General features: G+C 44.8%; 1 long non-coding RNA gene across 1 annotated transcript; it reads right to left on the reverse strand.

The window, feature by feature from the left end:
• Window positions 1-20,325: 20,325 nt before the first annotated feature.
• Window positions 20,326-23,944, reverse strand: LOC121000265. The gene is made up of 3 exons (XR_005778860.1): window positions 23,783-23,944; window positions 21,241-21,278; window positions 20,326-20,375 (listed from the first exon to the last, which is right to left on the reverse strand). It is a non-coding gene; the product is annotated as an uncharacterized LOC121000265 (long non-coding RNA).
• Window positions 23,945-72,089: the final 48,145 nt, after the last annotated feature.

The following is a 72,089-nucleotide window of genomic DNA, read 5'->3' on the forward strand; positions in this document are numbered from 1 at the left end:
TTGTTCATTCAACATCCCTCTCCGCAGTGTTAGTTCTACACATTATATTATTGAATGTAGTTTAATAGCTCTTTGGAAGAGGACGTATATTTTCCCTTGGAAATTTGGCACAATAGTCCAGGGGACAGGTCCAGTTCCCAGTTCTAAGCAGTGAACCAGAGACAGAAGTAACAGACTCTCCACCCAATTATCGGAGAGCACAATCCCTGATTTCTCCAACAATTAAGGGACCTAATCCTCAGTCAAAAGCACATTGCAATCTATTGTTTCCCAGATCTCTTAATCAGCTCCCCGGCTTCTTCTTCTGTTTTCAATACAAATATTCAATTAAAAATGCCAAAAAGAGAGCCAGTAATTGGTTCTCAAAGGCGTTCAGCCCTCCCCAGAAATCTCCCCTCCCGAAAAATAAATTTTAATTAAAGGTCTTCTTGGAATCCGCCTAGATACACAGGCATCTGACTCCCTAGAGGTTGGATATCTGGCAGGAGTACATATTGGGAACAAATGAATCTGCTTGCAATAAGCACAAGGAATTCAACCTACAATATACAATGTTTAATGTTAACTCTTTTCATTTATTTCTGCTTTGGTGGGAAATGATTTAATTGGGACGAACACAAAACACCAAACACATTCACAAGAGACGATCAAACCAAGAATGTGACCTGGACCAGACAATGATAGATGAGCCAAGTCCCTCGATGGCCGGACTGTCAAAATACGGATATCTTCTATTTAAAGTCATCGAAAAATAACTTCCATGGCCTCAGCTAGTACTGTTCAACAGACCAGAGTGGAGGAAAACACAGCTGACACAGCAAGAATATCACTATTTGACAGTCAAATAAGTATCCACAGGTAACATTCCCTCAACAAGTATCCATAGACATAATTTACTCAATAAATATCTATAGGTATAATCTCCATATAAGCCTTTTTATTTATTAATTCCCCTAGAAGTATTTGTAGGTATCATTCTCCTGAAACATATTTGTAGATATACCATATGGAGAAAAGTATTGGGACACACATCTTAATAATTTAATTCAGTTGTTTTATTCAGCTCCATTGCCACAGTTGTATAAAATCCAGCCACTAGCCATGCAGTCTGCCTGTACCAACATTTGTGAATGAATGACTCGTTCTAAAGAACTCACTTTCAGCGCATTTCAGTGCAGTACTGTAATAAGATGCCACTGATGCAACAAGTCAGTTCATGAAATTTCTTCCCTCCTAGATACTATCAGCTGTGAGTGGTACTATTGTAAAGTATGTGTAGAGATAAAAATAGGAAGAGTGGGGCGCCACATGTGTGGTATTAGTTGTTTAAATGTGAGTTTAAAAGGCAAGAATATGCTTACCAGATCCTGTTGTGATGAGTCACAACAGCTGTAGATAGCACTGCTGGTTATTTAAAATCCCGACCAGTAGGCTGTTGTCCGGGGCTGCGGCCGTGGTCCTCTGCAATGCTTGGAGCGATCGACGGGTAGAATAGCTGGTTGCAAATAATTGGTTCAGGATCCTTTAAGACGCTGCCTGGACTTGGACGAGTAAAACATCAGGGATAATGCCAGTAATAAAGATTGATCTTTTATTGCAGTTTAGTCAACACGTTTCAAGGGCTGTATTGCCCTCTTTGTCAGGACTGTATACCGTTATACAGTCTTGACGAAGAGGGCAATACAGCCCTGGAAATGCGTTGACTAAACTGCAATAAAATATCAATCTTTATTACTGGCATCATCCCTGATGTTTTACTATTGTAAAGTAGAAGCATTTAGGAACCACAGCAACACAGCCACGAGACAACATAAATTACAGAGCAGGGTCGCCAAGTGTTGAGGCTCATAGTGCATTAAAGTTTTTCGCTATATACTAGTGGGACGCCTTCCCTGGACACGTGCACCATGTGCAAACCACAGTGCTGACCCATCTTCTTCGATACAGTGCATAAAAGATGTCCATAACTGCAGAGCTACAAACCTCATTTGGTATTAACGTTGCCACAAAAACTGTGCTATACCGGGAGCTTTGTGTCATGGGTTTGCATGGCCGTATAGCTGCACGGAAGTCTTACATCACCAAGCTCATTGCCAAGCATCGGATGGAGTGTTGTAAAGCACACCGCCACTGGACTCTGGAGCAGTGGAAACATGTTCTGTGGAGTGACAAATTACACTTCTTTATCTGGCAGTCTGATAGATGAGTCTGGTTTTGGTGAATGCCAGAAGAACATTCTCTGCCTGACTGCTTTGTGCAAACTGTATAGATTGGGGAGGAGGAATAATGTTATACGGTTGTTTTTCAGGGATTGGCGTAGGTCCCTTAGTTCCAGTGAAGGGAAGTTTTAATACTTCAGCATACCAAGACATTTTGGACAATTGTGTGCTTCCAATTTGTGGGAACAGTTTGGGGAAGGCCCTTTTCTGTTCCAGCATGACTGTGTCCCAGAGCACAAAGTAAGGTCCATAAAGGTACAGTTTGGTGAGTTTGGTGTTGAAGAACTTCACTGGCCCACACAGAGCCATGACCACAACCTCATTGAACACCTTTGTGATGAACTAGACTGGAGATTGTGAGTCAGGCCTTCTCATCCAACATCAGTGTCTGACCTCACAAATGTTCTTCTGGATGAATTAACAACAATTCCCACAGACACACTCCAAGATCTTGTAGAAAACTTTCCCAGAACAGTGCAAGCTGTTTAAGCTTCAAAGGGGGGGACCAACTCTATTAAAATGCTATGGATTCAGAATGAGATGTCATAAAACTTCCTGTAGGTATAATGTATAGGTGTTCCAAAACCTATGTCCATATAGTGTATTATTTCCCTGATAGGCATTAATATGTATAATTTTCAGATAGGTATCATTCCCTTAATCTATAGGCATCGATATATATGGTATCATTGCCCCCATACATTTCTATAGGTTAAATTTTACCAGTAAGTATGAATATACAACATTCCTTCTGCAGTATTGCAGTGGCCGGTTTTGATGTGGCCACCAACACTATGCTGGGTTCCCTGGACAAAGATGAGGTGTTACCAAGTGTTGCAAATCTCCGGAGGGGATGGAAAGATATGGTGCATGGGAAATAAGTCCAGAGAGTCAGGGTTTGCAGTAAACCAGTGTGCTTCTACTGTAAACTGGAGGAACTCAGGAGAGTTGAAGCTGGAGATGCACAGCATAACAGAAACAATGTTGCAGTTCACAGCTGCCATAGACTTGTATTGGGCCTTAATACAAGTCAATGGGAATGACTAAACAATTTTTAGATGTAAAGAACCATATGACTGAGCTAAAACAGATGGTCAAAAGTTAATTTTGGCAGCTTTTTTCCCTTCAAAACTAAGCTCTGAATAGTCCCTTATAGTAACTGTGGCAAATTATCAGCTTCTCAGTGCACAGGCTGGAATGTCCAAAAGTCTCTTAGTATTAGCTGGTTATGCATTAACTTTCCCACAGTGCAGTGTAAATACAGTACAACAATGGTGCAATTGAACAAGATGTATTACAATAAACAAATAAAATGCAGTTCAAAAATATCAAACAGTATAAATGTACACAAGAGCATATATCATAGTACAAGTTAACCCTTCAAAGTGAACTAAAGTAGTGAGTTGATGGATTTACACAGTAGAAATAGGGGCAGATGTCTACTAACATCCAGACTTCAAAGTACCCATGCTCCAGGGCACTACACCATTTATAGGTATAATAACCTCAATAATAGGTATAATAACCTTTCTGATAGTAAGGGACGTACAGATCTTCCAGTACCAAGGCATTTTTCACAAAAAAAAACATAATGAAAAAGATCTAAGATGCTGGATCATAGACCAGATTCAAATGCCCCGCAAGGGTGGTGACCGTATAGCTTTACTTAAAAAGAGGGAATCATTTTGGATTCAGACCCTAAACAGTCTACATCTTAATGGACTAAATATAGACTATAGGTATGGAGGGGTTATGTGAAGAGGCACGTTTGCCCTATATTGCTGTAGATGATATGCAAAGTATTCCTTCCTGCTGGGGACAGGTTCATTGATAAAAAATACATTATAAAAAATGAAAAAGCATTAACAAAAAATAACAAAAATGAGTAAAACAAGGGTATAAGGTTCTTTTGGTGTCATATTTATCACTAATATTTCTGTATCATTTTAGGAACATTTGAACTTTGGGGGAAGATATTATGGAAAACTGATGAGCCTGGATGGTGGATGAGGAGCCCACAATGAATTTCTTCATTTCACTGTGAAAATGTTATGTTTATTCTCTGGGGGTTTGTGCGGTTGTCCCGATTTTATATAATGGAGGATGTTTTTCTAAAGTTAATGATATAGTGTATACTGCTGACTTCTGACTTTTTGTTAATTACCGTTCTGTTACATGTAATTGAGGAGAACCCTCTAAGTCACGTAATGTAGCAGGAATGTGATCCACGGTGCGGATGTCACTGATGTGCTTGCAGCATTGGGGTAACAATTGGAGGAGGGTTTCCCATCTTGGAAAAGAGGGGACCTCTCTTACACTGCTGGTAGTGGGATTTACCCATAGTGACTTTATGTAGAACGGCGCAGGTTGACAGCAGTTACTATAGAGATCTTATATATGTATTGGCTATGTTCCCTTTTTTAACATGGCGGTCGCTAACCCAATGATGACAATGCGCATGCGCCGATTTCCTCTATCATCGATGGATGGCCGTGGTGAGTGACTGCAACGTGCGCCGAATACGTCACTAATGTGTGACACCACTGGTCATGTGCGTCACCGCTCGGACGCCTGCCGATGACTTGTATGCGATCGGGACATGCGCTGTAACATCCCAGAGACGCGCTGAGCAGCGCGATAGTATGTGTGGGCACCATCACTCCCCCAGGTATTAAATCATTAGTTTATTCCCTTTACACATGTGTATAATTAAAGTTTTAGCACTAATCATGTATGTATATGGAACAGCTGCGAATAATCATGTATTTGATGCAATAATATATGATATTTTGCCACATTATGCACTTGACTCACCTGTAGCACTAGTCACTTTATTGATTATCATGATCAGGGGTGAATAAAAACAACATACTGTTTTACTGAAGAAACCGTTTGGAGTGCAGTCCGATTTTTTTGCTGTATATAAATATATATATATATAGTATATTAAATCCGGCAGCACTTACTTTAGTAGTTTAACCGGTGCACGCGTCTCCCCCTTGACATCAGGTGTGTATATCCAAGTAAAATCAACGCAGCACTCCTCTTGTAAAAAAACGCAGTGTCTTTATTCACACATGTGACACAAAATAGGCAACGTTTCAATCCCCTTCCCGGATCCTTAGAGGCACTTGAGTTGAGAAGGATCCCGGAAGGGGATTGAAACGTTGCCTATTTTGTGTCACATGTGTGAATAAAGACACTGCATTTTTTTACAAGAGGAGTGCTGCGTTGATTTTACTTGTATGTATATATATATATATATATATATATATATATATATATATACAGTCAGGTCTATAAATATTGGGACAGCGACACAATTCTAACATTTTTGGCTCTATACACCACCACAATGGATCCAAATCAGGTGAACAGTGTAGGAATTACAACAGTTTGCATATGTGCCTCCCACTTGTTAAGGGACCAAAAGTAATGGGACAATTTGCTTCTCAGCTGTTCCATGGCCAGGTGTGTGTTATTCCCTCATTATCCCAATTACAATGAGCAGATAAAAGGTCCAGAGTTCATTTCAAGTGTGCTATTTGCATTTGGAATCTGTTGCTGTCAACTCTCAAGATGAGATCCAAAGAGCTCTCACTATCAGTGAAACAAGTCATCATTAGGCTGAAAAAAGACAACAAACCCATCAGAGAGATAGCAAAAACATTAGGCGCGGCCAAAACAACTGTTTGGAACATTCTTAAAAAGAAGGAACGCACCGGTGAGCTCAGCAACACCAAAAGACCAGGAAGACCACGGAAAACAACTGTGGTGGATGACCGAAGAATTCTTTCCCTGGTGAAGAAAACACCCTTCACAACAGTTTGCCAGATCAGGAACACTCTCCAGGAGGTAGGTGTATGTGTGTCAAAGTCAACAATTAAGAGAAGACTTCACCAGAGTGAATACAGAGGGTTCACCACAAGATGTAAACCATTGGTGAGCCCCAAAAACAGGAAGGCCAGATTAGAGTTTGCCAAACGACATCTAAAAAAGCCTTCACAGTTCTGGAACAAAATCCTAATGACAGATGAGACCAAGATCAACTTGTACCAGAGTGATGGGAAGAGAAGAGTATGGAGAAGGAAAGGAACTGCTCATGATTCTAAGCATACCACCTCATCATTGAAGCATGGTGGTGGTAGTGTCATGGCGTGGGCATGTATGGCTGCCAATGGAACTGGTTCTCTTGTATTTATTGATGATGTGACTGCTGACAAAAGCAGCAGGATGAATTCTGAAGTGTTTCGGGCAATATTATCTGCTCATGCTTCAGAACTCATTGGACGGCGCTTCACAGTGCAGATGGACAATGACCCAAAGCATACTGCAAAAGCAACCAAAGAGTTTTTTAAGGGAAAGAAGTGGAATGTTATGCAATGGCCAAGTCAATCACCTGACCTGAATCCGATTGAGCATGCATTTCACTTGTTGAAGACAAGACTGAAGGGAAAATGCCCCAAGAACAAGCAGGAACTAAAGACAGTTGCAGTAGAGGCCTGGCAGAGCATCACCAGGGATGAAACCCAGCGTCTGGTGATCTCTATGCGTTCCAGACTTCAGGCTGTGCAGTAAGCCGGATTGGACTAATGCACACTATTAATGATCTTGTAGAAGGCTTGCATAGTAAAATATCAATTTTCGCAGATGACACTAAACTGTGTAAAGTAATTAACACTGAAGAGGGCAGTATACTACTACAGAGGGATCTGGATAGATTGGAGGCTTGGGCAGATAAGTGGCAGATGAGGTTTAACACTGACAAATGTAAAGTTATGCACATGGGAAGGAATAATGCAAGTCACCCGTACATACTAAATGGTAAAACACTCGGTAACACTGACATGGAATAGGATCTAGGAATTTTAATAAACAGCAAACTAAGCTGCAAAGGCCAATAAGATAATGGGTTGCATCAAAAGGGGCATAGAAGCCCGTGATGAGAACATATTCCTACTACTTTACAAATCATTAGTCAGACCACACATGGAGTACTGTGTACAGTTCTGGGCTCCAGTGAACAAGGCAGACATAGCAGAGCTGGAGAGGGTCCAGAGGAGGGCAACTAAAGTAATAACTGGAATGGGGCAACTACAGTACCCTGAAAGATTATCAAAATTAGGGTTATTCACGTTAGAAAAAAGACGACTGAGGGGAGATCTAATTACTATGTATAAATATATCAGGGGTCAGTATAGAGATCTATCCCATCATCTATTTATCCCCAGGACTGTGACTGTGACGAGGGGACATCCTCTGCGTTTGGAGGAAAGAAGGTTTGTACACAAACATAGAAAAGGATTCTTTACGGTAAGAGCAGTGAGACTATGCCTGAGGAGGTGGTGATGGTGAGTACAATAAAGGAATTCAAGAGGGGCCTGGATGTATTTCTGGAGTGTAATAATATTACAGGATATAGCTACTAGAAAGGGGTTGTTGATCCAGGGAGATATTCTGATTGCCTGATTGGAGTCGGGAAGGAATTTTTTATTCCCCTAAAGTGAGGAAAATTGGCTTCTACCTCACAGGTTTTTTTTTGCCTTCCTCTGGATCAACTTGCAGGATGACAGGCCGAACTGGATGGACAAATGTCTTTTTTCGGCCTTATGTACTATGTTACTATGTTACTATGTTACACTGGCGCAATAATATGCACTGACTGGGTCAGGTGTAAATGATGGTTAAGAGTTTTGTTTGTGACGCCAATTGCAGTGTGCACAGGTTACAGTCTCAGGGCCCTTTAAGGTGTTGCAACTCACGTACCAGGTGAGGAATGCCAGAGTGGGGTAATGTCTCTGTGTAGCAGTAGGTATAGTGTCAACGGTGTCTCCTACCTTGGTATGGCTGGACTCCTGGATCCTGGCTCACTTGCAATAAATTGAGTGTTGCTAGTAGGAGTATTTGAGGATTTTAGTAGTAGTAAATGAGATCCAGACTTGTAATATAATCCAACTTGTCTTTACTGATTGCAGCTTGAATCCATATGAGATACAACATTAGTCTTTTAGGTCCCAGCAGGCTTTTGGCAATGTATGGCAGGGATCAATATCTCTTTTGCTCCTATACTATGTGCCTGGAGAATATGGCAGGAATCTGTCTTCTGCTCTGTCTATCTTCTGCTGTGTTGGGGACTGACTAGCTGAGGAGGAATTTGGCTTCTCCTGGTCTCTGGATAGTTACTCACAGTTCTGCTCACAGGGAATGGCTCGTCCTGGAGATCTGGAGGTGCTGCTTGCTTGTCAACCAGCTGAGGCTGAAGGCTCAGACTGGGGATGAAGATCTGTGACCTCAGCCGAGGCACGATCCTGGGTTGGGATCCCTATTTCTGGGAGCTCCTACCAGCACAGCTTTCCCCTAGCAGGGATAGCTGGCACACTAACTCAGACTTCCTTCCCTCCCCATGAGGCAGGATGTGGGAACATTCCACACCTCCTCAAAGAGGGGGGAGCTAAACTGGAATGTACTATTCCAGTTTAGATATGCTAAACTGTTACTAAGGTCCTGCTAAACATTGCTGCCACCTGCTGGTGTACATGGAAATTACAGCAAATATATGTAACAGGCTTAGAATATGCACATTTGTGAGGAATGTGATGTTAAATTACACAGGATGACAATGCAAATACACTTAACAGGATGTAGCGGGGAGAAAGAGTTTAGTAACATAACTCTGGGATGTTATATTCCCCTTTACTTTGAGTTAAGCCGCCCTCGGCTTATGCTTAGGAGGGTAGAGAAAGAACCAGCTCTGGGGTACCCAATAAATACAAAGTGCTGCGTGACTTACATATAAAGACATACAAAGACAAACGTGAAACGGCTTTCCCCAGGTTCCTGCCCGCTAGAGTAAGGTGTCCAACACACAGTTTCCTTCTCTTGGTATAACCAGGTAACCTAAATACTGCACAAAGCAAAACCTTACTGACTGACTTTGTATGTTCTGGATCCTTTAAACATCAAAGAAAGCATGGGGGGTCTTTACTCTGTAGTCCTGCCATTGTGTAATGGAATGCTGGCAAATGAAAGGGTGGCTTTATCCTGTATTCCCTTCCCTGCACCAAAGCCTGAGAAATTTGGCTTAAAGCACGATCACTATGGTGACTATGGGGTAGCTAAATTGTGTCTCTAAGGTTTGAGGCGCCTTACCTTAGGCAAAAAGGCTCAGAAGGGGAGGTATTACCGTCTCCATGCACTTCTGGCAATGTCACAGGAGAAGGGTAGTATAATCCCATGGATCTCCTGGAAATAAGACACCTCAGGATGGGCACAATCCTGAACATTAAACAAGCGGGAAGGAGCGGTCTATGACTTCTAACGATTCCCGAAGCAGCGGGGTTACCCGTGTAGTTACTGGACCTGCCAGGACTTACCACTTGGTCCTACCCTGGGTACCTATGGGTATATATCACCGGGTGTAGGCTATTAGTATTCAGTGTCCATATGAAGGCAGTCCGTATAAAGGAAGGAGAGAACAAGAGCTGTAAATTGAGGTATACAGAAGTTAGTTGCTACATTTTTGGTTAAGTGCAATTGTCACAAATAGTGCATAAATTCACATTGCGGCACCTGGAAGAGAATACACACAATGGGCATGTTATCTTAAACGTTGCATGACAGGTAAACTGGTAATTAAATTAGTGCAAAAACATTATGCAAATATCAATGCAATAATACGCTCAAATATCACTTGAGTCCTTTTTCTTGAAAAGCTTGACTGTGGACAGGAACAAGAAGTCCATAAGTCACTTGTAATCCAAACAAGGTAGTGGTTCATTTGCACAATGGGTAGTTTTCCTTACAGGAAAGTCTGAAAAACATCCTCCTGGATCCCATGTTTGAGGAGGCAAAAGTTCTTCTTTAAAGGGTTTCTATCACTTCGTTTCACCTATTTAGCTTTCAGACACTAGCGATCCGCTAGTGTCTGCTTTATCTAACCATCCTAATATAAGAGCTTATTGTCCTGCCGTTTAGCTAAAAAAATAACTTATATAGATATGCAAATGAGCCTCTAGGTGCTATGGGGGCGTCATTAGCACCTAGAGGCTCCGTCTACCTTAACAAACTGCCGCCGCCCAGCGCGTCCCTCCAGCCCGCCCATCTCCTCCGGAATGCGATGCTCCTCGTATTCGGCGCATGCGCAGTGAATGTCTGATCGCTTCCCTGCTCAGACATCTCCACTGCGCCTGTTCCTCGGAGCACTATGACGTCATCGGCGCAGGCGCAGTGGAGATGTCTGAGCAGGGAAGCGATCAGACATTCACTGCGCATGCGCAGAACAGAGACGCGCACGGAGAGGATCGCTTCAGCTGGAGATAGGTGGGCTGGAGGGACGAGCTGGGCGGCGGCAGTTTGTTAAGGTAGACGGAGCCTCTAGGTGCTAATGACGCCCCCATAGCACCTAGAGGCTCATTTGCATATCTATATAAGTTATTTTTTTAGCTAAACGGCAGGACAATAAGCTCTTATATTAGGATGGTTAGATAAAGCAGACACTAGCGGATCGCTAGTGTCTGAAAGCTAAATAGGTGAAACGAAGTGATAGAAACCCTTTAAGCTGTCTGGTGCTCTCTGCAGCTGTAATGGTGCACCACTGCCCTCTTGTGGTGTCTTTTGGAATTGGCTGAGCAGTAAGCCTGGTGAATGCAGCTGTGACATGCTGCAAGCCGGGATCCCTAGCCGCTGCAGAGGCGGTTAAAACCTCCGGCTGAAGGGGCTCTGGTAGGCAAACTGAGGGTGCCTGGGACAGCTTCCAGGGCAGAATGTAGGGTTGTACTCTGGGAATGAAAGTCAGGACAGAGTTATTTATTTATCCCACCTGTAGAGTTGGAGCCGCAGGGATTTCAGGGCTCACTATGGGGACCTCAGGATTTAAAAGTCCCGCTCTGGCGGCATTAGCTCTGGGTGGCGGAGTGGAAGTTCCGGCCGCCTCCGCCGCACCAGTATGCAGGGGTTATTCCGGACCGGGCCTGGGCCTCAGGGAGCGCGTCTGCTCCTACCTGTTGTAGCGGCCGGGCGGCCGGTTCCGGTGCCTCCTGGTGGTCATTGCGGGGTCCAATCGCCGTCTGCGGTGCAGGTATGTTCGGGGCCTGGCCAGTTTGGCTGGCGGTGGTATCCGCATTAGCAGGCTTGACGCTGGCGGCCATCTTGGGGGACGTCTTGTCTGTGTGTTCAGCCATCGCGGAGGGATCCACAGCCTCCGGGGTCCGGACTGGAGATAGGACATCTTCATCCGCGGGAGCGGATTCAGGAACGGTGGCCATCTTTGTTTGAGCAGCGGTGGCCGTCTCACCACCAGTTGAGCAACTCACAGCCTCCGGGGACACTGCAAAAGCGCTGGGGCCAGCTCTCTTCACAAGCTGGGAGACCCGGATTTCTGGTGGGTGAGCCTCGTACACTGTTTCTTCTGGTATCGCCATCTGGTCCCACTTTGGCTTTGGGGGCTGCGCCATCTTCCTTGGCTCCTCTGTCACAATCAGTGCAGGAAATGCAGGAAGTGAGGATGGAGCCTAGAGGGAGGATTCTTTACTCCCTTGGCTCACAATACAAAGTTCGTGGTGGGCAGTCTTTAGTTTTCCCGCTTCTAGGGGGGCGTATTCGACATCTTCGCGCTCTTGAGAGGGCAATACTGATTCGGCAACTTCGCGCTCCTGAAAGCCATGAAGACACTGCGCCATGAGGGAAAAATGGCCGATTAACCCTTGCAGTGCTGACGTGCACAATGCAGCATTTTCGGGTCCAGCAATGAAAGTAATAAAGTCCATTTTCAGGGTTTTTTACAATTCTCAGAACTTGAAGTACTGCGATCCGGTTAAACACACAATTGGATCCGGTTCTGTTGTCAGGGATAGGCACACAATTCAATCCGATCCTGTTCCAGTGACGCTATTTTTATGCAGTAAGCCGGATTGGACTAATGCACACTGGCGCAATAATATGCACTGACTGGGTCAGGTGTAAATGATGGTTAAGAGTTTTGTTCCTGACGCCAATTGCAGTGTGCGCAGGTTACAGTCTCAGTGCCCTTTAAGGTGTTGCAACTCACGTACCAGGTGAGGAATGCCAGAGTGGGGTAATGTCTCTGTGTAGCAGTAGGTATAGTGTCAACGGTGTCTCCTACCTTGGTACGGCTGGACTCCTGGATCCTGGCTCACTTGCAATAAATTGAGTGTTGCTAGTAGGAGTAATAGAGGATTTTAGTAGTAGTAAATGAGATCCAGACTTGTAATATAATCCAACTTGTCTTTACTGATTGCAGCTTGAATCCATATGAGATACAACATTAGTCTTTTAGGTCCCAGCAGGCTTTTGGCAATGTATGGCAGGGATCAATATCTCTTCTGCTCCTATACTATGTGCCTGGAGAATATGGCAGGAATCTGTCTTCTGCTCTTTCTATCTTCTGCTGTGTTGGGGACTGACTAGCTGAGGAGGAATTTGGCTTCTCCTGGTCTCTGGATAGTTACTTACAGTTCTGCTCACAGGGAATGGCTCGTCCTGGAGATCTGGAGGTGCTTCTTGCTTGTCAACCAGCTGAGGCTGAATGCTCAGACTGGGGATGAAGATCTGTGACCTCAGCTGAGGCACGAGCCTGGGTTGGGATCTCTATTTCTGGGAGCGCCTACCAGCACAGCTTTCCCCTAGCAGGGGTAGCTGGCACACTAACTCTAACTTCCTTCCCTCCCCATGAGGCAGGATGTGGGAACATTCCACACCTCCTCAAAGAGGGGGGAGCTAAACTGGAATGTACTATTCCAGTTTAGATATGCTAAACTGTTACTAAGGTCCTGCTAAACATTGCTGCCACCTGCTGGTGTACATGGAAATTACAGCAAATATATGTAACAGGCTTAGAATATGCACATTTGTGAGGAATGTGATGTTAAATTACACAGGATGACAATGCAAATACACTTAAAAGGATGTAGCGGGGAGAAAGAGTTTAGTAACATAACTCTGGGATGTTACAGCTGTATTTGATTGCAAAGGATTTGCAACCAAGTATTAAAAAGTGAAAGTTTGATTTATGATTATTATTTTGTCCCATTACTTTTGGTCCCTTAACAAGTGGGAGGCACATAGGAAAACTGTTGTAATTCCTACTCCGTTCACCTGATTTGGATGTAAATACCCTCAAATTAAAGCTGACAGTCTGCAGTTAAAGCACATCTTGTTTGTTTCATTTCAAATCCATTGCAGTGGTGTATTGAGCCAAAAATGTTAGAATTGTGTTGATGTCCCAATACTTATGGACCTGACTGTATAAAGAATTCAGGTCATGAAACCCAAAAATGCCTTGAATTGCTGCCAACCACATGATGTGTCTATTATAAGCACTAGTGTTGAGAGAATCAAAGTATCCGAAGTGGACTTCAATCCAAATTTCAGGAAACATTTGATTTGCTGAATGTCCTTGTGCTTTGTGGTAACAAATCAATTTTTCGTAAAATAGTGGCTGGGGCGAGCATGAAGATGTCACCACATGATGACGCTGGCCGCTCGCAGTGACGTCATATGTGATGTCGCCACCACGAGTGGCCAGCGTGATCACGTGGTAATGGCATGACGTCACCGCACGCCCCGCACGTTATTTTTTTTTAATCCCCCTATTAACCTCTGAGCACCTGAATGTGAGTCTCAGATGCCGCAATCAGTGTTGAATGCGGCATCTGAGAGGTTAAATGATGCAAACGCTGTTCCCCATCATTGCGCCCGCTCCATACAATAGAAGGCGATTTGTGATGAAGTAATTCGTAACTAATCAAATTTCTTGATGAAGTTCGGCGAAGCAGCCGAATCGAATTTTTCAAAACTTCGCTCTTCTCTAATAAGCACCCATTATTTCATATGTCTCTTTTCAGATACATTTTTAAAGCCATAAGTATATTGCTGTGAAGGCAATTGACCATAATAATCAGGGAGATTTATCAAAACTGGTGTAAAGGAAAACTGACATAGTTACCCATACCAACCAATCAGATTCCACCTTTCATGTTCCAAAGAACCTCTGAAAAATGTAAGGTGGAATCTGATTAGTTGCTATGGGCAACTAAGCGTGTTTTCCTTTACACCAGTTTTGATAAATTTTTCCTAATATTTTTGAATATAAGTCCAGTGCCAGCTATTACTGGGATCTGCTGTGAATAATGTAATGAGGGTCAACTTCAAACCCATAATGAAAACTTTTAGTGACAAGCTGGTCACCCATTCACCGTTATCTCTTCTTCTACCCTAATAGCTCCAGACAGCTCATGCTCATTACTCTTGAAAAAATAATTCGAATATTGAATCTGACTGAGTATTTGTGAAGGCCGGGCGTAAATCAAAGGGACTGACCTCATTTGAGGGGGTTATATGAAGATGAAAATATGTCCTAATTGACCTCATTATGACAGTGCAACATGTAACGTCTCCTGCATAACAAGTTCTTGTCATTGATTGGGAAGACGTGAAAAGATCTTAAAAGATTTAGGCCCCTTTCACACGAGCGAGTTTTCCGCGCGGGTGCAATGCGTGACATGAACGCATAGCACCCGCACTGAATCCTGACCCATTCCTTTCAATGGGTCTGTGTACATGAGCGTTTTTTTCATGCATCAGTACTGCGCTGCGTGAAAAACGCAGCATGTTCTATATTCTGCGTTTTCCACGCAGCCCTGGCCCCATGGAAGTGAATGGGGCTTTAGTGATGCAATGCGGATGCAATGCGTTTTTCACTGATGGTATGCTTAGAGATGTTGTTTGTAAACCTTCCATTTTTTATCACGCGCGTGAAAACCGCATCAAAACGCATGGCACCCGCGCAGAAAAAACTGAACAACTGAATGCAATCGCAGACAAAACTGACTGAACTTGCTTGCACCCTGAACGCATCCGGAGCCAATCCGTCACACTCGTGTGAACTCAGCCTTAGTGTATCATAAAAAGCAGTCTGCCAAATCTCTAGTCACTGGGAATGGTGGCAGACCATTAACATGTAGAACCAGTTACTGCCATATTGTTAAGGGGCTTTAATGCCCTTCTCAATGCCAATAAAGGCTCAGAAGTCCTACCACTCCAGCCCCTGGAAATAGTCATGTGGTCACATCTATCAAGGCATATCCAGTATGCTTATACTCACTTCCAGAAGCCATGGCTTATAATAGCACCTTGTTCAAGGCCAGTGTACACACAAGTTCCTAAATAGTCAGGTTTGCTTTTACTCATGAACATAAAGAACCCTTTCAATGGGCCAAGAATCCAAGAGATGATTGCTAACGAGTGTTCCTACATAGGAACACTCATTAGAGATTATCTGGCCGTGACACTGTGCCGCCGATTACCCGATGAATGAGCAAAACGATCGTTCATCGAGTAATTCAATTATCGTTTACGGGCAGCAGATGGGGCTGTATAAATACAATCTGCTGTCAGCAACAAGTCAGTATGAGGACAAGTGATGGTATTAGCGATCACTCCTCACCATACTGTGGAGGAGATCTCTGCATGTAAAAGCAGCAGTCTTCTCCGCTGACGAGCAGGCAATTGCCTGGAAGGAACGCTTCCCTCTTGACAATGTGCTGCTCTGTGGTCCCATGTAAAGGGCCCTTTTGAGAAACAAAAAATGCTATCCCAATAATAACAATCCTATACAACCACCTAATAACAGTGCCATACAGTCATGAAATAATAGAGCCAAGTTCTCGTTGAAAATTATTCATCAGCAAATCTGAAGGACATATCTATGGAGAATTACAATAAGAAAGGTTGATTTTTCACTCCGGCAGCATGGCGCAAACGCCAAACGCACAGCGAAAACCGCAATCAGCTTCTCGCTCTTAATATGTCCAATGCCATTGTGAAAACGGCACATACTGTATTCTGCAGATTCTGTTCTCACGTCTCTCCCCTTGCACTAGCCTCAGCAGATGACCCACAGTCCTGTCATATATATGCTTTACACCAGTGGGATAATTAAGACACCACCCTGCTAATTGTTTATTGTCAATGAAATGATGCAGAAATCCGTGATCTCATTTATTTGTACATAATTTTGCAAAAACCGTAGAAAATCTACGAAAAGTGAACGTTCTGTTGGAAGAAAAAAAAAAGAAGGAAAATTAAATAAATTAGCAAAGTGCTGTCAGAAACTTTTGGCCGGGTCTTTGCACCTCCTACAGTGCTGAACCTTGGGAGTATTTACAATTCATTGAAGACCGGCCACACACAGTGATTACATCTCAGGATTCCTTAACCTGCTGTTTGCTGGAACAGAATTCAGGACCTTGCTCCAACTTCCCAGCTCTGCTCTTCCAATACTAACGAGTTAAGAAAACCTTGGCCTGCAAATCCGGGAAGAAGCCACGTGATTCCATTTGGATACAGATGCCTGTAGATGTATATTTAACAAACCTGTGCTTGGCCTGCTCATGTCCATAGAGTTCTGCTAAAACTGTGCTTCAGACAAGGGGCAGAGCTGCCAGCCATTATTAGCATCACTGACTCAAATTGTAGAGTTCAGCCATTGCAAAAATTCTGCTTTCATGGATTAAATGTATATAATTAGCTATGTAAATTTACGGTACTCATTGAGGTTTCCATCATGTCTTATTCTTCACACACATCAAATATGCTTTTGGAATTCTGCTGGCTGCCTTTGCAAATGACAGATTAGCTGTCAGTCATGAGATCTAACAGCTGAGCTCCCACAATACACTGCTAACATGCAGCAGAAAACTAGAAGCGTCCCATACTTAAAGGGGTTGTCCGGGTTCGGAGCTGAACCCGGACATACCCTAATTTTCACCCAGGCAGCCCCCATGGGGCTAGCATCGGAGCATCTCATGCTCCGATGCGCTCCCTTGCCCTGCGCTAGATCGCACAGGGCAAGGGCTCTTTTGTTTATCATAACACACTGCCGGGAAGAAACTTCCGCCCGGCAGTGTGTTCGGTGATGTCACCAGCTCTGATGGGCGGGCTTTAGCGCTGCCCTAGCTGTTTTACTGCCCTAGCCATTTTTACTAGCTAGGGCAGCGCTACATCCCGCCCATCAGTGCCTGTGAAGTCACCGGGTTTCCTGGCAGCCCCATGTAGAGGTCGGTACGTCACCGGATCTCCAAAAAATGCCTTTGCCCTGCGCAATTCAGGGGGGCTGCTGGGGGGAAAATGGAGGTATGTCCTGGTTCAGCTCTGAACCCGGACAACCACTTTAACGGTGGTCACAGTAGTCTGTCAGCGGGCTCTTCCTTACCAAGCACCTCCATTCTGCATGATTCCGGATTGGGAGTGATAATGTAGGGCCCTGGAGCCATGGATGTTTGTGGACAATTGCCCCTATGGCAATTATGCAAAGCCATAAACTCCTTACTTTAGTTTATTTGGAAGGGTTAACTTGCACAGTTTTTTTTGCCATTGTTTACACTTATAGGAGGTCATTTATTAGGACTGGTGTTTTAGATGCTGGTCATAAAGCCCTGCACTGGCAGTGGATCCACCGTAGTTATGTAGAAGTGCCTGTCTCTGTATAACTTCGGTGGATCCACCAGCACTTCTAAATGTAAGCCAGCTTATTATTGCACTATATCTGCACTGCAAGGGAAAAGGTTCATGCATAGCCACTGAGAGACTTTCTAGCTATACATTGAGATGTTAGAAATCTTACACAGTTACCATAAAGTATTATGCAAAGCATTAGAGGAAAATAACCGACACACAGTGCTGACCTTTTGAAAGTCTGGTTTAGCCCTGTTGTTTACATCCCTTGTTTATGTCTCAAAACACTGCTGTCATTCCCATAGACTTGTATTGAAACTCTACACAAGTCCATAACATCTTCTCCACTCCACCCATTCCACTAGAAGGTTCTAGTTCCGTTAGAAACTATAAGGAGAGCAGTTAGATCCCCTAGTTGTCTGCAGATAGGGACCAGTGTTTAGAAGAAGAGAAACTGCCAGACTCCATGAGTGACCAGAAGAAGACACTGAGATGGGGTACTTTGCCACAGATCCTGGGTCACCAGCCCTTTGGCAAGCATACCAGCCTTGTGAGAGAGAGAGAGAGAGAGAGAGAGAGAGAGAGAGAGTGTCAGCTAGTTCAGGCCTTTCCTCAGCACAGAACCTTCTTTTACTTGGGAGGAGATTGGAGAAGCCAGCTCATTGCCTTGCCTGTATTGTTTTGCACGTGGTTCCTCCAGTAAAGAAGTACACTGGTTTACTGTAAACCCTGACTTTCTGGACTTATTTCCCACTGGGGGTCACCACTCTTCACCATCCCCTCTGGAGAGCAGCAACACATGTGTCCGGGGAACTCAGTGTAATTTTGGGACCATCACAAATCTGGCCACTGCAATAGCTTTCTGTCAAACAGGTGTTTAGCTGATCTTATGTATACAGCCAGCCTTAGATATGACTAGAGGATAAAAGATCAAAATTGCAACAAGATAAATAAGTAATGAGGCATACATATTACATTAAGTTTATTTTGCGTGTTACTCTGGTCTTGATACCCTCTGCATCGGGCAGCATGCACTTAAGGTGCACACCTCATCATAAGCTAAGTGCACCCTCCTGCAGTTTGTGCTCCTATAATGAAATCTATGCCAGTTCACAGTTGGCATAGATTTCAGTCATCATTTATGCTATAAAACTGGAAAAATTATGATAAGTGGTAGGCAATTGAGAGTGCCGGATTTGTGTGAGGTGGAGGCGGGGCGTTCACTATTTAAACCTGGCCCTCCTGCCCCCACTTGTCGGTTTGAACACTTTCAAATCGGCTTGTGGGTTGGTGCCAGAGAGGTGCGGGCGTGCGTCACTGGAGGATCGGGTGATCGGTTGCGTCGGGCTCGTCGCTACGGGACTAGGTAGGCAGGGTGGTCGCACACCCGTCTTACGATGTATTAACATGTGGGGCTGCCGAGCGTGCTGCCGGTCCCCAGCCGCGCTGGCGACTACTGTATAAACATGTGGCGCTCCCGATCGCTTCCGGCACCCCCAGTGACATGTCCCGTTTTTTCCATGTGTATACTCATGCTGACTTACACACTCCCGCTCTAGGCACCCCCATACAGGCACCCCGTCCCGCTCCAGGGCCGGCGCCAAGCACCCCCGCTCCCACACACATTGTCCCCCAGGCGGGCACCCCTCACCTGTGGCGCAGCAGCGTCCGATCACGCCGGCCGTCAGCTCCACAGCACAGCTCACTGACTTGCTGCGCTCCAGCAGCTCCTGGCTTGTCAGTGGGCGACACCTACAGGCCCACACTGGTATTGCAGTCCAAGCACAGGCATCACTTGCTCAGGCAGTGGCTAGGTACTAGGGCAGGGGAAAAAGGGAAAAAAAAAAAAAAAAGTGTGTGTTTAATATATTTGGAAGATGTGTTGAAGTGCAAATACATGGTGGGCTTCAAGGAGGGGGGGGGGGGGCTGGCCACTGCACTTGCGCACGCAGCCGGGCCGCCCGTAAGGCCGTACAATGAGGCAGGAGGTTGGTTAAAGCGCAGTCGCCATAGTCCGGTTGTTAGCTAGGGAGCGCCGGCATGAGTGAAGGGTCACCCAGCCAGCATGCGCTCACCCACATGTCTGTCCTTGTTTATCCAGGTCCACAGGTGGTTGGCTATACTTACGACACTGTGGGGTTTGTGGCTGTCATGGCCGCCAGGTGAGTCAGGGGTGGGGCATGCATGGGCGGAACCCCTCTTTTCTCCTACGTAGGCTTGGGGGTCGGGGGATGGTGGACTACTATGTATCTATTACAGGGGGGCGCCTACAGTCGTGGTCTTTGGGGGGGGAAAGAAAAAAAAATGTAAAATTTAAAAAAAAAAAAAAAAAAATTCTAATAATTTTGTACAGAGAGGAATGTTGCTTTGCCAGGTCTTCAAAAATATAGATCACAGCAATGGTTTCTTTTAAGGATATTTATTTTTCAAATGGTATGCGGCTTTTATTGTGCAAACGTTTTCGGCCGTATCTGGCCTTCGTCAGGCACTATAAAGGTTACAATAAGGCAGTTTCAGTAACATTTAGTTTCCAGTCAATTTACATCATTGATTATAGGAACATCTTCATAATATACATATATATGTCAAAAAAGAAAAAGATAAGGAGTAAAAACAAATATAAAAATTTCGCCGTCCTTTGATTATTCAGACGTAGGTTGTATAAATCACAATGGTGTAGAATATCTGTTATAGGTTAAGGTAATTATATCACCATCAGTATAATTGACATACACCTGGTCAAATTATCACGGCATAATCAATAAAGTTCAATATTATTGTACACATTTCCTAATAATGTATTCATCTTCATACACTCAGGTACATCATCATTTGTTTGTAATTTTATTACTACATACTGCATTTCTCAATCATATCGTGCTGTAGAAACCTTGGACCATTGTATGGTGAGGATGATTTTGATAATGGTATTGCTTTGCATGATGCATAGACCGGAATGTATGAACCATGATCCAGATAGTAAAACTCTTACATATAATGCATGAACCATGAGATATAGAGAGAGACTTATAGGCATCAAGCAGAGTTATATTCTAGCTAGTAGCTACTTACCTGTGCCGCTGGAGGTAAACAGGGGAGGATGCTGTTGTATGGAGCCTATGGCCGCCGAAATGTGTATGAACGCATGTTCCTGTGGTCATTCTAAGCTCTATTTATGAGGGCCAGGCAGAATCTAGGCCAATTCGCGCTTCTTTGTGTGGTGGAACGCATCGCTGGTGTCCCGGTGCGTTCCACCAGCCGGAAGTGATGTCAAATAGGGGAGGAGCGCACCGCTGGTATAGCGGTGCGTTCCACTGACCGGAAGTGACGTGGGTGAAGCGCATCGTTGTTATCACGGTGCGCTTCAAAGGCCGGAAGAAGGTATAGCAATTTGCGTTCCACTAGTGAATCAGATGACCAGCGAATTGGTTGTAGATGTATGCCTGTAAGATCTATAGAAATAATATAGATGAAGTGGCTAAAGGGCTCTATGAATACATTGTAATAATAATAGTATAATGACTCTATAAATATAAATGAAAAAGGATACCCCCTGCGGCACTGGGTGTAGTGTAGAATTCATGGAACCTGAGGAATAAAGAAAAGAATAAATTAGGGAAAAATAGAATGTTATATAATCTCATCAATTATTGTGGTCCTTATGATAATGTGACATCCTTATCTACTGGTAGAGAAGACTCCCCAGTATAATATTGTCAGTAACTTGAAGTATGTTCCTGATCCAATGTCCTGGAAGGGAGACATCCACCAAAGGAGGGGGGAAGAAAGGATCCATGGAATAATTGTCCAGATATAGAGATTTATTAAGTAAAGGCTTGTATCTCATATTCCCTATTGAGTCCTTTTGGCGTCATGGTCTGTAGGGTATGGATCCAAAATGCCTCCCTATGTTTCAGCGTCTTGGATCGATCACCGCCTCTTCTTGATATTGGGATATGTTCGATTATTTGGAATTTTAATTGGGAGATACTGTGCTGTGCCTCATTGAAGTGATGTGGAAGTGGTAACAGTAGGTTTTGGCGGCGTATTGTCGATTTGTGTTGACAAATCCTATCCCTTATAGTTTTGTGTTGTTTCCCCTACGTACATACGACCACATGGACATCTTATGGTGTATACGACGAAATCGGTCTCGCATGTGAAGTAGCCCTGGATTTTAAAAGGTTTACCTGTATGGGGATGGGATATAGATGATCCTCTTTGTACATTGGTACACTGTGCACAATGTAGGCACGGGAAAGTGCCTGTTTTACGTGTATGTAGAAGTATTTGTCTTTGTGGAGGTTTTGATGGTCCTATATCTGCCCTAACAAGAAGATCTCTAAGATTCTTGGGCCTTTGGTTACAGGGAAGTATCGGGTTCTTAAATTCCTCTACTTCGGGGTACGCTTTATGTAGGAGGGGCCAATGGGATTTGATTATATTCACTACCTTCCTGGTGCTGGGGTGAAATTTGTGAACAAAGGGAATACGTTTACCTAGAGGGGCACGTTTGTCTTTGGGATCTGGTATTTTAAGTAGTTTTTGTGGGTAACCTCTTTCCCGGAACCTATTCTTCATTTCTGATTCTCGTTCGCTTCTTATGGTAGGGTCTGTCACTATGGATTGTACCCGTCTAAGTTGGGAGCCTGGAAGTGCTTTCATGGTGGTGGAGGGATGGAAGCTAGAGAAATGTAATAGGTTGTTGCGGTCAGTTGATTTACGGAAGAGATCGGTAGTTAGCTGTCCCAACGGATCTACCTGTACCATCGTGTCCAGAAAACTGATTGATTTTTTGTCATAATGTATGGTGAAGTCTAATTCCGGGTAGATATTGTTAAGATATTCATGAAATTGAGTGAGTGTTTCTTGGGGGCCCTGCCAGATGCAAAATATGTCGTCTATGTATCGTTTCCATAGACGACTATGCTGTAGAAAGAGAGAGTTGTTGTAGATGTGTGTTTCCTCGATGTCTGACATATAGCAGTTGGCATAGGGCGGGGCCACGTTGGACCCCATTGCTGTCCCTTGTGTTTGCATGTAGAATGTATCTTGGAATAGGAAGAAATTGTTCTGTAGGATGATTTTGAGTAGGTCGATGCAAAGGGAGATGATCTCAATGTCTAGTTTATGCCAGAGTAATAGCTTGTGTACTGCTGCAATACCTTTTTGGTGTTTGATGGATGTATAGAGACTCGTGACGTCCCATGTGACTAGGAAGATTTCTGTGGAGAGTGGTTTGAAGTTCTGAATGATTTTGAGGAAGGACCCAGTATCTAAAAGAAAGGATCTGGTTTGTTTAATTAGTGGAGTTAGGACTTTTTCTACAAATATGGCAAGTGGTGACAGTAGTCTGTAGAGGCTACTATGGGGCGTCCCGGAGGGTTGGTCAGATTTTTATGAATTTTGGGCAAAATATAAAATACTGGCGTGATTGGATGTGACTTCATAAGGAAGTCAGCGGTTTTGGTGTCTATGATGTTATGAGTTTGGTAATGTAGGAGGGTTTCCTGTATAGTTTTGGTGATGGATGGGGAGGGGTTGTTTTTAAGTTCCTTGTAGACTGTTGTGTCCTGTAGTTGTCTTTGAATCTCGGCTATATATTTGGACTTGTCCATCACCACTAGTGCTCCTCCTTTGTCTGCTGGTTTCAGTATAAGATGTTTGCATTCTTTTAAAGTTTGTAGTGCCTGTATTTCAGTGTTAGTAAGGTTGTTTTTGTATTTATATTTGCCTCTACGTGTCTCTTGTCTAAATCGCTCAATGTCTCGCTGAATTAGTTCTATGAATGTTTCTATGGCCGGGTGTGTTTTGGGTGGAGAGAAAGTGCTTTTGTTACGTAGGCCTAGTTCGGTGATTGATATTTTGGATGGCGTTGCTTGTGTGGTTCTAAGGGTCTCTTTGGAAAAATGTGCTCTCAGGCGGATGTTTCTGAAGAATCGTTGTAAGTCTAAGTCCAGCTGAAAGGTGTCCAAGTGGTATGAAGGACAGAAGGATAGCCCTTTCTGTAATAGTTTCATTTCAGCTGGGCTTAATGATTCCGAGGAAATGTTAATCACAAGTGAGTGTGTGGTTGTGCTGAGTATATCTACCTGGGAGCGAGTTGTCATAGTAGATGTCTGATGGCCAGCAGTCTCCCCACCTCGATGTCCTTGATTGATGCCTCGTGTTCTGCGTTGGTTGCGGTTTTGATATTGACGGTGCTCTCCACTGGACGTGGATCGTTGGGAATCGATTGAAGAGGATCTCCTTGTCGGTTGGTTTCTCTCTGTCCAGTAAAACAGGCACTTTCCCGTGCCTACATTGTGCACAGTGTACCAATGTACAAAGAGGATCATCTATATCCCATCCCCATACAGGTAAACCTTTTAAAATCCAGGGCTACTTCACATGCGAGACCGATTTCGTCGTATACACCATAAGATGTCCATGTGGTGGTATGTACATAGGGGAAACAACACAAACTATAAGGGATAGGATTTGTCAACACAAATCGACAATACGCCGCCAAAACCTACTGTTACCACTTCCACATCACTTCAATGAGGCACAGCACAGTATCTCCCAATTAAAATTCCAAATAATCGAACATATCCCAATATCAAGAAGAGGCGGTGATCGATCCAAGACGCTGAAACATAGGGAGGCGTTTTGGATCCATACCCTACAGACCATGACGCCAAAAGGACTCAATAGGGAATATGAGATACAAGCCTTTACTTAATAAATCTCTATATCTGGACAATTATTCCATGGATCCTTTCTTCCCCCCTCCTTTGGTGGATGTCTCCCTTCCAGGACATTGGATCAGGAACATACTTCAAGTTACTGACAATATTATACTGGGGAGTCTTCTCTACCAGTAGATAAGGATGTCACATTATCATAAGGACCACAATAATTGATGAGATTATATAACATTCTATTTTTCCCTAATTTATTCTTTTCTTTATTCCTCAGGTTCCATGAATTCTACACTACACCCAGTGCCGCAGGGGGTATCCTTTTTCATTTATATTTATAGAGTCATTATACTATTATTATTACAATGTATTCATAGAGCCCTTTAGCCACTTCATCTATATTATTTCTATAGATCTTACAGGCATACATCTACAACCAATTCGCTGGTCATCTGATTCACTAGTGGAACGCAAATTGCTATACCTTCTTCCGGCCTTTGAAGCGCACCGTGATAACAACGATGCGCTTCACCCACGTCACTTCCGGTCAGTGGAACGCACCGCTATACCAGCGGTGCGCTCCTCCCCTATTTGACATCACTTCCGGCTGGTGGAACGCACCGGGACACCAGCGATGCGTTCCACCACACAAAGAAGCGCGAATTGGCCTAGATTCTGCCTGGCCCTCATAAATAGAGCTTAGAATGACCACAGGAACATGCGTTCATACACATTTCGGCGGCCATAGGCTCCATACAACAGCATCCTCCCCTGTTTACCTCCAGCGGCACAGGTAAGTAGCTACTAGCTAGAATATAACTCTGCTTGATGCCTATAAGTCTCTCTCTATATCTCATGGTTCATGCATTATATGTAAGAGTTTTACTATCTGGATCATGGTTCATACATTCCGGTCTATGCATCATGCAAAGCAATACCATTATCAAAATCATCCTCACCATACAATGGTCCAAGGTTTCTACAGCACGATATGATTGAGAAATGCAGTATGTAGTAATAAAATTACAAACAAATGATGATGTACCTGAGTGTATGAAGATGAATACATTATTAGGAAATGTGTACAATAATATTGAACTTTATTGATTATGCCGTGATAATTTGACCAGGTGTATGTCAATTATACTGATGGTGATATAATTACCTTAACCTATAACAGATATTCTACACCATTGTGATTTATACAACCTACGTCTGAATAATCAAAGGACGGCGAAATTTTTATATTTGTTTTTACTCCTTATCTTTTTCTTTTTTGACATATATATGTATATTATGAAGATGTTCCTATAATCAATGATGTAAATTGACTGGAAACTAAATGTTACTGAAACTGCCTTATTGTAACCTTTATAGTGCCTGACGAAGGCCAGATACGGCCGAAAACGTTTGCACAATAAAAGCCGCATACCATTTGAAAAATAAATATCCTTAAAAGAAACCATTGCTGTGATCTATATTTTTGATGACTACAGCTTTGCCAGGTCTGTCACGACTACAGACTCCTTATAAAGCCCTGCCACGACTGCAGGCATCAGTCTGTCACGTCTACAGACCCGCTCTAAAGCCCTGCCACGACTGCAGGCAACAGTCTGTCACGACTACAGACCCGTTATAAAGCCCTGCCACGACTGCAGGCTTCAGTCTGTCACGACTACAGACACGTTATAAAGTCCTGCCACGACTGCAGGCATCAGTCTGTCACGACTACAGACCCGTTATAAAGCCCTGCCACGACTGCAGGCATCAGTCTGTCACGACTACAGACACGTTATAAAGTCCTGCCACGACTGCAGGCATCAGTCTGTCACGACTACAGACCCGCTCTAAAGCCCTGCCACGACTGCAGGCAAAAATCCGTCACGACTACAGACTCATTATCAAGGCCGGCCACTACGGCACGCAGTAACCTCACGACGGCATACCCGTCAGCTATACTACCACGGCAGTAGGAGGGATTCCGGTACCGCTACTACGATGCAGGGACCCCTCCGGGCTGCAGGTGCGAGGCGGTCACAACCACGGACTCGGCCACACTCCCGTTGACCACAGGCACGGGGGGGGATAGCTGCGGGAGGTGGCGCCACGGCCACATACGCAGCCCAGACACTGCCTGGGTATGCAACTTCACGGTCACAGGCTAGGCCAGCCAGGCCTCAGTCTTCCAGCGGGTCCCAGTCACGCCACGGAAGAAAAAAAAAAAAAAATAAATAAATAAAAAATATACAGTCGGGCAGTTAACAGCGAAGTCGCGTATCCCAGCTACGGTCACAAATACTACGATACTCGGAACTGCTCATTGACTACGGACTTCAGAATCCCTGCCCGACCAGGCGGCAGACCTGGCAGCGCTTCTGGTCACGACCGTGGGCGCCGTCGGCCCTTGGCCACTGACACTAGGTTCCCCCCCCCCGGGGGCAGAGCCGGTCTGGACCGACCAGTAGGTAGCGATTAGCATTGATGTGGTTACTTGAGTTTGAATTTCTTTTAGTAGGGAGATGTCTCAGGAGTTTCTTCCGGAGGGTTCCTTATCTTCTCGGGACAGCGGGGAGCAGCAGTCCGTGAGATCGGCGGAGTTGCCAATAAGGTTGTGGACCGTCCCTAGGCTGACGGCAGAATTATCAAGAAGGGGGATACCGTTCCCGGCCCCTGCGAGGAAGGCGGAACTTCACCACCTTCTGACTTCACAACCCGCGGCTCCTAGCCGAGATGAGGGGTCCCTCAGTGCCATTCTGACTTCACTAACGGAGCTGCATGCTGCGGTCAACACCATGGGTACAGCGGTGTCAGATATGCAGGCTAGGCTGGAGACTGTCGAGGGCCAGCCTGCAGCGTTCAACACAGTGTTGCAGACAGGGTCTGTCGCCAGCTCATCAGCATCCGCAGCGCCGGGTGGGTCCAGCCTTTCCGCAACCATAGCTCCTTCCCATTTTGTTCCTCCCAATATCCGGCAGGATATTCTGGAAGGGAAAGACGTTAATTTAGCGTCCCTGCTCGTGCCGGCACACGAAGCACCGGACAATAAGACCATTTCCTGCGGAGAGGTCTCTGTTGTGCTCAAGTCTAGGGACGCAAGGCTCAACAGGAAACTCAATGTTGCCGAATTTGTGTTGGCATTCAGCCTTTGCCGAGACGTGGTGTGCTCTGCTAGCCCCCTTAGGAGGGAGGAGCTTGACCTATATTTATTCAAGGTCGTCGATCTAGGGTATAAATATGGAGGCACCGCCTTCTATGAGTACCACCGCTCCTTCTCGGCAAAGGCTGCGGCCACACTCGCTCAGTGCAAACATGTCGTAGACTGGTCTCGGATGGATACCGAGTTATTTTGCCGCCACTCAAAGCCCCGGCTTGCGCTGGTTGCGGTTCCTACGCCCACACGGCCGGATGGTGCTCGGAGAGCGGAAGCACAGCCGCGCCTTCCGTGTCAGGCGTTCTCCCCATCCAGCCGGCGGGCAGGGCTTCCGCGTCCAATGACAAGTTGGGGCGCCCGGTGAAATACCTCGGTAAGTCACCTTTATGCAATAATTTCAATTATGCCATATGCCACTACAATCAATGCAGGTTGTTGCACTTATGTACCCAGTGTTTCAGGGCTCACCCCCGCGTCGCTTGCACGCAAAAAGGGGGGAATCACGCATGACTAAGCGTGGTTAATGTGGATCTCCTCGCCTGTTTCTTAGCCGGTCATCCAGATTCAGCTTGGGTACTATACGTGCTCAACGGTCTGCGGTACGGCTTCCACACAGGCTTGCTGGCTCTTCCGCAAGCCCCGCACGAGTGCGGGAACTTGGCGTCGGCTATCCGAGATCCCGAGACGGTCACCCAATTAATCCAAATCGAGCTGGATAAGGCTTATGTGATTGGCCCAGTGCGGCAGCCTCCGTTTGATTGCTGGAGGGTTAACCCGGTCGGGGTGGTGAAATTTTCCAATAAAAAAAGATTGGTGTACGATTTGTCGGCCCCACATTCCTTATCAGTCCCCAGTCTGAATTCTCTGATCCCCTCGGAAGAATTCTCCATGAGGTACGCCTCTATTGATGAGGCGATTGAGGTCATACTCAAGTTCGGGAGAGGGGCCTGGTTATCCAAGGCGGATATCACAGACGCCTTTAAACTGCTCCCCATCCAACCGGAACTCTGGCAGTGGCATGGGATAAAGTGGCAAGGGTTGTACTACTTTGCCAGCAAACTGACCTTCGGGTCCAAGTCAAGTCCATGGCTCTTTGATAAGTTGGCTAGCGCGTTGCATTGGGTCTTATCAGACGTCTTCAGGGTCAGCCATGTCACTCATTACCTGGACGACTTCCTTCTGGTCGAGCCCTCGACACGGCAGCCTCAGGACCTACAGCGCTTGCAGACAGTATTTTCAGACCTAAATGTGCCAATAGCTTCTCACAAAGTAGAAGGCCCCGACACCACCATCACCTTTTTAGGGATACGTTTAGACACAGTACGCATGCAGGCGAGTCTCCCACCTGATAAATTAGATAGGATTAGGCAGGCCGTGCATAGGTGGGCTCAAGTGAGAGTAGCTTCGAGAGCGGACCTGCAATCCCTGTTAGGCATGCTCAATTTTGCCATGCGCATCATTCCCCAAGGCAGGTCCTTCATCTCTAGGCTTTTGGCGCTGCTCCCACAGGCCCGTGCACAGAACGAGATGGTACGGTTAGGTCCAGAGGCCATGGCCGACCTGATGATGTGGGACAGGTTTTTGACACACTGGAATGGCGTGTCACTATTCATTCCGGTAGTCTCGAACCAGTCTCCAGTGGTCCACACTGATGCCTCATCGTCAGTCGGCTTTGCCGCGCTGCACGGCAACCACTGGTTCGCTGGTCCTTGGCCGCCGGAGGTCGCATCTATTCCAGGTTTCTCTTCATGTTCCGCCTTGTTTGAGGTATATCCCTTAGTGGGGGCAGCAGTGCATGGGGCGAGCAGTGGACGAACTGCACGGTACTATTTCTCACGGACAATACGGCAGTTGTGGACATCGTCATGAAGGGCAGGTCTAGTTCCAAACTGGTCATGTCATTCGTGAGGAGGTTCGTCTGGTTGTCTCTGACGCATAATTTTCGTTTCGTATGCAGGCATATCAGTGGAGAACGCAATGTCGCTGCAGATGCCTTATCTCGCCTTAATTTTCCACTTTTCTTTCAGGTTTGTCCAGGGGCAGATCTCTCGCCGACACCAATTCCACACCAGGCCCAGCTGCGCTTGGATTAGTCTCGCATCTCACCGTAGCTAAGACACTGATGGCTAAGTCCTTGTCCCACAATACCCTGAGGGTATATAAGACAGCGTGGCGCCTGTTCCAGAAATACGAAAATACCTACCCGGCCGCAGGCCTGGGGCCTATCACTCACCTACTGGGTTTTGTTGGGTTTTGCCACTCTCAATTACACTTATCCTATAGTACGGTCAAATTATATCTGGCAGGTATTCAGCACCACCGGTACAGCCTATATCCGGAACTACCATCACTTTTCTCTGCCCACCCTATCAAAGCGGCTTTGAAGGGTTTGCGCAAGACGTCTGTCGCAAAACGACAGGTGCGTCAGCCCTTTACTGGCCGCTTGTTCAGGTTGGTGATAGACAAACTACAGGGCGAACCATTTGGCCCACAAGTTAGCGCGCTGATAGTAACAGCATTGCATCTGGCCTTCTATGGGTTCCTCAGGCCAGGTGAGCTCATGGGCGCCAACGCGCTGGCCGGGTGCTTGCAGAAGGCTCAGCTCGTCCGGCGCGGGTCCATCTATGTGCTCACCTTGGCCTCATCCAAGACGGCACGGCCCGGGGAGTCGGTGGAGGTCAGATACTTCCCCACGGCCAACAGGTGGTGTCCGGTATGTGCCTTCGATGCTTGGCTCCTCAGCATTGAATCCGAGCCGTCATCCTCTCCCTTACTCGCACTAGGCAATACCCGGCTAACCATCACGGTCTTTCTTAAATACGTTCGGGTGCTGCTGGCAGGGTCCGGGGTCGATCCCCTCTCAATCACAGGACATTCCTTACGCATTGGCGCGGCAGCCGCGGCGTCCCTGCATAAGGTGCCGGCACATATTATTAAACGGTTGGGTCGCTGGAGTTCCGCATGTTACATGCGGTATATCCCGGATCCGCATAACGAAATGTCACTGGCTTTTCAAGTGTTGGTGTTGTAATTTCTGTTATTAAAGCTTTTCAACACTCCTACGCATGGTTCTTTTGGCCCCTTTAGGCTACCCTTCTATAGGCAGTTCCGGCACAACTCAGCTGCTTCTAGTAGGCGGGGGAGTATAGGCTTAGGTAGGGTATACTCTCAGCATGAGCCGATCCGAGCACAAGTGGTAGGCAATTGAGAGTGCCGGATTTGTGTGAGGAGGAGGCGGGGCGTTCACTATTTAAACCTGGCCCTCCTGCCCCCACTTGTCGGTTTGAACACTTTCAACCCACCCAGGAGCCCTCCCTTCTTTCAGGGCTCATCATTGGGGTAGCCCCCTTTAGGCTACCCTTCTATAGGCAGTTCCGGCACAACTCTGCTGCTTCTAGTAGGCGGGGGAGTATAGGCTTAGGTAGGGTATACTCTCAGCATGAGCCGATCCGAGCACAAATGTGCCAGGGTTGATGGCTCTATGTACTCTATGTCACCTTTTTGGAGAGTGGAAAGGGCAGCGTAGAAACATCAAAGGATAGACACAATACCGTGTTTGCAAAGAAAAATTGGGGGTAAGTCAGCACATCCAGTGCGCAGGTGCAACAGCACTCTGCAAACCAAATAAAGTACAATAATGCCAAAATAATAGAAAGTATTCTGGTGCAAATGCTAAGCTAATAAATTTGAGATGCTTGGCAAAACATTTTGTACAAAATTATTTGGGCCCGTCTGCCAAACGTCAAGGCGATCTCAGTAAGACGGGAACCTAACACTAAATAACACATTAACTGGTGCCATACTGGCCTCCATTACATTCAGGGAATGCAGGTTTCACATGCATGCCGAGCCCACATTATATTATGCCTCTTATGGTGCCAAAATGGCCTCCATTATATTCTGGGGATGCAGGCTCCTCATGCATGCCGAACCCACACTATATAATACCTCTTTGGTGCCGTGTTTCACCGAAAATAAGACAGGGTCTTATATTATTTTTTTCTCCGAAAAAAGGGTTAGGGATTATTAGTGGGGTAGGGCTTATTTTGGCTCCATGAACATGTTTGATATAGACACATGCCAATTACAGAACAGTCCCTGGACAGTGTTTATATTAAATATGACTATACCCCCCCCCCCCCCCCTCATCCATAGGAATGCACCCATATACTGAAGTACATGGGTGCATTGCTATGGATGAGTGGGGTTATAGTCATATTTGCCACACATTTTTCATTCTGGTACCGTATATTGCCCCTGAGCTGTCCTTACCACAGGGACCTAGGCAGCAATCTACTCTAATTTTCCATTTAGTGAAGCCGCCAGCCCGCCTGTCAGGTGCTGCTAATTCAGTGAAGCCTGAAGCCTGCGCTGCCCGCCCACCCATAGTTTCATGGCAGCTCAGGAGCCATTAGTGAGCACATTCTCCCCACCTTCTCTTTATATAAAATAAAATACGGCTGTATCGAGGGCTTATTTTTAGAAAAGTAATAAGGGTGGTCCCTAGGGGGAGAAGGTGCACTGAATACGTTGCTGCCCCTCGTTTTCGCTTATTCCTTATAAAATAAGCAAAAACGAGGGGCAGCAACGTATTAAAACCTAACGTTTATTAGGACAATTAAGATCCCAAAATGGAAAAAGGAAGCCCCTACCAGACAAACTGAACAAACAACGGCAGGGGACCTGGGTTAGCAGGTCACCTAAAGGTCAAGCCCACATGGACGCCACTAGGCGAGGCGGGAGTGGAGCTGACCAATACACAAACACAGTGTTGAGACCACGGCAGTGTGCCGAAGGTCTAATAACATGCCATTAGGCAAAAGAGAAAGGGTGGATCTTACCGGTGGTGGACGTGTGGACCATGTGGTCCAGTAACCAAGGGGGTTCTCGCGCTTGAATACGTCCTCCAGTGGGTTGTGACCTGGTGCAGGAGGGCCACAGGGAAAGTCTGTCCCTGTTAATGCCCTACTTGGCCTGTTTAGAGCAGGGCTTATATTTTAAGACTACTTCAAAAACCCTGCAAAATAGTGCTAGGGCTTATTACCGGGGTAGGGATTATTTTCGGGGAAACATGGTAACATTTAAAAAGTTGGAAACCCATGGTTTGTGATTTTTTTAACGCTAGTTTCTGGTGTTGGGGTCATAGTAAATCTCTCCCATTGTGTCTGTGGCATTTTTGATTTATGATTTGGATTGTTAAATGTGTCTAAATCTGTAATGTTGTTTTAGAAATTGGTGAAGGGAAGATGCGACACAATACGCCATAGAGCTTTATACTACCAGAAGGTTTTACCACGTTTTGTACTACCTTGGAGCTGCTATAGTTTTTGTTTAAAACATATGCCACAAACTAAGGGTCCATTCACATGTCCGCAAATGGGTCTGCATCCGTTCCGCAATATCGGGAACGGGTGCGGACCCATTCATTCTCTATGGGGCCGGAAGAAATGCGGAGAGCACATGAACTTCCGGGCCGCGGCTCCACAAAAAAATAGAACATGTCCTATTCTTGTCCGCAATTGCGGACAAGAATAGGCAGTTCTATGTGGGGTGCCTGCCAGGTGTGTAGACTGCGACAAAATAAGGCACAAAAAAGGACTATGAAAAAAGTTGTCTAAACCTTCTGTCTAGCATGAAACACAGGGCATGGCACATAGCATGGCACATACACTTCATACATTTGTCGCAGCAAGTGTGCACCAGAAATTCTGGTTCACTTTCCATGAGCAGTCACATTGATATATCTCCCCCATTTTATTCTGAATTTCATTCTTGTCATTTTTGCAGAGGAAAAAAAAAGAAAACATGCTGGAAAAAAACAAAAGCCCAAATAACGGCTCATTGAACAAAACTGGAACTGACATCTTGTGCACAGCTACAGTGTAATAGGTACAATGGTGGCAGGGATATCTCAGTCCATACAAACTCTACCTCTAGAGCCCCTATTGCGCACTGGTGCCAGCTGTAACCAGTAGTTATACTAGAGTACAGGGCCTGCGTTAGGGGGGGCAAACTGGGCAATTGCCCTGGGCCCCATGACCAAAGGGGTGCCCTTCCAGTCAGTGGCGAATGACGTTCGGGTCGGCAGCCCCGGGCCCAGCAGCGCCCGACGCCTACCTGAACGCCCACATACTGCGGCGGGGCACGGGAGCGCATAGTTCCCTGCCCTGCCGCCGATCACCACAATAGGCTTCAGGCCTAGTAGGCCTGAGGCCTATGCGGTAGTGAAATCCAGGCGCAGGCGTGCATGATGATGTCATCGCTCGCGCCTGTGCCAGGACGCAGCACAGTGAAGTGTGCACGCCTGCCATTGCGCGCCTGGACATAGGTGAGTATTTAGCTTTATTTTTTTTTATTTTTTTATTACTTATGTGCCAGCTTTGGGGGACATGGGGGGACACACACAAGAGGACATGTGAAGAGACAGTACATTGGGGGGACACACAGGAGGACATGTAAAGAGACAGTACATCGGGGGACATGGGGGGACACACAGGAGGACATGTGAAGAGACTGTACATCTGGTTACTGTGGAGACGAGGACGCTGGTCGCGTCCCCGTTCCCCTACATAGCATAGCATTTGCAATATAATATACTTTTGTACTCTATTTGGTTTGTAGTGTGCTTTTGCACTATGTGTTTTTCAGATATATATTTGCAGCCACAGCAACGTGCACCTACGCATTGGGATGTGCTGACCCCTCCCCCCTTTTTGTTTGTAGTATTATATAGGAGTTGTAGCTGATTGCTATGGTTGTGCACTCCTGTAGCCCCTCTTCTGCCTCACAGGCTGATTTTAATTCGCATGAGTACATAGTTTGCTCAGCATGCATGCTGGTATTTGTAGTGCCTGGATTCAATAAAGGCCATTTTGGCACCACACAGATATAAACCAAAAGGGGCCCAGCATGCATGTGGGACCTGCACTTCCTGAATTTCATGGTCGCTGTCATGGCACATAACAGGTGAGCTTTAGTTATAGAGATCGCCTTGGCGTGCGGCAGACGGGCTCAAATGATTTTGTACAAAATGTATTTGCTAAGCATCTCTAAATTATTAGCATAGGATAGCATTTGCAATATAATATACTTTTGTACTTTATTTGGTTTGTAGAGTGCTGTTGCACTATGTGTTTTTCAGATATACATGCACGGGATGCCGGCGGCGCTGCTAAGGGGAAGCGCGTCGCCGGCTCCCTGTTACAATTATGGGTTACAGTTACTAGATTTCTGGAGATGTCGTTGATCCAGGGAGTTATTCTGACCGCCTGATTGGAGTCAGGAAGGAATTTTTTACCAAAAAATTTGGAAAATTGGCTTCTACCTCGTGTTTTTTTTTTTTTTTGCCTTCCTCTGGATCAACTTGCAGGATAACAGGCTGAACTGGATGGACAGATGTCTTTTTTCGGCTTTATAAACTATGGTGTTCATTTATTAAGACTGATGTTTTAGACAGTCTCCTCCCACACTCCGAAGATATACTCATAGGGACCTTAGATTGTGAGCCCTGCTGGGGACAGTTGCTAATGTCTGTAAAGCGCTGCGGAATATGGTATCGCTATATAAGTGAGTGTAATAATAAAAGGGGCAATAATGTGGCAATTAAAAGACTTGCTAACTTATTTCCGATCAGCCTTGGGGTGCAATGACTTCATCAGCCACATGGGAGGAAACATTCAGCATTTGTCTGAGTAGAGACACAGGGGACACGTAATTTATTGAGAGCACTGACAGGACAGTCCTGACTATGAGTGTGTAAAAAGCCATTTAGCTGCAGGAATCCTATGTGATGAATGGCGCAAGCCTCATATTACATTAGGTCGGGTAAGATAATATGGGACCAGAGCTATTGCATAATACAGTAGCAGCAGGCGGCATCATATTCTACATACCAGATGGAGGAAGGTAAAAGCAATTCCAGCTGTTAGGGAACTACAAATATCAGCAAGTTCAGCCTCTGAATGTTTTATTTTTATGTGCAATAGAAAAAGAGTTTACAGATCCTGCCAAAAAGTTTGCAAAAGTTTTAATATTTATCAGGAAAATTAAAATCCTGACCAATGATCTCATGGACTGGGGTATTCTTGAACTTTGGGTGTGCATGAATGCATAGTGAGTGGATACATTTCCGACAAATGAGTGGTCAGCCAACAGCTATCTTGTCGTATCTTGTGTATTGCCAACCTTAAGCTCACTTTACACAGGACAATTATTGGAATGATTATTTGGAATGAATGATGGTACAAACGCATGTTCCTGATAATCGACCCATGTAATCGTCCACCTGATCGCCCAATAAATGACTGTTGATGATGACACCTACAGTGCTGCCCATAATTATTCATACCCCTGGCAAATTTTTACTTAAAGTTACTTTTATTCAACCAGCAAGTAATAAGGCACACAAAAGCTTGCTTGGCCTTTGCAAAAGCTCATCTGGACAAAGAAAAAGACTTCTGGTCTTCTGTGTTATGGTCAGATGAAACAAAAATTGAATTGTTTGGTCACACTGATGTTTCCTTCATTTGGCGTAAAAAAGGAGAAACCTTCAACCCAAAGAACAACATCCCCACTATCAAACATGGTAGTGGGAACCTAATGGTTTGGGGTGTTTTTCAGATTATGGACCAAGGAACCTACCTAATCACAGTAAACGGCACCATGAAAAAAGAGCAATACATGAGGATTCTCAACGACAACATCAGGCAGTCTGCAGAGAAACTTGGCCTTGGGCACCAGTGGACATTTCAGCATGACAATGACCCAAAACACACAGCAAAAGTGGTGAAGAAATGGTTAGCAGACGACAACATTAACGTTTTGTAGTGGCCCAGCCAGAGTCCAGACTTGAATACAATTGAGAATCTGTGGAGGGAGCTAAAGATCAGTGTGAGGGCAAGAAGACCCTCCAACCTGAAACATTTGGAGCTTATTGCTAAAGATGAATGGGCAAAAATACCTGTGGAGACATGCAAAAAGCTGCTCTGCAAGTATAGGAAGCGTTTGATTGCTGTAATAGCCAATAAAGGCTTTTCTATTGATTATTGAGAAGGGTATGAATAATTTTGGACTGGACACTTTTTTCTCAAATTAAATGTTTTTTTTCCCACTATAATGCCTCTTGTACATAGTCTTATTATCTTTTGGGAGACAACTATGTCATTTCCCATCAAAAAATTACTTGCTTGTTGAATAAAAGTAACTTTTTTAAAATTCTTTTTATTGAGCATAAAAAAATACATAAAATTATACAGAGTACATACAACGGTATGTGCCGTACAAAAACACAGATTCAAATACAATCCGTACATGTCATGTTGGTCAATCACGTTACTTAATAGACATTTCCATATACTGTTATGACAGCTTATAGTATATTTAATGTAGCCTACAAGTACACATTTATCTCAATACTTCCGCCAAAGAGTTTGAAAGATCTTGCCTAGTATACATCGACTGCGGTGAAGAGCACCATCTTTCCCATATTTTATTGGACTTCGAGGTACATCCCCTATTCTTGTATACAATATTCTCATACGGGATGACGATATTTACTAGATTTTTCCATTGAGTCAAAGTGGGCCCTCTCTCTCCCATCCACCTAATTGCTATTGCTTTTCTTGCCAAAAATAAGGTTTCCCTCAAAAATATTCTCTCATAATGATCCCATAACTCTTCATCTAAAATACCAAATATGCATACTTTGGGATCCATTGATACTGAGCGCCCCATAAGAATACTTAAAAAATCAGTAACTTTTGTCCAAAACCTCTGAATATGTGAGCATATCCATACCAGATGCCAAAAGTCAGCACCCTCCATGAAGCATCTGTGGCAACAAGAATGTGTGAGTACAACTATTTTATATAATCGCCAAGGAGATAAATACCCCTGATGAATTATACATAATTATATAAACTTATTGTTTATGGCCGGGGATACCAAAACTGGAGATTCTAGTAAATCTTCCATATCCTCATCAGTTAGATCTGGTATCAATGTTCGCCATTTTGATAAAACCTTTAACGGAGCTAGTTTACATTTGGCATTCAGAAGATGGGTGTACAATCCTGAGATAAACCCTTTGGGGCCTTGGGAGCGGATTACCCCAATCATGGGAAATTTGGTTATCTGAGCTTGAGGCGTACCAAAATGTGTCTGCAAAGCATGCCGTATCTGCAGAAACCTATGGAATGAGCTCCTAGGTAGATCAAATTTACTGCACAAAGAGTCATAGGTACAAAAACTATTATCGTCATATACATCTCCTAATAGTTTTACATTATGTAGTTTCCAAAATTGGATTCCAGGGAGCGACAACAGAGATGGGAACATGGGGTTATCCCAAAGAGGAATTTCTGGTGTGTAATCCGAGTATTTATATAAGGCTTTACATGCTTTCCACACCTGGACACCCAATCTATGTATTGGTAATAATCGTCTAGGGAATAAGTTTGGTTTTTCCAAAACAGGCCAAAGTGACTTTAGGTCTAAAAATTCAGCAAGGAGATATTCTGATCTAGGTGTCTGGGTATCTACATTTAACCATGCTTTCAAATAGTGTAGTTGCCCTGCTAAATAATATGTGTATATGTCCGGTAAAGACATGCCCCCGCAACCCCTCTGACGGCATAAGATATCTACTGACAACTTGTGTCTATTAGGTCCCCATAAAAAGGGCGTTAGCATAGAAGTATACTGCTGAAAAACCTTCTTTGGAATAATATAATGGTGATTCCCAGATATTTAAAGCTGGAAACAGTGGCGTACCGCCCATAGAGGCAGACCACGCCATTGCTATGGGGCCCGCGGCACTGGGGGGCCCGGAGCGCAGAGAAGGCCCCGCCCACACTATTTGGCCCCGCCCACTCATGGCAGCCTATAGCGATATGCGGCTGCTCTGCTTTTATGAGCCAACTATTCTTCCGCAATCGCCCCCCCCCCCCCCCCCCCGCGCCAAAGTTTGACCAGATCCTGACCTCCTCCTGACCTGCTGATCCTGACTGCTGTCTGCCGTGGAATCAGACAGGATCAAATCAGCCTGCAACCAGCCTGGCCAATCAGCACAAGGTAATTCAACAGAGGCAGCTGCTGATTGGCCAGTGGCAGTGTGCGCAAGGGAGGCGGGAGAATTGGTTCGCCGTCGGCAGTGTGCCTGAGACCTGAGAGGAGATGAAGAAGGAAGAAGCACCCTGTCCCTGGCTGGTCTGAAGAACCGTTCATCCGTCCTGACTCCTGCCTGAAGGCTGCCGTGTCACTGCCTGGCTCTGGCTGCCTGAGACGAGGGAGAGCAGACTGACAGTCAGCACTCAGCACAGCAGAGACCAGGTATGATCGAGTCGATGTCTTGATAATGTCAGATGCTCAGATTTTACCTGACAGGCCAGGCAGCAAGAGAGAGGAGGGGTGGGGAGGGAGGGGGACAGCCAGGACAGGGTGGGACATGCTTCAATCCCACTCCAGTGAGTCCTGTTGTCCTCTATGAGCCCCAAAATGCCCATGGGGGAGAAGTAGGAAGAAAGCACACTGTCCTGAGATTTTTGGGGGGCTCATAGAGGACAGTGTGCTTTCCTCCTACACCTACCTACTCCTTTCTAACAACTTCCCCCCCCCCCCCCCGGGCATTTTGGAGGGCATTAGGGTTGGATGGATATTAACCCCTCTAACTCCTTGCTGCTAATGCTGAATGTGCACACTCAGCATCAGCAGCAAAGAGTTAAAGGGGTTTAAAAGAGTTAAGGAGTTTAAAGAGTTACGTTTTAAGGAGTTAAAGGGGTAAAAATACATGTACATTTTATACGTTACTGGTAATAATAAAATACATTTTTTATCCCTAACAGTTTCAGTAGGTCATGTATAAATTTATTTCATGGGGGTGTGGCATGGGAGGAGCCAGGTCAGGTAGTGGGAGGGGCCATGGTGGGTAGTGGGCGGGGTTAAGGGGCCCAATTCAGATTTTTGCTATGGGGCCCAGTGATTTCTATGTACGCCCCTGGCTGGAAACTATGGGTAAGTCCCCGTTAGGGAGTTGCACAGGGTCCATGTCATATAAAGGAAAAAGTATAGACTTGGTCCAATTGATTAGGAGACCAGAAAAGCGACTAAATCCCTCAATAAGTGTTACAGCTCTAGGGAGAGTGGTTTCTACTTCAGACATGAATAACACCATGTCATCTGCATATAAACCTGTTCTGTCTTCCCCTTGTCTCAGACTCACTCCCTGATATATTACATCTGCTCTAATGCGTATAGCCAAGGGCTCTATAGCCAATGCAAATAGCAAGGGCGAAAGTGGGCATCCCTGCCGTGTGCCTCTACCCAACTGAAAGCTACTTGAGGATATTCCAGTCACTAAAATATTGGACTTAGGCTCTTTATATAATATGGAGATCCATTTAATAAAATTCGGTCCAATCCCAAATTGCTCTAGTGTGGCAAGTAAGTATGGCCATTCTATGGAATCGAAGGCCTTAGCCGCATCTAATGAAGCCAATGCCCATCTCTTATGACTAGCCAAGCCCATTTGCGTGACCACCTGCACCCTTCTGATATTATCTGAAGTGGATCTCCCAGGCAGAAACCCCGACTGATCCGGATGAATCAATGGGCTAACTACCCCACTCAATCTTGATGCCAGAATCTTTGCTAAGATTTTATAATCCAGATTCAGCAGGGATATCGGCCTGTAAGAACCGCACTCCACTGGGTCCTTTCCAGGTTTCAACAAAATCACAATAGACGCATCGTATAGGGATGGTGGTAAAACTCCCTGTCTAAATGACTCATTATACATTTGTAGCATAGATTGGGATATAGAGGTGATATATTTGGAGTAAACCTCCACTGGTAGTCCATCTGGACCAGGGGATTTCCCTTTTGCCAATGCGGATATAGCATCTAAGATCTCTTGAGTTGTAATCTGGGCATCCAATATACTCCTTGATTCCTGTGATAACTTTGGAGTCTCTATGTCCGAGAAATAGTCCCTCACCTCATCAGTTGTATAATCTGCTCTTGCAGTATACAGCTCCTGGTAATACTCCCTGAACCTGCTGACAATGGCATCAGGTTCAGTCAGCACGACACCATTTGCATCCTTAATCCTAAGAATCGCTGGGGAGGCCTGGTTCTGTCTGATTATATGGGCTAATAGTTTACTGGATTGATTCCCCATTTCAAAGTAAAATTGTCTGGTAAAAAATAACCTACGCTGGGCCTTTTCTTTCAGGAGGGCCAAATATTTACTTCCTATCATAAGCCAGTTCTGTTTGTTCTGCTCAGTGGGATCATTCACATATATCCTCTCCAAAGCAGAGCATTCCGATGCTATCTCCTCCTCCAACCTAGCTGAGGCCTTCTTCACAAAAGATATGGAGGACTTTAGACAGCCCCTCAAATAAGCCTTCAGTGTGTCCCATTTCAGCAAGGGATCTACATTATCCTCGTGAACCTCTGCAAATACCGCGAGCTGATCCGGTACACGATCACTAGGTGAAAAGAGGGTAAGCCAAAAGGGGTGTATCTTCATCGATTGGCCTGACCTCTTATGTCCAGCTAACAGTGTTAAGAGTATTGGCGAATGGTCAGATACCCCTCTTACACCAAATGCAATCTGATAGCTAGCCGAGCACATATCAGAATTCCCCATAATATAATCTATTCTAGATAGGCTATTATGACTGGCAGAGTGACAGGAATAAGCATTATCATTAGGGTATTTGAGCCGCCACATATCCACCCATCCAACTTCTGCCAATAATTTAGCTAGAGGGGATCCATACTCATCAGCATTACCCACAGAGCTACCTGAATGAAACCTATCCAAAGTGTTAGACATAATCATATTATAGTCTCCCATACATAATACCCTAGCTGAAGGATAGGAAACAGCAAAACTAATAGCCTGATGGAGTATTTGCAGAGAGGATGGGGGAGGTATATACACACCTATCAAGACATACAGAATACCCTGAATATACGCTGCCACAAATACGTATCGCCCTGCGGGATCTATCTGCATTTGCTCAAGCTCCCATCTTAATGATTTATGTATCATTAAAGATACTCCACGGGACAGATTCGTATAGCAGGAATGTTGTGCCCATAGCTGCCACGGTTTTCTCAGTCGCTTAACCGTATCTGTGACCAAATGAGTCTCCTGCAGACATAATATGTGCGGGTTAAATTTCCTTATCTCAGAGAACACCATAGCTCTTTTCCTCACGCTCCCTAGACCCCGGATATTCCACGACATTATTCTCATGTCTGCCATTTCCCAGCATTCACATCTGATATCCTAGTAGCTACGTGATTTAGTGACCTTAATAACGTGGTATTGACATAGTACGGATCTGTGAACATGTAAAAGTAGAACTCAAAACAATACAAAAAAGCAGGATTCGGAATGTGTTCCATTCCGGATAGGTACTTTTCAATCCTGCTATACTTCAATAGTGACAAAGCACCGTGGCAAAACTTAAACGGAGAGTACTAATGGTATATCTTTACCAGTCGCACTGCTGTTGACAGCTGAACATGTAAAAGGACGCATACCCTAACTTTCACATAGGTATATGAAAAGAAAAAATATATAAAATACGCACAACTTAAAATTATTCTTATAAATGATATGAGGTTATCAACATTATAGGTGTCTAGGCCCATATGGGACGTCTCCCCTCCATTCCCTTCACACTTATCCAGCATCAATGTGTTATGAATCATATATCTATGGATCGCTATATTCCTATATCTAGAGGGAAGACGCCCCCCCAGCCACCCCATAAAGCACATCACTCTCAGGGTTTCAAAACCCGCATCAGCAGCATATAAATTATTGCAATAAGGTGAAATATGAATGCTTCATCTTGACAGATTTTCCCCCAACAAAACAAGGTAGGTGTGGAAATAAATTGCATCCCAATATTAAGGCCTTACATCCCGACATCATGCCCCCCTCCCATCACTGCAGCATATTACATATGACCCGGGAAAAAAGTCATCTTTGTTCTCTGGCAGGACGAGGTCTGCTTTCCAGCCAGGCGACAACCTCCGACGGCGAGTTGAAGAATCTATTCCTTTCTCCATCAGCTATCCGCAGGCGAGCTAGATACGCCATAGAATATGGTATGTCCAGATCTCGGAGGCGTTTCTTCACGGACACAAATGTAGCCCTGTGCTTTTGTAATTCCGCGGAAAAATCCGGAAAAAGCATGATTGTGGCGTTTTCAAAGCATATATTCTGTTTACGCCTCGCCAGTTGAAGGATGCGATCCCTATCGTTGGAGTTCAACAAACGCGCCAGCAGCGGACGTGGAGGGGCTCCTGGTGGTGGTGCCTTGGCGGGAACTCTGTGAGCTCTTTCCACAATGAATGCGCTGGAGAAGGTGGCATCAGGAAAGGTAGATTTTAGCCATGTGGTGACAAAAGTGCCAGGGTCAGTACCTTCTGCTCTTTCTGGAAGGCCAATTATGCGCAGATTATTGCGTCTCGTGCGATTTTCAAAGTCGTCACATTTCTGTTGCCAGAATTCAACCTTTCTTTCCAAGTCGGATATTTGCTCCGGTATCGGGTTCACTCTGTCTTCCACAACAGAGATTCTTTGCTCCGTTTCCCTGATGCACTCACGCATGTTCTGCATGTCAGCCCATAGCAGGCCTATGTCCACCTTCACCTCCTCCAGCTTTCCTGATAAGGAGGACCGAGAAGATGTAATAGCTAGTAATAGCTGTTCCGTCACTTGTTTGAGTGATGGCTCACCCTGGGTCGCTTCCTCCTCTTCCACCAGCGATTCCCCAGAGGCCGATGGTGAGCGTGCCTGCGTTCCCGCTCCGCCGCCATCTTGATTATCCAGGCGGGCAAACTCTTTGAGCTTTTCTGCGGCGGTAGGAGCTCTATTTCGGGACATTTTCGATGCACGAGATCTACCCGATCTCTTACCCCTCGGTGTAGAAATGTTGGCGTTTGGTAAGTTCAGGATTAATGCAAAAGCTAGGGTATGAGGTCCGGAGCTTCTGCTAACCGCGTCTGCTCATGCCAGCTTCCGGCCACGCCCCCCCCCGAATAAAAGTAACTTTAAGTCAAAATTTGCCAGAGGTATGAATAATTATGGGCAGCACTGTAAATGTAGACCGAGATCTGCTACCCAGAAACAATGAACTCATATGGGGACCACCGATAACAGCAGAAATTGCTTGTAAATGCAGCCCTCGCCTCCTCTGATGAACAGGTAATTATTTGGAATAAATGGTTTGTTCCTGATGACTGGCCTGGCCGCTGGCCATGTAAGAGGATCCTTACTTGTGACTTGATTACACCTACACTACATAGGGCAACACCAGCCCTACACATACATATAGTAGCTCCACAGCCATACAGCAGAAGAGACGGTGTGAACAATGACACATTGAAATTTGGGGTATAAAACAATGACTAAATGACACTATGGGTATAGGACAATGACCCACTGATACTTGGGGTACAGGACACTGACTAAATGACACTTGAGATACAGGATAATGATACACTGATACTTGGGGTCAGGACAGTGATTAAATGACACTTAGGGTACAGGATAATGACATACTGATACCTTGGTACAGAACAATGACACACTGACATTTACGCTACAGGAAAAAGACACGGACATTTGGGGTACAGGATAATGATATACACTGCGTGCAGAATTATTAGGCAAATGAGTATTTTGACCACATCATCCTCTTTATGCATGTTGTCTTACTCCAAGCTGTATAGGCTCGAAAGCCTACTACCAATTAAGCATATTAGGTGATGTGCATCTCTGTAATGAGAAGGGGTGTGGTCTAATGACATCAACACCCTATATTAGGTGTGCATAATTATTAGGCAACTTCCTTTCCTTTGGCAAAATGGGTCAAAAGAAGGACTTGACAGGCTCAGAAAAGTCAAAAATAGTGAGATATCTTGCAGAGGGATGCAGCACTCTTAAAATTGCAAAGCTTCTAAAGCGTGATCATCGAACAATCAAGCGTTTCATTCAAAATAGTCAACAGGGTTGCAAGAAGCGTGTGGAAAAACCAAGGCACAAAATAACTGCCCATGAACTGAGAAAAGTCAAGCGTGCAGCTGCCAAGATGCCACTTGCCACCAGTTTGGCCATATTTCAGAGCTGCAACATCACTGGAGTGCCCAAAAGCACATGGTGTGCAATACTCAGAGACATGGCCAAGGTAAGAAAGGCTGAAAGACGACCACCACTGAACAAGACACACAAGCTGAAACGTCAAGACTGGGCCAAGAAATATCTCAAGACTGATTTTTCTAAGGTTTTATGGACTGATGAAATGAGAGTGAGTCTTGATGGGCCAGATGGATGGGCCCGTGGCTGGATTGGTAAAGGGCAGAGAGCTCCAGTCCGACTCAGACGCCAGCAAGGTGGAGGTGGAGTACTGGTTTGGGCTGGTATCATCAAAGATGAGCTTGTGGGGCCTTTTCGGGTTGAGGATGGAGTCAAGCTCAACTCCCAGTCCTACTGCCAGTTTCTGGAAGACACCTTCTTCAAGCAGTGGTACAGGAAGAAGTCTGCATCCTTCAAGAAAAACATGATTTTCATGCAGGACAATGCTCCATCACACGCGTCCAAGTACTCCACAGCGTGGCTGGCAAGAAAGGGTATAAAAGAAGAAAATCTAATGACATGGCCTCCTTGTTCACCTGATCTGAACCCCATTGAGAACCTGTGGTCCATCATCAAATGTGAGATTTACAAGGAGGGAAAACAGTACACCTCTCTGAACAGTGTCTGGGAGGCTGTGGTTGCTGCTGCACGCAATGTTGATGGTGAACAGATCAAAACACTGACAGAATCCATGGATGGCAGGCTTTTGAGTGTCCTTGCAAAGAAAGGTGGCTATATTGGTCACTGATTTGTTTTTGTTTTGTTTTTGAATGTCAGAAATGTATATTTGTGAATGTTGAGATGTTATATTGGTTTCACTGGTAAAAATAAATAATTGAAATGGGTATATATTTGTTTTTTGTTAAGTTGCCTAATAATTATGCACAGTAATAGTCACCTGCAGACACAGATATCCCCCTAAAATAGCTAAAACTAAAAACAAACTAAAAACTACTTCCAAAAATATTCAGCTTTGATATTAATGAGTTTTTTGGGTTTATTGAGAACATGATTGTTGTTCAATAATAAAATTAATCCTCAAAAATACAACTTGCCTAATAATTCTGCACTCCCTGTACTGACTTGGGGGACAATATGACAGGTTGACAATTGGGATACAAATAGGGATACAAAACAATGACAAAGTGATACTTGGGGTACAGAACAATCATACACTGATAATTATGGTGATAGCATCATGACACCATGACACTTGGAGTGTAGAACAATGACACGGTGACGAAGCTCAGAACAATAACACATTGATACATGAGATACAAGACAATGATAAACTGATACTTACGGTACAGATCTATGACATATGAACATGTGGGGTACAAGACACCGACTCTTGGGGGTTTCATTATTACTAATTACTAAACCATCAGTGAATTCTAAAAATCCTCCTATATCTCTGAACTGGTAATATAGGTTTTTTACTTTGCCATGTTTTCTCAGATTTTGTTAGGTAGACGATCCTCTGACCTGATTAATGAACATTTCAAATGCTGCTAGAAGAAGCAAACATGCAAAATGCATAACGACTATTTTAAGCCTAAATTTGCAGAAAGGAAGGCAGTACTCAGGAAATGTATGAACTGTGAAATACTTTTAGGCCTGAAGTTAATGGGAGGCAGATGCAGACATCCAGCATTACAGAGGAAATAAATGAGTGGCATAAAAGAAAGGGGAAAATTGTGATGAGCGGCAAAGTCTTTCATATGTTAAAAAGAAATGTCATGACTGTAACGTTCTTAAAGGGCCAGAATAAAATCTGTCCCTACAAATCCCCATGATGAGACTATTAGCAGGGAAAGTGAATCACAGGGATGGCTGATTAAACGCAGCCAGATTCCATCTGGAGGACATCACAAGTATGAACTGCTCCTTCAAGAGTTCCACTTATGTTTATGCTTCTGAAGTTTGTGGAGAACATTTTAGGTCCTGTCCATATGACATCGACCAGTCTTATACAGTATACAGCTCACTCATGTGATACTCACGTCACCCTGTTTGGGCTATCAACCACTTGGCACCAAGACTTTTCAATAGCTTTCAATTAAGTTTATTGTCAACAAGCGATTCACTACTTTAAATATGAAGTAGGAACCCATAGTAGACACAAAACAACAAAAACAGGCACTGTAATCAAGTCAGAAAATGGAGGCTAAGGGAAGCAGAATACTGAAGGAGATCCCTGTGGGATTTGATACCTGAGGTTAGATCAAGAACCTTTGCCTCCCAGCTCTTTTAGTGGTCATTATCAGGTTGTCCATCAGTAAAACATATGCCTGTCCTAACACCCTTCCTAGGCACTCTCTAGCAGTATCTCATAACCAGCAGGGCATGAGAAAATTAAGGATCTTGTTTCTCGCCTTGAGGTTATTCTCGAAAATCTCACAATACAAAGATGAGAGAGGTCAACCATTATTCAGCTAACGTGCCCAATCCAAGGGTCCATAGATGACCTGAGCTGTGCACTGTGCCTTTCAGCATCAACACCCCCAGTTGTGGACTGTAGATCATCTCCATGTACTAAGACAAAGGTTCACATATGTTTTCCCTTTGATAACATAAACCTCATCTGCACTAAATGGTCTTAGGCTGATGAGGCAGAAATCTGCTGAGGGACAAATTTTGTTAACCTTGTTCCAAGGCCAAAGGAACGTAGCAAAGGTCAGCAGTTAAGTATATTCCGATCTATCAAGAAAAACAGCTGTATGAGGGGATAATAACAACAGCAGAAGGCAAAACAGATGGAAAATAAAAAGAACTGTGTCCACTGGAGTCTTACACCACCTGCAGGCACAGGCTGAGGATGAACACTGGGCTCCTGTGTGGATAGAGAGTCAAAAACAAGTAGTGTTGTCAGGTTGTAGAACTCAGTGCTGATGATTTTCTGCTAAAACCTCGATGCATATAGAAATACGTATGGGCAATAGGGGGGACTTTTTGACTATTTTATAGAAAAACCGTTGAAACATATTTAAAGGTTGGTAATTGGAATAATAGTGAACATAGAGTGCTTGTGTCCACTCTCCATTAAAATCAAACAGTGTGAGGTGAAATCCAATAGACTACTTCTCAAGTGAACTTAATGGAGAGTGTAGTGGATGTCACTGAACCCCCATTCTCCCTATAGATGAGGATTCTAGAGACCTGCACTGATCAGGACACTAGCGGACAGCAACTATTCATGATATTCTTTTGTTTTAGGTGGATGCCCCCCTTCCAGTTCACAGAAGCCCTGTCTGGTGTCCATTGATTCGGCTAAGGAAATAAATTGTTTGCTTATGAGTCTTTCCTAAAGGAGGGAGATAAGCCAACCTTCAGATCTTTTATGAAGCTTTTTTTTTAAGACAAGTGGACACAGATGTCAGAATTGGAGAAAGCGCAAACATCTGCCAAGTTCATCTCCATAAACTAATTAACCCTACAAATACCAGCTTAAAGCTCTCAGCTCCGTCAGCTGTGGCACAGTACTGTATATGCAAATAGCAATACTGCAAGCTTGGAATAAAGATCAGAAACAAGTAGCTGCATAATATGCAACATTATAAAGCATCAAATGATATCTAACACCTTCAGTGACTTCTCAATAGATGATATTAAAGTCATTTTGTGCCTTTTTTTAAAGGAATGGCGATTTGTTCATGTGACTATCCACAAAAATCTTGAAATATTACAATTTTCACACTGACCACTAAAGCACGTACAATATCCTGGCTTTGCTGTGTAGACTGGGACAAGATCAGCAGAGTTATGTAAATTCAGCAGAATTATCTTATTATCATTAGAGAGGATTTAATGACAGCTCCATTGTATTGCTAGAGGCCTACATGAGGCAGGAGAGGAACATTATACTATAAATATGTATCTGAATGCAGTTCTTCTGCCACTCCTTGATTTTTTGTCTTGAGTCTATTTACAGAGGAAAATAAAATGCAAAGTAACAAAGTACACTAACCATTTAATGTCACTTGTCTGACCTGGCATACACCCTGTATCCTAGGGGAATTAAGTAATTTAATAAGAACTCTAAAATAACAGGATCTGTCCTACAAGACTGGTTCATAGGGAATGTGGAGCCAATATTCCAAAAGGAGTCAAAAAGTGACCCGAGAAACTATAGGCCTGTAAGTTTAATCACAATTGTTGGGCAACTGTTTGATGGTTTTCTAAGAGATACTAGCCTAGAGTATATTAATGAAAATGAGTATATAACTCCGTATCAGCATGGTTTATGAAGGATTGGTCCTGTCAAACTAATCTGTTCTAACCAGTTTCTATAAAGAGATTCTGGACTGGACCAGGTCATTGGATGGCATATATCTTGATTTTTACAAAGTAATCCATACTGTTCTGCATTTGTTTGGTACGCAATGAGAAAGCTTGAAGTGAGTAGGTGGATAAGTAACTGGCTCAGTGATAGAAAACAGAAGGTGGTTATTAATGGTACACACTCAGATTGGGTTACCATCACAAATGGGGTATCACAGAGGTCAGTATTGGGCCCTATTCTCTTCAATATTTAGTATTAGTGATCTTGTAGAAGGCTTGCACAGTAAAATATCAAGTTTTGCAGATGACACTAAACTGTGTAACAATTTATAGAACAATATACCGTATAATGTAATAAATATCACAAAATTAAAATTCAAAAGAAAAAATTGTTCTTGGGAAGGGTTGTTGAGAGTTATTCTGATTGGCACATTCGGAGTAAGAAAGGAATTTTTCCCATAAGGTGAAGAAAACTGGCTTCTACCTCAAGAGGATTATATTTTTTTTTAACTTCATCTGGATCAACAATGCATGACAATAATTTGAACTGGATGGAAGTATCCAGTTCATCCATACAAACTATTCTACTATGTTACTCCATGGCTTCCTGGAGATTGTATTTATCTATGACAGTAGCGTAACTAGAATGACTTGGCACACAGCAAATTTTTGATTAGGGTTCCCTCAGAAACTTCTTTGCAACCCCCTCTACCCCATAGCAAATTTTTTAATAGGTTTCCCCAGCAACTTCTTCACAACCCCCACTCCTATAGGTAGTCAAGATAAATCTCAAACCAGGCTCGGCAGCCGCTCTATCCATTTCCTACACATGTATACTGTATGTCATGTCACTGTATATAATATCATTATGCAATGAGCTGGACCGCAGGGGAAACACGTGAGGCTACGGTAGGCCGATAGGGGTAGTAGTTCATTTACTCATGGTTAGCAGAGCCTCCCTGGGCCGGCGTACAGTGATGGGGAAGACAGCACTAAATCCTCCGGGGCACTCTCTATTGCAGGGAACGCCAGCCAGATGGAAGTTAAGGTGCCCTTGATGGTATAAATGTTTAAGGTGCTTTGGTGGCTGGGCCCCTGTGTTTGTGACACCAGCGCCGTAAGGTGCTGTAGGGCTGAGTGTAGTAGTAGAAATGATGAGGAGTCGATTGTAATCAAACAGTTGAACATTTACTAAATCAATTGTCTTCAGGTAGTCAGTATAGATACAGTTCATTTGTATGGCATGAGTGATGACTCAGAAATAGGTTCAGTAGTATTCCTTTTATCAGGTTTAGGCAATTGTCAGTTAGGGAGTTCTCTAGTACTTTAACTTTACAAACAAAGAATAATTAGATTTACTTTAAGTCCACTTTCCATAGTACTCAGGTACTAAATATACTGTTTTCTACTTATCTTGAGCTATCCAGTAAGGGCGTTTCTCCATCGTGGCAGGCAAACTCTCTGCAACATTATTTGCAGGATGCTCTCCTTAAGTATTCAGGTTCACAACTTGGCACCTTGGTCATCCGGCTGTGTCCAGGAACTTTGAAAGTTACTCTTGGTCACTTGTGCTTGTGAAGTCCATAGGCCAGACTCAGCTCTAACCTTCACTAGGCTTGCTTTATATTTAGACGTAGACTTACTGTCTAGTGCTAAGCTGCTCTAACTACTCTTAGTTTGTCCTCTCCAGGATTGATCAGGTCCCGGAGGAAAGAAATTGCAGCTACATAGTGGATTAGGCCTGTTTCTCTCCTCCATACACTTTCTTTCCTCTCTCACTACAATACATTACACTCTACTACACTGGAATGCCCTGAGCTAGACACACCCCAAGCTAGGGGCGAATGGGTGTAATGACATTGCCAGCCTGATAGTAGGAAATACCAAACATTGCAAATACATTAGATAAATAGGCAGATGTTTAAAGTGTCCCTTTTACACACATATGTGGGATGCTGCAATTGTATAATACTGTTCAGGGGGCCCTGACAATAAAATATTTTAGTCCTTCACCTTCGGTGGGCCCCTTCTGAGTTCGGGCCCTGCAGCAGCTGCTTCCCTTGCTTCCACTATAGCTATGCCCCATATGGTATTTTTCAGTCCGTTAGCTCCCATTCATTGCAGCACACACACCATGCTCTACTGTGTATAAAGATATTGCAGAAAGGGTGTATATCCAATATGGCTGCCTCCAAGGAAATTTAAAAAAATAAAAAGTAAACATCCAAAATATTTCATTTTCACCCCTCAGACTTGTTAATAGTCCCCTGGCTACTTCCCCTCAAAGTGAGTTCTATTCACTTCAGTGGGACTCAACCAGAGCTCTGGTGACCGCAGCAGCTCCCTGTAACAGTGGATTCTACTGTATATGGGGATTTGTTTCTTTTGAAAGCCGTTGAAAATCCGTTCAGTTATATGAACACTAAAGTTGCTGCTACTTACACACTTGAAAACAATGTAGTCAGGAATTGAAATTGTGGAAACCATGAGCAGCAGAAAGAGATTTATGGGCAAAAGGATCCGCTTCCCAAGGGCCTCTGCCATAGAGACCTTCAACACCCCCGTCTAATATGATAGACATGACATAGCTGGCACTAAGGTCTCTTTCACACCTGCGGCTGTCCTCTCCGACAGGCTGTTCCAGAATAGAATGTTGGGAGTCGGCCAGATAAGAACCATTGCGTGCAGCATTTTTTGTCTGGCTGATTCCTGGCATATTTTCAGGGTAGCGGTCAGACCTCTGCCAGACCCCATAACAGTCAATTGTGTCCGGCAGGCAGGTTGCAGTATCTGGCGATGCCAGATTCAGAGAACTTTGTCAGGCTGTTCGCCGCCAGAACAGTCTGCCGGAGCGCTCTGACGCAGATGTAAATTTAGCCTAACCTGCTGCATTAACATGTATAGACCTGAGACTCAGAACCTGAGAGATAAAAACAAAGTTGGGCACAAAGAAGTGCTATAGCATAGTGTTTCAGGAAAGTATAGTGGTATATTTGAGCACCATTTGTGGAATTATATGAGCCCTATATGGTAGTATATGGCATTGTATGCTGTATTATACAGTCCATATAGGAACTGCATGGTGGTAATATTTAGGCAGTGTATGTGATATTATTTGGGCACTATAAGTTGTCGTTTGAGCACTATATAGCCACATTAAGTATTATAAAATTCTATAATTTAGGTCCTGCATTGTATCATTTGAAAATCAATTATTTTGATGGAGCTGTAGGTAGTAATATTATAGAAGTGAACAGAAAATGAGTATCTGCTCTAATTTTGAAACCTCAAAAATACTGCTGAGTAAATGCAGCCTTGAACCATCATCACTATAACAGCCTCTGCATAGCGTGATTTGTATGGGCACTAAGTTAGATGACTATTTCGTATAGAAAGTGAACCTATCACGCATTTGCTATGTAGGTAGCCATACTGGGACTGAAGGAGTATTTTTAAGAGTTTGCTGACATTGTCAGCATTGCAAAGCTTTGGATAGTCCACAATTTCTCTCCATTTAGTATTTAGTTAATGTCATCAATTATTCTCTGCTGTCACCTATTTCAGAGGGGAGGGGGGGAGCTAGCTGGAGTGCTCTTCACAGGGAACTTGCAGAGACTTTGTCAGAACACAATAATGACTCCAAAATCTGCAGCTTTGTTTATTTGCTCACTTAAGTTGATTTCAAGAAGAAGCAGCCAAGAAAGAAACTCAGTACAAGTGGTTAGAGCAGGTTGATAATAAAGGCTTATTTATTTGTACATATGCAGTACACGGTGCAGGCTCACAAATAACAGGGAGAAGGATCACTTTGCAGCAGCTTTAGTATTTACACACAATGCTTTGTCACTTTGCCGTGATACAGCATACTCCAATCACACTCACAGAAGGGTATTTGCAAAATGCTCTTACAGTATTTAATGTATTCTTTCTTTGTGTTGTGCTTGGTATGTATTCCCAAAGCCTTTCTGTAGGTGGTACTATTTAGTTAATTATGCCCTGACTCAGCAGAGGGACTTAGCTTTCCCCTCCGAGGGAGAAGCTTTTTTTGTCAGTGTTGCATCTACCATTTCAGGAAAAACATCATTCCTGTTGAGAGAACAATCCCTGAGGGCAGGCTTGGACTGGCCCACAGGGGTACAGGTGAATCCCACGGTGAGCCCCTGAACAAGGTGGGCCCCTAGTCTCCACCCCCTGGCACATAACACAGTAGACTTACTGCACTACATACATATATTCACTGTACAGCACCTCAACCAGCCTATGTTCATATAAAAAACCTGATAGATTATTAAAGACACTCCCCAGTTTATTATTAAAGACACGATCAGAGCTGAGATCACTTCTAGGTATAGAGGAAAGCTGACAGTGTCCTCTTTTCCCCAGGACCTACCTTCTCAAAGTTGCAGCAGGGACCCCCATATTCAATCATCTGGTAGCATCTTGCTGCTGTGTGAGCAGGTAATATTTGAATGTATCCGTACGGTGGGCCCCCAAAATAATTTTACTGGTGGGTACTAGGCACCCTAGTCCGACACTGCCTGAGGGAAAGCCGAAGAAGATATTCGCAGATTGTCCAGGATCACAAGGCTGTGCGTGCTAGCAAGGTATTCGCTGTTTATGGCCAATATAGACTTTGCTGCTTGTCGAAGGAGTAACAGTTAACTCTAGTAGGGCAGGGCTGGGGCCTGATAGATGGTGGAGCGCATATGATGCAGGTGAGTTGACCACTCCGAAGGGGCCCAGCATGAAGTACAGTGACAGTGCCTGGCCCCGTTACCTGTGAGGGCAGTGGGAGACACTACTAGGGTCAGTGGGGGACACTACTAGGGTCAGTGGGGGACACTACTAGGGTCAGTGGGGGAAACTACTAGGATCAGTGGGGGACACTACTAGGGTCAGTGGGGGACACTACTAGGGTCAGTGGGGGACACTACTAGAGTCAGTGGGGGACACTACTAGGGGCAGTGGGGGACACTACTAGGGGAAGTGGGAGACACTACTAAGGGCAGTGGTGACACTACTAGGGACAGTGGGGGACACTACTGGGGGCAATGGTGAACATTACTGGGGGCAGTGGGGGACATTACTGGGGCCAGGACCATCTTTAACATTGATTGGACCCTGGGCAAGAATTTACTTGGGCCCCCTGGATCCCGCTTATCCCACACCCTAGCATGCAATCACGCCCTCCACCACAACACACACAAAAAAATCAACACACCTCGTAGAGTATTAAACTTTAATAATGACGAGTGGCCCCTAGAGGTGTTCCTTGGCAGTAATGAAAATACTGCCTTTTTTTCTGAAAAGGCAATGTTTACATTAAAAAGCTTGCAGAGACATGCTATAGACACCAGAACTACTACATTTAGCTGCTGTGGTTCTGGTGATTATAGTGTCCCTTAATATAGAGAAAAAAAAAAGAATCAGCACAAAAGTATCAACTAAAATGACTGTATAATTATTCTAAAAATTAAAAAAGCATAACTTCTGACACAAATAAATAGTAGTATTTGCAGATTACTTTTTTTTTCTACAATGTGCAGGGAAGTACTGTACTACTAACCCCTCCATCCACCCATACATACAGGGTAATACAGCGCCACATACCTCTTACATAAAGGGTAATACAGCGCCACTTACCTTTTATATCCAGTGACGTCTCTTTGATGTAGATGTTCTCTTTCCTCATCTTCTCCTTTCAGACCTTCAGACCAGACCACCAGTTTTCAGCTATTTCTTGTCTCTGCAGTTTGACAAACAAAATCTTAGTTTATAACTTTTCCATCATCCTCCCATCTTCTCGACAAATCATCCTACCACCCCCAATACTGTGCTGCTGTGCTGTGCTCTCCAATACTATACTGCAGAAACAGATAAACCCCCTGATAATAGTAGTACCATGCAGATAGTGCCCTTCAATAATTATTGGCACACAGTGCCCTAAAATTACTGCGCCCAGCAAATAGTGCCCCTGACACTAATAGTGTAAACATAACGTCCCCTAAAAATAATTGTGGTAAGCTGATACTGTGCCAAGGTGCCCCCATAGTAATAGTGCTGCCAAAAGATCCAACAATAGGAATAATTCTCTGCTAGAGCACACATGGTAGTAATAGTGCTCCTACAGTGCCCCAAACATGTCCCCACTGTTCCCCAGAAGTAATAATGCTCCCAGTGCCCATACTAGTAATCATGTTCCCAATAGACCCCCAGTAGTAATAAAGCCCATCATAATGCCCCCCAGTAGTAATAATTCTCATTACAATGTGCCAGTGCAACAAATACCCCATTTTAATGCCCCCAGTTGAGCTAATGTCCCCATAGTGCCCCATAATGTGCCAGTGTAAAATACCCCTATATAGTGCCTACAGTAAATGCCCCCATAGTGCTCCCCTTCCCCCTTCTTCCTAGTCCCCCCCATAATGTACCAGTATAAAATGCCCCATATATAGTGCCCCAGTAGATGCCCTCAGTGTCCCCCAATTTGCACGTATAAAATACCCCTTCTTAGTCCCCCCATAGATGAGCCCATAGTACTCCTCTCTCCCCTTCCCCAAAGTACCCACCATAATGTGTCCCAGTATAAAATGCCCCTATACAGAGCCCCCCATATAAAATACCCCTTCTTTGTGGCCTCAGTAGAAGCCCACATAGTGTTCCTCTCCCCCCTTCCCCCATATAAAATACCCCTTCTTTGTGGTCTCAGTAGATGCCCCCATAGTGCCCCTGTGATGAATACAACACCTCGTGCCCGCTCATGAGACGCGGTATGGTTACCAAAGAATGACGTTACGCCCTCCAGAGGAGCAGGTAAGGTCAGCTTGGTACAGTTTACACAGACACCTCCTGTCCACGCGGGCACAGAGAGGCAACAAGTTGAGAGAGTCTTTTCACTGCCGCAGTGAAAACAGCGACTCCTCAGCCCGGGTATACTGCAACCAGCTTCACGTTTGATATAAGCCCGGTCCGCTAACAGGATTATGTAGGGTGAAAAACCAACCCGCTGTAGCTTATAACTAGGCTGAAACACAGACGTAGGGATTCGTGATCGAGATACAAGACAGCACAAGATTAAATTATATATTTAATCGCCTTAAGGTCACTGTCACGGCGGACAGGATACCAGATAAACAGAAAATAAACAAACAAGTGTCTAGGCGAGAAGCTGGGGATCAAGGTCACCTCCTGACAAATCCCTACCAGCTCTCCCTATACTTCTATGCCCACGTTCAGACCCTGAAGGTGGGAATAACGTGTCCTCGTGCCTAGGCTGAAAATTCCCTAAAATCCCTAAGATGGTGAAAGGGGGATAGAGGCAGCCTGCTCCCTCAGAACCTGGAGGGGGCAGGTGTCTCTCTAACAGCCTAGACAGCCAACCACAAGAAAACAAAAACAACTTATCTTTTCTGAGCAGGAACAGCAAATCCTTCCTTCCTTCCTTTCACAGAGCCAGACAGAAGCTATAACCCGCACAGGACACTGGGAGTGGGTGTAATTTAAACTCAAACCAACGACCCCACCCAGTGCACCTGAAGGGAGGCAGATATAGCTCAACTCCAAAACAAAAAAAAAGGCTACACACGTGCTGTTAATCTGGCAGACCTCCGCACATAGCCTGAGCAGGGAATGACAGTCACACTAGATGACACAATATACACAGAGAATAAATACAGTGGTCCTGGGTTACAGATACAGTGATATAGGTACAACAGGGTTAAGCAGAACAATAAGTCAGTTTACCAGATATATGAGTCCTTTGGGTAGTGATGAGTTCTTAGCTGTATTCACGTCGGAGGCAGTGACGTCAGCTGGTTGCAGGTCCCTCCAAACACATTGCACGATGTGACCCCCTTTCAGAGAAAAGACACGCCCACTTGCTGGCACAAGCCTTTTAACCTGTAGCCGGCCCCTCCCCGGCCTTTGGGAGGGGTCCACCCCCCCCCTCTGCTGGACTGGCTGCAAATAACCCACAAAACCCTTTAGGGTTTATAGCTCCAGTCCAGAAGGTCACAGTGACATGGTTCTGGGACCAACGGATCTGCCTGGGTTCCGGCTACAACTAGAGTCCAAACATGGTGCCGCTATTGGGTTTCTGTGGGGAGATATGGATATCTCCCTTCCCTGGCATCCCACCCTCAAACAAAGACCATGGGCATGTTCACCGTGGCCACCCCGGAAACAAATATGTATCCAGTTTGCGCCTGCGATGGCTGGGCGATTCATAATTCCTTATGAAATATAGGTGCCAACATGTCTGGGAGGTATCATTGATCCTGGCAAGGGCTGATACCTCCTGCTGGGGGGGTTTCCTGCAGAATCCGTGCTGTACTGGAGGTGTGAAATGTAACCAAATGTGGCCTGCTAGGAGTTTTCTTCTATCTGGCTGCGGCTTTGAAGCAGGGCCCCCCTGTGGAGCTTGATTTCCTCTGCCATCTTTCAGCAAATGGTGGGTGTGGGGACATGGCTGACAGTAAATATTAATCCATATTGCTCACAGCCACCAATAATGTGTCAGTAAGAAGTGCCCCCATAGATGCCCCCCAATAATGTGCCACTAACAAGTGCCCCATAGATGCCCCCCAATCATGTGCGGGTAACAAATGCCCAATAGATGCCCCCCAATCATGTACCAGTAACAAGTACCCCCATAGATGCCCCCCAATCATGTGCTAGTAACAGGTACCCCCATAGATGCCCCCAATCATGTGCCAGTAACAAGTATCTCCATAGATGCCCCCCAATCATGTGCCAGTAACAAGTGCCCCCATAGATTCCCCCCCAATCATGTACCATTAACAAGTGCCCCCATAGATGCCCCCAATCATGTGCCAGTAAGTATTACCATATAAAAAATAAACACTATACTTACCTTCATCAGGCTGGCAGCAATGCGATGCAGGCCTCTTCCGGCCTGTGTCCCACTCTGTACGGCTCAGGCTTCGCAAAAACGTCATCGTGCCGCCTGCACCGGCCTCTGATAGGCCTCTCCCTCTCCTGCCCCGCTGTAGCACATCTATCTATATCGCTGTCCTGAGGACGACGATACAGATGACTATGGAGATGAGCGCTTCCACAATGGAAGCGCTCATCTCCCTGTGCCCTGCCATCCCCCCCACTTGTCACCAGGGCTGCGCCACCTGGTGCCAATGCCTCACTTTGCCTAATTGGCGGTGCGGCCTTGATAGTGCCCCCTGGAATTTTGCCCCCGAGGCAACGCACCCCCACCACCCGCGCCACTGGCCAGCAGGACTCAAGAGGCAGCTGCCCACCAGGAGCAACTGGGCTTTTGCCACGCGTTAAAGACGGCCCTGACTGGGTCAGTGGGGGACATTACTGTGGGCAGTGGGGAATATTACTGGGGGAAGTGGGGGACATTACTGGTGGCAGTGGGGGACATTACTCAGCACAATGGGGGAAATTTCTGGGGGCAGTGGGGGGGACATTACTTGAGTCAGTGGGGGACACTACTAGGGGCAGTGGGGGACACTACTAGGGGCAGTGGGGAACACTACTAAGGGCAGTGGGGAACATTACCGAGGGAAGTGGGGGACATTACCGGGGGCAGTGGTGGACATTACCGGGGGTAGTGGGAGATATTACTGGCGTCAGTGGGGGACATTACCTGGGGTAGTGGGGACGTTACCTGGGGTAGTGGGGATGTTACCTGGGGCAGTGGGGGATATTACATGGGGCAGTGGGGGATATTACATGGGGCAGTGGGGGACATTACTGGTTGCAGAGGGGACATTACTGGGGGCAGTGGGGGACATACATGGGGCAGTGGAAGGACATTACTTGAGTCAGTGGAGGACATTAATGGGGCAATGGGGGACATTATTGGGGGCAGTGGGGGACATTACCGGGGGCAGCGGGAGACATTACTTGCGGCAGTGGGGGACAATACTTGGCATTACTGTTGGCAGTGGGGGACAATACTTTTGGGAGTAGGGACATTACTGCGGGCAGGAAAAGGACATTATTAGGGGCAGTGGAAGGGCACTATAGGGATATTACTGTGGGTGTAGGTACATTATTGAGACCAGGGTGTAACAATCACAATCACAGAGGGTGTGGCCGGGTATGGCGTGGGGAGCGGGGTCCCTTTTCTAAGTATGCTCTGGGGCCCATAGAACTCTAGTTTACTCCACTGGATCATACGGTAAATGATCATGTATTTTTCTGGGCGGTCAAAGTATATTGTTCTAGACGAGGAACTGATTGCTCGATAGTGGATCAGGTCTGTCGTTCCCACTAAACAAGAGTTCATTAATAGGATGAATATTATTTTTAGATTGGAAAGAAGGTTCTTTCTGAAAAGAAAGCGACCCCATGCATTTGAGCCGTTGTGGAGTAGGTGGCTAGTGACTCACGGTCTATCATTGTAATTGATGCCCAGCAGGGGTTTTTATGCCTTACTCAGGGGCGTAGCTATAGGGGTAGCAGGGTAAGCAGCTGCTTTAGGGCCCGAACTCAGAAGGGGCCAGCCCGGGAAGAGGACTGAAAGATTTTATTGTCAAGGACCCTCTATAGTATTATACAATGACATAATATACAGTAGGAAACAGACGGAGCGGCTGCTGGGCCTCGTCTGAGAGAGCGATCTTGACTAGCTTGACTAGCTTCAGGAGAGGGGGTTGCACAGGAGTCGGGAGTTGCAAAGAAGTTGCTGGGGGAAGGGGGTCCGTTCAAAAATTGCTGTGGGGCTGGTCATTTCTAGTTAAGCCACTGGACTTGACTGGCTGCTTTCTGTATTATCTGTGCCATGTGCTATGTTTCTGTTACTTATGCTACTGCAATACTGATCTATGTGAACCGTGCATGTATTGACAGCCTCTCTGTTGTTGGGGGGAGCCGGGACATTGTTTGTACATTTGTAGATTTGTACTTTGTTCTAAAAGTACTTTTGTATCTGATTGAAAAAAATAAATGCAAGTAATGAGCGCCAACTGATTTAATTTCTCACTGCATAATATCTGCCTGTATAAAAGGATCCCTAGATGGGACTGTGATCACTAAATTCAGGTTGCAAATCACGGGACTCGATAGGGCCCCAGACAAGCCCAGGTGTGAGTGGGAGCCGGTTTGCTCACTTTTTTGCACTCCCAGAATTCCACACTGGTTTCTCATGGAGCAGACTGGGAATTCTTAACTCCCTCCTTTCCCTCCCGCTGCAGGATTCAATCATTTTTCATTCTGGCAGCTGAGAATGGGGAGGGGATGCAGGGCCCGGTGACATTCAAAAAGAAACACATTATTTCTGTTGGGCCTGAGAAAGAGGTCACCTTTTAACTCTTTCCTCTCCATGCACTGAGCAGATGAGAACTGTAGTCTGGACTCTGCAGGCACCTAACCTGTTCAGACTATTTTATGTGTCAGTGTCTTGCAATTGAAAAGATCGAAATTTGCACTAATATAAATGGAATGCAAAGTTATAAAAGTTTCCACAACTTTCATTTATCTAGAACTCTACCTTCTTACATGTTAATCCCCCACTGGATCCCTGCCATGTAAAAACTCTAGTATAATGGCCGGGCTCACTGAGGGACTGGCAGTTTTTTTTACATTGCTTGTGGCACAGAATTTGGGCTCTGCAGGTGTTACAAACCAATTGAGAGCCGTGTTATAGGCCATTGAAGCAGAAATATAAAAAAAATGTAAAGCATTCCAGACAAATAACCAAAATTGCAAAAAAATTGGACTTGCAATTTAAGAATAGTGAGCGTGCATTGACTTTGCGAGGGTCATAATTCCTGCATGTTAAGCCCCCCACCCTTTCAAATAAAATAAAATGTTGGGCGCAGTTGACAATCTAATGTGTGTGGAGAGCTCCTGACTACCTCCTGACAACATCTGTCAAAGATTTTTGCCCAGTCCTATGGTCTGTATGTCGGCTACATCTCCTGGACAGACTGTGGCTCCTCTGACCTGAACTCATAGCGATTTATGATGCTTTCAGGTCCTGTCTGATTATGAGTCTGCTGTACTGTACTCACATCATGTCCAGTACAGTGGACCTGCGAGTTCAGAGCTCCAGTCAGTTTGGAAGATGTAGGCGACACATGAACCATTTTTTTCTGACACCCACCTTATAATTTCCACATGGCAGGTGGGGGTAGGGGGCAGGGGCAGATTGGCCATAGACCTTACAGGGAAATTTCCCAGTGGGCCGATGCCCCAGGGGGCCGCCTGGGCCCTACTCACAGCCGGCCAGTGGAAGTTTTTGGTGCTGCTGGCAGTATTTTGCGATGAACTGTGGTGTTTGGCTCTGTGGGGTGGTATAATGTGCCACAATATGGTATTGCTGGCCCTGCCTTCCTTCAATTTGCACCCGACTACAAAACGGCGCCACATTTAGTATTTTTTCCAGGGACACTTTAAGTTCCCAGTCCACCCCTGGTAGGGGGGCTTAAGTTAGAAATCTGTGTGAACTTACCCCTTTTTTCAACTCTGTAAACCCTCTCTCCCACACATAGGGATGTAGCTAAGGAGGGCTATGTTGGCATGTGCCTAAGGTGCTGGGCGAAAGGGGTGCCTGCAAAACACTTTACTTGCCTGCTTATTTACTGTAGGTTAGGGCAACAATTCTTTTTTTTTTTTTGACCCAGCTGAAGAAAATCCTAGCTTCAGCTCTGACACGCACATACACACTGAGTAGTAGGAAAAAAATTTAACTTCAGCTATCAATCCTTTCCAAAAAACAGAATGAGCTCAGAATTTTTATGAAGCATCATTTCAGCAGATTCGCCCTTTATAACCATATTCATCCATGCTTTTAGATTAGAAGTTCTGGGTGATAAAGTTAGTGTAAGGTATTCATTCAATATCTGAGTAGTGACCCAAGGCTCCCAGAATAGGAGAGAAGGGTATTTCACACAGCATCCTGAAGAAGGCTCATTAGAACAACGCCCTAGGAACGTAAAAATCTCTGCAGGGCCCCAGATTATATGTTACAATCCAACCTGATAGCTTTTACATATAGAACTGTCTCTTAGGCCCCCTGCACACGAACGTGTGCACTCCGTTGCCGTATTGCGGACCGCATTTGCGGATCCGCAATACACGGGCGTCGTTCCGTAGGCATTCCGCATCACGGATACAGACCCATTCACTTAAATGGGTCCGCAAATCCGGAGATGCGGAATGGTGCGGAATGGAAGCACGGAACCCTACGGAAGCACTACGGAGCATTTTGCGGGCCGGAGCATGATCACGGGGTGCACACGTTCGGGTGCAGGGGGCCTTAACGTGATTTTCTTTATAATCTATGGATTATGCAAATTTGCATTGTTGTATAGTTAGGCTTATCTGACATTTTTTGCAATATTGCTAGGGCTTTAACGCCTGCTTCTGATTTATTCCACGTCTGAAGGATTTATCATTACTAAATACCTCCAGAAATGCATCCATACTGGAGAGATTCTTCTTTTGCTTAATAGAAATACTGTAGTTATAACCGACGAATACCGGACTAAAAACGTCTTTATTCCTGAGAGAAGCTATTGAAAAGCTCATGACGTATAACGGATGCCTGTGACAGATGCCATACCTTGGCAGTCACCATCACCCGTAGGGACCCATTGTAAAAACAAGTATGCTTTTTTTTCCTTATTGAACTTCTTGGAATGGAATAGTGTAGTCGACCACGCTATTTCATACTTTTACTGATATATACCAGCCAGAGAGGGAGGCCGGGAGGACATTCTTTGGCTTCCTCCGGACTAATGGAGCCCTATGGACATAGAAACATAGAAACATAGAAACATAGAATGTGTCGGCAGATAAGAACCATTTGGCCCATCTAGTCTGCCCAATATACTGAATACTATGGATAGCCCCTGGCCCTATCTTATATGAAGGATGGCCTTATGCCTATCCCAGGCATGCTTAAACCCCTTCACTGTATTTGCAGCTACCACTTCTGCAGGAAGGCTATTCCATGCATCCACTACTCTCTCAGTAAAGTAATACTTCCTTATATTACTTTTAAACCTTTGCCCCTCTAATATAAAACTGTGTCCTCTTGTGGTAGTTTTTCTTCATATTTATCATTTTTGTTGTGAGCTTTCCAGGCTCATGCACACAACGTAGCTGTTTTTGCAGTACGCAGATTGCAGATCCACAAAACCTTGTGCATACCGCATTTTGCATCACGGAACGTCCTGCCATCTATAAAACAGTCCTATCCTTGTCCGTAAAATGGACAAGTATAGGACATATTTTTCTTTGCGGGTTTGCAGAACAGGCATATGGATGCGGACAGCACACAACATGCTATCCGTATCTTTTGCGTCCCATTGAAGTTAATGGGTCCGGATCCGACCCGCAAAAAATGAGGACAAAAAAAATGGTTGTGTGCATGAGCCCTTAATGTTAACAGAAAACGTGATGTAAACAGCCCTTGTCTGCACTGATACACTGTAAGAAACTGCGAGAAGTACTAGGCCTAAGTACTGGTTTACAGCCTCTGGGAGGACACAAGAATGTTTAACCAAGTCCTTCTCATCCGCCACAGGCCAGAAGTGGTAACTTCTCCTGATCCTCACCCATTATGTATTCACAGGGAAGAAGGATCCTGAAGGAGAAGAGGCCAGTGAAGAATGTCAGGCGTCCCGAATCCATCGCTCAGTGTGGGCACAGCTAAATCTTCAAGCTCCAAGGCAACAAAATGGCAGCGACAGTCTTATCCTATCAGTCACCACATGCGCAAGATGTTTTTCTTTTCTTGCCTTCTTACCAATGTTGCTAAGCAAAGCCATTGAGGCCTGAATGTCACAGTTGTCCATTTGCCTGGGACATCCACATGGAATGAATTGGCGCCTGGCCCAGCCCCCTGCATGCTGCTATGCTATAGAAATTGTCCTTGCTCTGGAGGGTTCATAGTCTTTGTCTGTTGGGAGAAAATGTTTGTTTAGGCTCCTCAAGTGACTTAGCTCATTATGAAGTGACAGATAGAGTGAAGGGAGGAGGCGAACAATGGCCTCTTCTCCACCGGCTGCTGCTGAATCTCAATATCTATCCCTGGCTCCTAGTGACTGGAGAGCGAAGAAATCGCCTCCAAATATCTACTTCTTAATTCCATGCGGTTCACATTCTGTGTGGTGCGCCATTTTTAGTTGATTTTTATCTATTTTTTTAATAAGTAAAAGAAACAAATGTAAAACTATTTTAAAGGCATAGGTCTATGAAAAGATTGAGGAACCTTTCCAGGACCCTTTTCTTTACATAATAGGCACTCCCATGACTCCCAAAAATCAGATCCTTAGAATAAATTTTAAGGCAAGTTTTTTTTAAACATTTTACTACATTATTCTACCTAAAAGTGAGGGCTGATTCACATGACCATGCTTTGTCCAAGAAACATGGTCCAAGTGTCTACCTCGTCACCTGGAACGTCCGCAGATCCTCTGACCTGAACTGACTGCATCATTGTAATTTATGATACAATCAGTACCTATCAGATTGTGTAAAACCCCCGAGTGGTGTTGCCACTCCTACACCCTGCTACTGTTCTTAATGGTCTAACATAAAGTAATCTTATGTATTTATTCCAGGTCCTCCACACTGTGCATTTAAAATAATGTTATGTAACTGTTCATGTAATGTGCCTGGTTCACCAGCAGGTGGCAGCAAACACGGCAGAGCTATATTTAGATAGAATGGAACCTTCAATTCCATTCTACCCCCCCCCCCCCTACTACCTGCAGGAAGGGTGGGGCAGAAGTTCTAGTCAGTCTAGCTTACCCCCAGCTAGGGGAAGGGTGTGCAGGGGCACGCCTCTGCTGGACGTGCCCACGCCAGCCAGACCACCTTAAGCTCTGCTGGCAATAGAAGCCAAAGCTTGAAGCCTCAGGAGCCGGGGGGAAAGTTCCCTGGCATCACCTAGAGTCAGACTATAAAGAGAGAAGTGCAGCATACAGAGAAAGCTGAGTTATACTGCCAGTCTGTCAGAACAGCAGAGTCAAAGAGAAACAGATATAGCAGAGTGGAGTTTGCCTGCCAGTTTCATGCTAAAGCCTGCTGGAACCAAGACCTGTAAACCGTTTTGGAGAACGTTTATGCTAAGTAAAGCTGCCATTGAACTTCATCTCAAGGTCTGGACTCCAGTTATTCTTTTATCCCTCAATTATTCCCCCTATTTATTGCTACGGAGCCAAAGCCTGGTGTCCAGCGGTATCCAGATAGAAGCATCGTGACACACATAAAGAGACATTTTAGGCCGCACTATACCACTTGGCATTTCTACACCTGGGTCACGTTATAGGGGGCCCTAGGGGGAGGCTCCAGTTGCACTTGCATGTCTGTTGTACTCTACTCACATGATGATGTACCCACAGTACAATAGACCTGTGATCACATGTTTGCCAGAGAGAGCACAGTCGTGTGAATCAACTCTTACTTTTCAGATACTTTGACCCAGATTTACTAATCCAATAGATGGCATAAAGTTAAGCTGTTAGACCTGCAGTAAATTTATCACTGGGGCTCAGGCTGGATGATAATTGTGGTGCAAAGATAGACACTTTTCTATGACTCTATACCAACTATTACTACTAGGACTACTGCCACCACCTTATAAAACACCACAATAAGTACAGCTCTGGACACTGTTGCCCCCCTCACACACAACAAAACCCGTAAAATTAACAGACAACCCTGGCACACCAACCTGACCAAAAAACTAAGACAAGCTTCCAGGGCTGCTGAGCGGTGATGGAAGAAATCCAAATCTAAGGAACACTTCACTGCATACAAGCAATCCCTCCTCATTTTCAAATTCTCACTAGCTGACGCAAAACAGGCCTACTTCTCATCTCTCATATCTTCCCTGTCCCATAGCTCTAAACAACTTTTTAACAATTGTTTAATTCCCTTCTCCGTCCCCCAGTGCCCCCACCCTCTCCTCTCATCCCAGCTGAGGACTTTGCCACATACTTCAAACAAAAGATACAGTAGTCAACATCAGAGAAAGCTTCAGCGCACAGTCCCCACAGACCCTCTACACAACTGCTCAGTCTTCTTCTCCCAAAGCCCGCTTCTCCACCATTACAGAAGAAAAACTCTCTACTCTACTCTCCAGATCACATCTGATCTCACCACCTGTGCACTTGACCCAATCCCATCCCACCTCATCCCTAACCTCACCATCTCTTCAACCTATCACTAACCTCTGGAGTCTTCCCCTCTGGTTTAAAACATGCTACCATTACACCCATCCTCAAAAAGCCGTCACTTAACCCATCTTCTTTGTCCAGTTATCGCCCCATATAATTTCTTCCATATGCCTCAAAGCTACTTGAGCAACATGTCCATTCTGAACTGTCCTCTCATCTCTCCTCCTGCTCCCTCTTTGACCGGCTACAATCTGGCTTCCGACCCCACCACTCAACTGAGACTGCCCTCACCAAAGTCACCAACGACCTACTAACAGCCACAACCAAAAAACATTACTCTGTCCTCCTTCTCCTTGACCGGTCCTCTGCCTTTGACACTGTCGACCACTCCCTTCTGTTACAAACTCTCTCATCCCTTTGCATCAATGACTTGGCCCTCTCCTGGATCACATCATACCTCACGGAGCGGACATTTAGCATCTCACACCACCTCCTCGTCTCATTCCCTCTCTGTTGGTGTCCCGCAAGACTCTGTCCTAGGACCCTTACTCTTCTCTATCTACACTTTCGGCCTGGGACAGCTCATAGAGTCCCATGGCTTTCAATAAATAAATAAAATAGTCTCTGGTACGTTGCCTTTTTCTGCGTCGCAGGTCCCAATCGTGAAGTGGGTACAGTTCACATAAATCTCAATCCTTTTTCCAGTTGGACCGCTCTGCTCCAGAAGGCAGGAAAAACACCACTTTAGACTCCTTCCAATAATCCGTGGATATAGGGAAGCAAAAGGCCACAGAAAGCAGCAGAGTCTCCACTCATTCACCTCTGTCAGAGACCAAAGGATAGCAACAATAGTGAAATACCATCACATAAACGGAATAATAGTATTTATTATACTCACAAAAGTGAATAGAATACAAGCAGTATAAAATTACATACACCCGACCCGGGTTTCGCTTCGAAAAGCTTCATCAGGGGCATCTGATCCGCCCATTCTAGGGCGGTCTTTTTAAATCACAGCAGGGCGTATGCTCCACCTCTCAAGCCACAATAAATATATAAAAAAATAAAAAATAAGTCCAATACATACATAAAACAAGTTGATCTACATTACATCATAAGCCATAAAAATAGTATAAGATCATAAAGTTGTACTAAAACTCTGTAGTAATTTTCATTCATATAGATCCACTCCCATAAAACGTCACAACCAATCATAGACCGCTACCTCACAGGTCCCACCTACTTTCATTCAGAACAACGATTGCATCACAAACCACATGACCCCTCCCAGCCAATCAACTCTCCTTTCCCTCCTCCTCTCAAAGGTCCTAGAACAAACTCATAGAACAACGATTGCATCACAAACCACATGACCCCTCCCAGCCAATCAACTCTCCTTTCCCTCCTCCTCTCAAAGGTCCTAGAACAAACTCATATATTCATACTAGGCATGATTTTAGATCAAAATCAACATTCATACCTCTCGGTTGTAGTGTGTCCAACCTATAGATCCACTCAACCTCCTTTTTATTGATATGTTTGATAATATTTTCTCCTCGCCAGTGCGGCTTAACAAGTTCGACACCTACAAGTTGTAAACCCCTAGGATCTTTGTTGTGCGCTATCTTGAAGTGCATCGAAACACTGTGAGTTTCCAGCCCTTTTTTTATATTCCTCACATGTTCCTGAATCCTCACCTTAAGTTTCCTCAGAGTTCGACCCACATATTGGAGGCCACAAGGGCACTCCAACATGTTCACAACCCCCACACTTTCGCAGGACATTGACCCTTTAACTTATCTACATCTTTCTGATTTGAATGTAAACTCAGCGTATGCCTCTTTCTATTGTCTTTTGTCCTATATTTAATATATTTATTGTGGCTTGAGAGGTGGAACATACGCCCTCCCATGGCTTTCAGTATCACTTTTATGTTGACGACACACAAATCTACCTATATGGTCCAGACATCACCACCTTACTATCCAGAATCCCACAATGCCTATCTTCCAGATCCTCCTTCTCCTCTCGCTTTCTAAAACTTAAAATGGATAAAACAGAATTCATCATCTTTCCCCCATCTTGCTCAACCCCCCACCAATAGACCTATCTATCATGATCAATGGCTGCACACTCTCCCCAGTCACCCAAGTCTGCTGCCTTGGAGTGACCTTGGATTCTTCCCTCTCCTTCCTACTGCACATCCAAGCCCTTTCCACCACCTGCCGCCTCCAACTCAAAAACATCTCCCGCATCCGCAGTTTCCTCAACTTTGAAATGCTTGTACATGCCCTCATCATCTCCCGCCTAGACTACTGCAACATCCTCCTCTGTGGCCTTCCATCTAGCACTCTCGTACCCCTCCAATCTATCCTCAACTCTTCTGCACGACTAATCCACCTCTCACCCTGTTACTCCTCTGACTCTCCCTTCACTGGCTCCCCATTGCCCAGCGAATTCAGTTCAAAGTACTAACAAGTACATACAAGGCCGTCCACAACCTGTCCCCTCCCTACATCTCTGAGCTACTTTCCCGATACATCCCCACACACACTCTCCGATCCTCACAAGACCTCCTTCTCTCTTCTCCTCTTATCATCTTTTCCCACAATCGCTTCCAAGATTTCTCCCGTGCTCCCCATACTCTGGAACTCGCTACCACAACATATCAGACTCTCACCTACAGTGGAATCCTTCAAAAGAAACCTGAAAACCCACCTCTTCAGACAAACCTACAACCAGTGACTCTGCTGCCTCTATACCGCCATGACCAGCTTCACCCCCACCTACTGTGTCCTTCTCCCATACCATGTAGATTGTAAGCCCTCACGGGCAGGACCCTCTCTCCTTCTGTACCAGTCTGTAACTCGTCTTGTTCATGCTTAGTGCAATTGTCTGTATTATGTATGTGCACCCCATCATATGTACAGCACCATGGAATGAATGGCACCTAAATAATAAATAATAAATAATAATAATAATAATAATAATAATAATAATAACTATTGGTTGGCTTACTTTGAGACAGATTTTTACTCCAGAATTGCAATTTTGGTTCAATTTAGACTAAAGTGAAAAAAACGTTCTTTAAATACGGACACACTGGGGGAGATTTACCAAAACTGATGTAAAGAAAAACTGGCTTAGACGTTGCCCCATAGCAACCAATCAGATTCCACCTTTCATTTTTCAGAACTCCTTTGGAAAATGAAAGGTGGAATCTGATTGTTTTCTATGGCCAATTAGGGCAGTTTTCCTTTACACCAGCTTTGACAAATCTCCCCCACTGTCAGTATTGCATCCATGTGTGCATCCATTTTCTGTCCGTCTGTCTGGTTTTAATTGACGTTTTGCATCAATTTTGAAGATGCTTTTAATAGCCATTAAAAACGGCCGTTAAACACAAATTAATTTCATTGACTTTTTAATATTCCAACCCCTGCAGTGCCCTCACAGTACACATAATGCTGTGCCCCGTGGACATCACATGGCCCTCATAGTGCCCCCCAGTATGAATAATGGTCCCCATAGTGCCTCCTCAGTATAAATAATGGCCCCCATATTGCCCATCAATATGAAAAATGACCACCATAGTGCCCCCAGTGTGAATAATAGCCTCCATAATGCCCCCCCAGAATAAAGTGGCCCCCAGTATAAGGAATGCCCGCATTATGGGCTCCCAGTACTGATACCCCTCAGCTCTGCTTATAGTAAAAAAAAAATACTTACCATCCACTTACACACGCAGGGTCAGTCGCTCCTCACTTGCCGCAGAAGAGACTGTGCTCCCAGTGTGATGACATCACCATGTACATCATCACGCTGGGAGCGCAGGTTTTTCTGCGTGTGCAAGTGGATCAGGTGAGTATTTTTTTTTAACCCCTTAAAAGCTATTTTTCACTAGTGTACCTGTATTTAACAACCGTGCTCTCCGGTCTAAATGGTCATTAAAAATTTCCTTATTCATTTCAAAGGGGTCCGCCTGGCCATGAAAATGCCAAAACTAGGACATGTCCTATCTTTTGACAGCCGTTAAAAAAAAAACTCTGTCACACAGCCTTAGGTCCCATCCCTTTCCCACAAAGCTCCACCTCTTTCTGCTAAACACCACCCCTTTTTGAGCATGTAGGAAATGTAAAAACCCTAAAAAATTGAAAAAATTTAGAAACCCTAGATGCGCCAAATTATGACACTTTTTTTTAGACCAATTTTTGTAAATGGAGGAAAATACCCGTCACCTCAACATTTTATGTAATTTTTTGAGTATTGTAAATTAAGGCTCCCACGTGGATCTTTCCTTTAAGATCTGCCACACCGCGACATAGTGCGAGTCTAGCTATTTCATGTTTTTTTGTGTGATGTAGCATTATGCGTCGCCCTTTAGTTTACAGCTGTTAAGTAGAAAGGCTAGAGCTCGTGTGGTGAGGTCTGCAGGCCTGAACCCCATCAGTGTCTTCACCTTCCATGTGCAGCCATAGGCTCGCTTACTGCGGTGGTTCCCTGCTCAGAAGCTGTTTAGTCAGCTCATAAAATCTTAAGATGAAAGCAAGGACAGACAGCAGGGGCCACGGGTCACCCAATCCACTCCGCCTTCTATTTCACTTACAACAGCAGTAACCTCATTAAACACAAGGGCCTCCCATGCACATTATTTCTCTGTCACTGTCGGTGATGATAGGGAGCCCACAAAACAGGAGGGGGGAACCATTCACCAGCAAAAATGTATTGTCTCCTTCAGATAAGCTCCTGGTTCCAACGACTGAGGCTCCGACAGAAAATACACAACATAAACACCCCACGTGCTAAATAAAGTCACGATATGTACCCTTCGCCTAATAAACCCTACAGCGGCTACTCTAATGATAATTACAGGTCATCAAAAGGCTTGGGACTATAGAAAGGACTAGTTTTGCACAGGTTTTCTGCCTCCGGATGTAAATAAGAATGTTCCTAATAATTGACAGCTATCAGAGGTTTAAAATGATGAAAAATTGAAATACAAATGGGGTCATTTATTAAGACCGCCATTTTAGACGCCGGTCTTAATAACCCTGCGCTGGCGCTTGATGTGCCTAAGTTATGTAGAGGCGCCGGCATAGATTTAAGTAATTTTTGATTCCAAAAACAGGCCGACCCGCCCACTTCCCCGGCTCACAACACGCCCTTTCCCCCCTCCCCTGCGCATGAGCAGGTAAAATATATATTTTTTACTATTTGGGGGGCACTCGCGCAACTTTGCGTGCCTTTTTGCATTTTTAAACCACTTTTTACACCACAGAAAGTGTGTGCGTTATTAATTATGTTAGTTTCAATCCAGATTTATCACTTTTTAAAAACTCAAAATCACTCCAGTATGAAGTGTGGCATTTCTACATAAAAGTGTTACGTTTTAAAATGCTCCAAAGTTAACAAACAACGTGCACCACTAGATAAATTTGGAGCAAAGTATGCCAACACAAACAAAACTGACGACTTCAAATGTTCCCCTCATGATAACACCCCCCCCCCCCCCCAGTGAGTAGTAATTATATACTGTGATTTCTAGTCCATCTTGAGAGTGAATGCTGCTGCCACCTACAGGGGAAATCTGGCCTAGCAAAGATCTCCATATTCACTGCCTCAATTGCTAGATTATCTTTAGTTTATCAGCTCGGGGGGGGGGGGGGGGGGGGGGGGGGGATCCTTTCTGTTGCAGCATAATATAAATTGCAGTAACGATTGTCCGGTGTTTTAAATGAGCGCTGATTTAATTGCTTTATGACCAGACAGCACTAGCTATGTCCCCCACATCAGGCTGTATAAAACCAGGACTGCAGTTAAGTACAGAGTCAGTACATTGGGGGAGATTTATCAAAACTGGTGTAGAGGGAAAACTGGCTTGGTTTCTCATAGCAACCAATCAGATTCCACCTTTCATTTTTCAGAGCTCTTTTGGAAAATGAAAGGTGGAATCTGATTTGTTTCTATGATCAACTAAGCCAGTTTTCTTTTAGACCAGTTTTGATAAATTTC

Source organism: Bufo bufo, chromosome 1, assembly GCF_905171765.1.
Source record: "Bufo bufo chromosome 1, aBufBuf1.1, whole genome shotgun sequence".
NCBI classification, from domain to species: Eukaryota; Metazoa; Chordata; class Amphibia; order Anura; family Bufonidae; genus Bufo; species Bufo bufo.